This window comes from Monodon monoceros, unplaced genomic scaffold (assembly GCF_005190385.1).
Source record: "Monodon monoceros isolate NGI ecotype Baffin Bay Population unplaced genomic scaffold, NGI_Narwhal_1 Super_Scaffold_7, whole genome shotgun sequence".
Classification (NCBI taxonomy): Eukaryota; Metazoa; Chordata; class Mammalia; order Artiodactyla; family Monodontidae; genus Monodon; species Monodon monoceros.
The window spans coordinates 5001073-5071667 of NW_021703784.1; the positions used below are offsets into that span (position 1 = coordinate 5001073).

Genomic DNA, 70595 nt, shown 5'->3' on the forward strand with positions numbered 1-70595 from the left:
GATGCTGCTGGTGCCACAACCGTGCAGGCCAAAGGCCCTTCCGCCACAGCCAGTGCCCCTGAGGAGGCCTGCTGTCCGGGGCCAGGGCCCCCAAGGTCACTTCTGCCTGAGACGGGTGTGCTAATTCCACGTCAGTGAAGGGAGCCCGAAGCCGCCTGTCCTCCCTGCCCTGGGAGCGGGGACAGAGGAGAGGCTGGTCACCTCTCCCCTCCAACACCAGCTCAGGGACTTGACCAAAACTTAGCCCTTGAGTCCTCCAAGGAGCGGGTTCCCATCCAGGAGCCCCTGAGGTTCATTGCGATAACAGCCCAGGGGTGGCAAATGGGTTTCATCTCATATTTAGCCCCCAGATGTTCGAGAGTAGCTGCCCAGGGCACCTTACTGAGGACTCTCTAGGCAGGTCCAGAACCGGGAGGGAAGAGGGCGGTGATAAATTCCAGCGACCAGTGGAAGCGTCACCCTTGAAACTCGACTTGGGCAGCCCCCTGCCTCTGAGCCGTGTGCCGTCTGAACCCCCACGAGCACAGCTGGGACCCCTAATGCTCTTAGTTACCTCGCTTTTCCAACAGGAGATGGAAAGAGAATAAAGCTTGTTTTGACATGAAAACTGATTTTTAAGCCACGTATGAGTTGGAAACACCAGCCATGCAGCCAGCTGGAGGTAGGAGCACCCAGTTCTTCAAAAGAAGCAGCTGTCTTTTCATTGCATGGAGGCATCACGTTTCTGGAAAGCCACCCAGGTATTCTGACCCATCTTCCTCCTAAATTAAGATGGGTTGTTGCAGGAACTCTTAGAGAGCCAGACAGTTCAGGACAGGAAAGCAAATCCCCTAAGTTGGGTCTAGAGGTGGAGGTGGTCCCTGAGGAGAGCGTGTCACTGTCCTGCAGCTGACGCGGGACAAAACGCCAGGAGGAAGGCCGGACGATGGGCATGAACTCCTGAGAACCTGGTTCCCAGAGGCTGGGAGGCACGGAGGGAGGCGCGGCCCTAACTCAGCTCCTCTGTCCTTCAGATCACGTGGGCCAGTCTGGGCACTCACTGGGCTCACTGGGCAACTCCCTCTGAGTCTGTTTGTTCCTTGATCACATTGGGAAAGAACTTGCTCAGATGGCAGGAAGGATGTTGGGAGCCGGTCCACGCAGGCACTCAGCATGGTCTTCACCAAATCGGCTGAGAGGACAGATTCGTCCGACTCGGGCTGGGGGCTGGGGCGGGGGGAGATGAGGCGCTGCCCGTCCTCTTTAGCCCAGGGCCTGACCCCGCTGCTCTCAGCCTCTGGCCGGAGCGCGCATCACCCCGACGCTTCTGTCCGGCGCCGTCGGCTGGCTCTTTGCTCAGCGCCCGCGGGCAGAGCCGCCTCGGCCGGGGGGCGCGGGGGTGCCGGCTCCGCACCAGGCTCTTCCCGGGGAGGACGGGCCGCGCGCCCCGAGGGGAGGACACGGGCCGGGGCGCGGGAGGCCCGGGGGCCGTGGTCCGGAGGCGCGGAGAGGGCGGCGGGAGGGCGGAGGGCGGAGGGGCTGGGCCGCGTCCCGGCCTCACGCGCGGGGCCCACCTCCTCGCTCCTCTCCGGGCCCCGCCGGCTCTCGGGCGTAGTTTTAGCCGCGGTGTCAGGCACGAAGGCCTCGCCGGGAGTCCTTTCCTCAGGGCCGTGTCCCGGCAGCGGGGAGCAGTACGGCGGCGACCCCGAGAATGGCCGCTTCCGGGGACTGTCCCCAGCGGAGGGCGCTCCCGCCCGGCCCAGAGAGGCGCGCGGCGGCGGGAGCGGGGCGTCCTGCGCGAGCTCGGGTTGGCTGGCTGCGTCCCGCACACAGGCCTGGGCTCCGGCCCTGCCGGGGCAGGTAACCTTGCCCTCGCCCTGACCCCAGCTCCAGAGACTGTGCCGTCCCCGGGCTCCCCTGTCACTCAGATCCCTCAGTCGTCGTGTTGGAAGGTGCCATCTGTTTCCGCTGGGACTCCGCGGGGCCAGGCCCTCTTAGTGTGGACTCTGAAGCCAGACCGTTGGCATCAAAATCATGTCTCCACCCTCCCAGCTGGGACTCTGGGCCCCACCTATCACTTCTCTAAGCCTCACTTTCCCTACCTGTGAAATGGGCACAAAACTTGTCATTGCGTCTCCTCCATCTCCTCTTCCCCCTCCCCCCTCCTCCTTCCTCATCTCCTTCCCCACCTTCCCCTCCTCCTCCACCTGAACTTACCCCCCCCCACCCCCGGCCCCTTCCAGCTCCCAGAGGCTCAGTCCACAGCTCTCCATTTGGACAGCTGGCACGTGGTCTCCAGGTAGATGGTGCAGGGAGTTCAGCTTCGGTCAGGCAGCTTTCAGCCCTAAGCCTGGGCCCTGATGAAGTGAATGTTAATCATTAATATAATTTCTTTCCGGAGAATCATAAGATTTTACAGCTGGAAGCGGCCTTAGAGAATCATTATAGCCCACATGTTACACTTGTGGAAACAGAGGGCTGTTGCCGTCCCTAAAGTCACAGGGCTAGTAGGCTAGTAGCTGACTGTGCTGTGGGCCCCACTACCCCGCGCCCTTCCCCCAAACCCAGTCCAAGCTTTTGAGTTTGTAAAAGCATCGCCTAGATGTGTGAGTATAGCCCAGCCCTGCAATATCACTCTGGGTGGATAGACGTCTCCCCCGGTGATCCAAGGAAAACTGTAGAAGGAATAAACCAACCGTAACAATATTAATAATCGTTATTACCCCAGTGCTACCACCACCACTTCTGTTTGTATCCTGCACTTTTTTTAACCTCTTAAGTACTGGCCCTAATGACAAATGAGGAGAAGCCAATTTCAGCAGACAGGATCTCCCCAGGGAGCTCAGAGATGCTCAGGCTTCAGGCAATGGGGTCCGGAGGCAGGGCCTGGGCTGCTGGGACACCCAGAGCCCCATGGTGATGCTGCAGGTGCCTGGCACAATCTGGAGCCTAATGAAAACCAGAAGTGACCTCGTGGACTTGTCTTTGCCAGTCACTGCCAGAAGACTCTGTCCCCATTAAGTCTTTCAGTCTCTGAGTCCGATACCTGGACTCCCAGCCTCACGTGCCTTGGTGGCAGGGTCCTCAGGTTTGGTGACCTGTCCCCCCACCCCACAGCTCTGAGCCCGGACAGAGCTGGGGATGCACAGGCCTGACAAACAGTTCCAAGGGAACGGCCAGCCCTGCTCTGAAGCCTGGGCGGCTGGGAGGCAGAAAGGTCTTTTCTTGAGGCTTTTGGAAGGAAGAAGTTCACGGCCGGGGTGTTAAACAAGGAAGGGCTGAAAGGAGAGAGTCTGCAGCAAACAGCCACACACGCGGGGAAGCGCGGTGACAAGAACGAGAAAGCGAGATGAAGCCGCCGGTGCAGCATCTCTCTGGCCCTGGCCCTGAGCGGGCCCCTCCCACACTCGGCTTTCTGATCAGAGGATCGAGAGGCAGTCCTGGACTCCAGGACATCTTCCGGAAGCTGATAACGAAGATGGCGCTGGAAGCCTAGCGGCTCTGAGGAGGGGGGAGGGCACATGGGGACAGTCACTCATCTCTAAAACTTGCAGGGCACGTCTCCTGGAAACCAGACTCAGGGATGGGCCGGGAGGCCGGAGGAGCAGCCCGCACCCCCAGCCTGGTCCTGGGCCGCCCCTGCACTTCCGGCGGGGGGCGGGGGCGGGCGAGGGGGAGGCGCACAGGCTCCTCCCCCAGAACTCCCCGCCTGGGGCCCCAAGGTCGTGTTGCTGATGGAGCCACGTGTTTCAGTGATGAGTGGGAGGAAGAGCTCCCTTTCCTTGCTGTCCTTGTCTCCTCTCTCCTGTGCTCTGATGACCTTGAAGAGCCTTCTGTTCCTTCTGTCCAAGTTTGGTTTCCATGGGAACCGGAGTGGCAGCGTCATCTCTCCGCTGAGGTGAGATGCCCCCAGGATGCCATGAATACCCAGGAGAAAACTATCAGAGAAGAATAAACCATCTCAGAAATTACCCTGCAGGGCCCTTCCTTATATTCTGCTTCCGTCTTCTCCTGAGTTAGGTCTTTCGCTTTGCGTCCTCCACTTCAGGGAGGCCGTGGGGAACGGGCGTTCTCCTCCATTGCATCTGGATCTTTGGTCCTTAGCAGCTGTCCTGAACCTGGTTGGTGTGATAATTTCTTACTTAGTGAATTCATGGGTGAGGGCCATGATAAGATGGAGTAATGTGATGTCCTCTCAGTAAATCCAGATGACCACACGTGGCTCCTTGAGTTCTGTCCTCTCCCCAAATTTGCCATCTGACAAAGTGACTTCATGACAGAGTCATGAACTGCTGTAGATATATTTTATTTGAACTTCTCGAAAAAGCTAGTGGTACATTTAAGAGTGGTCGCTTACAGTCAAGCAGATTGACAGCCCCTGGACTTTCTAGAATGGGCCGTGGGCCGCTCAGCAGGTCCTTGGACAATGGGGCAGATTCGGAATGAGCTGCCTCCTAACTGCGGTTCTTATAGAGCTGTTGAGAGCACGGACTCTGGAGCCAGTCTGCCTGGGTTCAAATCCTGGCTCTGCTGCTTAGGAGCTGAGTGAACCTGGGCAGGGCACTTAGCCTGTCTGAGTCTCAGTGTCCTCATCCATAAAATGGGACAATAATGGATTCTATCTCATAAGTTTGCTGTATTAAAAGAATTAATACACGTAAAGTGCTCAGAACAGTACCTGTGCATAGCAAGTCCTAGACATCTTATTATTATCATTATTATCCTATTTTATTCATTCTGAGATGCATTTCTTCCCCATTTTGACATCTCTGAAATCTGAAGGTGTTTTTTTTTCTGTCTTCTGGGAACATAAAATATGGTGTGCCTTACAATGGGTTGTGTTTCAGATCCAATTAAACTCATTATTATTGTTGTTATTATCCCATCTCTAGCACAGTCTCTGGTCAATAACGGGCACCATATACTTTTGCAAAGACTAAATAAGTCCTCTCTTGGTCTTCTCTTCCTGGAGTCCTAGTAATGAAAGGTCTGCCATTGTGATCATCAGTGTGGGCTCGGCTGAATCAGGCAGACAAACAGCACTGATACTAGAGGTGCAGTCCTTTCCTTTTCTTCTCCTTAGCCATCAGGACAGACATTCTAGCTGGTCCTGCAACGTTGGGGAGGTAGGGGATCTCAACCTGCATCATTCTGAAAACCAGAGGGAGTTTTGTGTCTGTTTTAGACAGAGTTCTCTAGAGAAACAGAACCAATACGATGAGTATTTAGGTTTATTTTAAGGAAGTGGCTCATGAGATTATGTGGCTGGCAAGTTCAAAATCTGCAGAGTAGGTTAGTAGGCTGGAGCCCCAGCAAGGAGCCGATGTTCCAGTTCAGGTTTGCTGCAGAATTCCTTCTTGCTTGGGGGTCGTCAGTCTCCTGTTCAGGCCTTCAGCTGATTGGAGAGGCCCACTCACATTATAAGGGGCAATCTGCTTTACTCAGAGTCCACTGGTTTAAATGTTAATTTCATCACAAACACCCTCACAGAAACCTCCAGAATAATGTTTGACCCAGTATCTGGGCACCTTGGCCCAACCAAGTTGACGCATAAATTCACCATCGCAGTGACTTACAGGGGAGATTCCTGGTGCGAAGGGTGTGCATTTGTCAAGACCATCTTTGCCTTGGAGAGCCCACCCCTCCCTTGGGAAATCCTGAAGGGCTCGGCTAGACTTTACAGTAGTATCTTCTGTTGTCCCCACTGTAGTCCTGCACCATAGGCCGGAATAACTTCATTTTTCAAATGAAGACAAAAAAATCTGAGTCTCTATGTCTTATTATTAATAGTAGATAACTCTGGGAAACTAGAAGATGCCTTATTCAAATCCAGGTTTCTCTGACTTTAGCTCTTGCTTGTCAAGGATACTAATAGTTTTTACTGTTGCTATTTCATTATAATATTTAACACTGATACCTATTCTAAGCACTTTACATAGATTCACTTTCTTCATTAACTCAATTTCCTAACCTGCCCCTAGAATTCCGAAGACAGATGTGACAAACCAGTCATGTGAAGGGGAGAGATGCCCGCAGGGGACATTGTCTGGGCAGGGCTCTTGGCTGCCTGGGGCTAGTCACCGCGCTCTCTCCTGCCAAGCTCCTTCCCTGCTGTTTTCACTGAGCAACAGATTAACGCCTGTGCTCGGTGGACACGCCCACGCCATGGTGTTCTCACCTCGTCAATTCTTAGCACCTTCTAATGGCTTCTGAGATTAGCTCCTATCTCAGTTTGCCACGTTTGATGAGGCCGGAGAACACAGACAAGAACCAGGGATGCTGTCAACACCCCAGGCTCTCCGAGGTCCACCATCCTGCTCTCTTGTTTTGCACTTCTTCTTCATTGCCAGTAGCTCAGCCCTACCATCCTCCTGAGAAATGAGGACCTTGTTAGCAGGACATCCGTCTGTCTCTGAGCATCACTTAAAGGCTGGAGTCCTGATGTGCATAGGGGAGCTGTGAGGTTTCCTCCTTACCTTGACTCCTGTATGGGTTCATTTTGGCAGTAAAAATCCCCTTTATCTTTCATGTTAGGTCAGAGGTTGGTGTTGAGGGAGTCAATGAAAGAAAGGAAATGCTACCTTGATGGACAGGCTAGCCGGTAGGTGTTCGGCACATCCAGAGGACATGGGTCATCATTTGGTGTAAGTGATGAGTGCCACAGAGCCCCTGGACATTCAGTGGGACGAGGAGGACGGAGGTCGGGTTGGGGAAGAAGAGAAAGGGGTGCTAACTTCATCTGGGCAATGAAGGATGAACAGGATTTTAAAGGGGCGAAGGGAAGGGAGAAGGAGGTGATGGGAAAAGCCCGGGAAGAGTGAACATCTCTCGGAGAGGGATTGTCCACTGTGCTGCTCTTCCCACCCTCCCCTTTTCTCTGGGATTGTCTGTTGATGATCCCTTCACTGCTGGGCGTTGTCTGCTTCTCTTTGGTTGATGTTTCCCATCAGCATTTAAATGCACTAAGTCTGTAGCATCTTAAAACAGCAGCACACAATCAAAACTCTAAAACTGTCTTCCCCCGATCCATTTCTCTCCAGACGCCCACTGCCCTACTTTTCACGGTCATCCAGTGGCCCAAGCCCCAAGTGAGGGAGTCAGTCTTTACATCTCTCACCCTACTCTGTCCACTTCTCTCATTCCTTACTAGGTCCTGCCAAGTTTAACTCTTAAATATCACCTGAAGCTGTCCACTCCTTTTTATAGTGAAGGTTAATTTTGTGTGTTCACTTGGCTGGCCACAGAGTATCTAGATCAAGCATTGTTTCTAGGTATGAAATTAACATGTGAATTATTGGACTCTGTAAAGTAGACTGCCCTTCCCAATGTGAGTGGACATCCTCCATTCCATGATGGGCCCGAATAGAGCAAAAGGCAGAGGTGGGGGGAATTTACCCCTTCTTCCTGCCTCACTGCTGAGCTGGGACACCTTGTATCATCCCCTCCTGCTCTGGGGCTGGGATCTAAACCACTGGCTCCCTTGGTTTCCCAAACATTGGACTCAGACTGAATTACACCACCGGCAAATGGCAGATTATGGGACTTGTCAGCTTCCACAATCACATGAACCAATTCCTCATCATACATACCTACATACATACCCACATACATACATACCTGCATTCATACCTACACACTCTCTCGTTGGTTCTGTTTCTCTGGAGAGCCCTGACCAATACAGATGTGGGTACTGACAGTGGTTGTAAAGGAACAGAATGTGAAGGATGGGTTTTCTGAATTGGTTGTGGGGTTTCTGGAATTGGTTCTTAATTTGATTAGATTTAAAAATGCTAATCACTCTATTTCCAGTAGTAAAGAGAGCACAGATAGGCCATGGCATGAACTGTTTATGGAGATGTGCAAAATATCTTCACTGGATACTCCTAGTCGATTAAGAAGTAAGGTGACCAAGATACCCCTAGTTGAGGAGGAAGCAGGATGCTGGGTGACCGTGTATATACTTTTGATTTGGAAACCATTTTTGGAAATGCATATAATAACCTTAGGTGGCTGCTCCTAATGTCACTGGACAAAGTGGCAAAAGAAAAGGACGAGCTCAGGGATTGGAATTCCCAGCTCCAGTGCCATAGGACCTGAGAGTATCGGGGTGTGCCCTGATGACACCCTCAGCTCCCGGAGCTGCAGGGCTGAGACGGCTGAAAGTCAAATGCAGATCTCTTCCCGCTGACTTACTACGCAAAGGCTGACTTACTACGCAAGTTGAACTCCCAGCCTCCCAGGGTGTCTGCTGTTAAAGTGCGGGCATTGGTTGGGGAAGGACGGGATCTTGAGCTGGGATGGGGACCCGTGGGAAGATTGTGATGAGGCTGGGGACATTAATCTCCTGAATTCTGATAATGTCATCTTTACCGGTGGGAGAGGACTCGCCACCCCAGAGGCAGTGGCATCCTCACCCCCATCTGAGGGGATTAACCCTGCCTTGCATGGAGAAACCGTGATGGCCTCCCCTGAGGCAACTGTCTTGCAAGACAATACTGATTCTCTTCCTGCAAACCAACCCCCCATATATACACACACACACAACACACACGGCAGAACCTCCCATGGGTTCTGTTTCTCTGGAGAACCCTGACTGATACACACATCTATTGATTTACTTCTACTCCGCTAGTCCAAGCTACCAGCATCTCCCCCCTGGACAAGCACATCCCTTCCTAAGCAACTTCCCCACATCTGTTCCTGCCCTTCCTCCATCTTATTCTCCACACTGCAGTCAAACTGATCTTTTCAAAGTTACAAATATAATTCTTTGCTCCCCTGTGCAAAACCTGCCAGCAGGCTCTTTTTGCTCTGACCAGATCCCTGCACGTGTCCTGGAGGCCTGGCGGGGCCACTCCCAAGAGCCTCACCAGGCACATCCCACGTGACACTGGGGCTCACACCTGCCCGTTCCTCCAACATCCCAGGCTCCCCCTCTTCCTGGCTTTTGCACAAGCTCTTCCCTGGGATGTTTTCTTCTAAACCTTTACCTAACTCATTCCTGCTGGTCCTTTGGAGCGCAAGTCCAGTGTTCTGACCTTGAGGAATTGGTCAGTGACCGCCGTGCCCAGCATCCCTCATTCTCCTGCTATATGTTCTCTCGCAGCCCACGGTCCAGAGCAGACCTCAAAATGCTTATTCAACACTCGTTGTAGAATCACTTTTTGGAGTCCCCCCCTCGCCCCAGAATGAGAACTTTGGTTGGTCTTGCACACACCAGGCCCTCCGTGATCCCTAGGGCACCCGACCTCTCTCCGCTGTTAGCTTCACCCTCCAAACCACGGATCTGCCCGCTGCACTTTCTCACCTAAAACTCTTCAGTGGCTTCAATGACCCACAGCTCCACTTGTCAGCCTTTCCACTTGGATGACGGGGAACTAGGAGGCCCCATAAGGCCGCCAGTGTCAAGCACGACGTTTGCTTGAAGTCTCGTGTTGTTGTTTAAAAATGCATGTGAGGTCTGCATTCCAATCTATAGTATCCATTTGCGAAAAAAATAACAAAACTGTGCTTCCCTACAAAAACCTGCAAGAAAATGGGTGCTGCAAGCACTTGCCTCACACTGACCGTGGGGCCTTCACAAACCACCATGACCACCATGCACTCCCAGAAACACGAGTCCCTAAGTCTGAGAATTGCTGCTTTGATGTCATTCATCACAGATGATGTTGAGGCCCAGCCGCATGCCTGTGGTCCACTTCTGGGTTTTCCACAGATGCAGCGGACAATCTCTACTCCTGCCTACAAGTTCTTGCTTCTCTCTGCTTCTCTGCCTGAGAGTATTTTTTTTTTTTCAGTACAATAAGAGCTTGCTCAGCCAGTGTGCAGGGCAGCCCAGCCCTGAAAGTCTGGGGATTGAAAAACCCCAGGGCCACCCTCAACTGATGAGGGAAGAGCATTGGTGTGTGAGTCCCCTCGCCAGCTTCTCTCCGTGGGCCAGTGGTGAGCAAGTAGCATCTTCCAGGAAGAATGTCCAGGAGATGTGTGGGGAGGGATGGTCCTGAGAAAGGGGAGACTAAGCAGAAGTGGGCAGAGGGCCCCCAGGTCACTATATGGGTCTGCAGTCTATGAAAGGAGGGGGAGAAGGAAGGAGGAGGGGGCAGGAAGACCCCCAGACTGCGGTGCGGCTTGGAGAAATTCTTGGGGGCCCCGGGGAGTGGGGTGTGGGAGTGGTGCTCACAGGGGAGCCTCACGGACCCAGCAACTGATTGCCTGCCTGCAGAGCTCCTGGTTTTGGGTTTGAAAGCTGAGGCAGAGCCTGGAGTCACCTGCAGCTGCAGGCTATCAGCTAACTGCATTCCTCCAGCCGGTCTGTCACGAAGGGAAATGATTATGTCCTTTTGCAGAGGAGATTAAGTAACTGGCTCTAGAACACGGGCAAGCTGTAGATCCAGGGCTTAACTCCAGGTTCTCTGGCTCCAGGGTCCGTATGCTTTTATTATTTTTTAATTAATATTTATTGGAGTGTAGTTGACTTACAATGTAGTGTTAGTTTCAGGTGTACAGCAAAGTGAATCAATTACATATATATTTATCATTCCTTTTTAGATTCTTTTCCCATATAGGTCATTACAGAGTATTGGGTAGAGTTCCCACACTACACAGTAGGTCCTTGTTGGTTACCTATCTTATATATAGTAGTGTGTATAAGTCAATCCCAATCTCCCAATTTTTCCTTCCCCCGCTTCCCCCAGGGTCCGTATGCTTAATCACGAACCTGTGAGGCCTTGGAGAAGCGGTGCCGTCCAGTATGCTGAGCAAACAGCAGGATTGGGAACCACAGGAGGTGGCAGCCCCACAGTGCATGTGCGGCAGACAGCCCGAGGCCATCAGCATCTGGGCATGTCAGAGCCCTCAGAGCCCCGGTGGATCTCCCAGGTCCTCTGCTCACATCGGTTACCATGGACAGTTCAGAAGGGCAGGGTCCCCAGCACTGCTGCAGCCCTAGGGCACTATGTCCCAATCAGCCCCACCCCAAAGGCAGCACGTGCCCCCAGGGCCGCCCCCTGTGCCTTCGCCCGCCACTGCCCTGAGTGACAGGACAGGGGACCCCCACCCCTCCAAGGTCAACAGATGGGGGCAGCTGAGCAAGCGAAAGGAGGTTGGAGGGACCTGGTGGGTCTCTGAGCACAGGCGGCCCTGGATGACTCCAGCCTGCGGAAGCTGAGCCCTCCCTCAGAACTGTTGCCCTGTGTGAAGGAGCAAAGGGGATCTGAACCCTGTTGGCCAGGAGGGGCCAATGCCTGGCTGCCCTGCACCAGAGCGTAGGTGTGGAGCGTGGCTGGGTTGTCCCTCAAATCCCGATTCCAAACCCTGAGCAAGGGCCTCGCACAGAGGCCGGTACGTGCTCTGTACATCAGGGAAGAATCAGGGAGTGAAGGAAAGGCGGAGGTGCCTTTGCTGAGGAGGAGGAAGCAGGTGTGCGGGAGGGGAGGAGGAAGCCGGTGTGGGGGAGGGGAGGAGGAAGCAGGTGGGGCGGGGCAGGAGACCCTCGCAGTCAGGGAGCAGAAGGTCCTGCTTAGAGGACCAGCCCAGGAACAAGGCTGTCGTGTGCATAAGACGTAGGTAGGAGGCCCAGGAGGTTCTTGGAAGCCCAGTAATTGGGTGGAAAACTCTGGTATGGAGAAGTAAAGGACAAGAGAACAGGAGGGACTGAGGGAAAGGTGGGAGGGTCTAGGATGCCTCCTTTAGAGGCTGGTTAAATGGAGGGGGGATCTGAGGGGAGAGGAGGGTGGAAAATGAAGGTTTCTTTCTCTGCAGGTGGCCAGCAATTTCAAGGGAGAGGAGCTAATATTTACAGAGATGCCACTTTGAATGGGGCACTTTCCATGAAATCTCATATAATTCTATGACATTCTGTGAGGTAGTTATCACTGTTCTCCTGCAGGGAAAGAGATGTGGAGGTTTAATGTGGCTGAAAAGGCTTTTCTCTCTCCAAGATGGTGTGCACGCTCCAAGTTCAGACAGAGACACTTCCTGCGTTAGCACGTCTTGCTCCTCAGCTGTGTGTCATTTAAAGATAATGGTGAGATGTTAATGCAACCGTAGGATATTAACGTTTGTGCATGGTTTTCTATTTTTAACTCTCACTGAAATCAGTGAGTAACGCAATGGTTATTATAATCAATTCAAAGATCAGTAAGGAGAAAGTGAGCTAAAGAATCGTGAATTAATGGTGGCTGCGCATCTTGGAGGGGTGTGTGTCCTGTGTGTCTGTGCTGTAAATGGGTGAATGAAAAAATCACCATCTATTGGGCTCTTTCTAAAACGTGGCTGAAGGATTTTGCTACAGAAACTTGAAGCACAACTGTCCTGCCAGTGAAGAGCAATGATGGGTGGTCGCCCTGGAAAAGAAAGGCATGACTCATAACACACGAAGGCCATCTTTAAGTGAATAAAACGAATAAAGTGGAGCTATTTGGGACAGTTCATTGAACTGCAGCGGAGCCTGCTTCTGGATTACCTTCCAGAACAGGCTATTCTAGGCATAGTGAATATAAATTAAGAGAGATGGGGTAGAGTGAGAGGCAGTAACGTAGGAATCAAATCTTATATTATCTATTGATCAACTTCTTCGCCCCTGGTTAATTCCTTACGTCTTCTTCCCTGAGTCTCATACTGCAAAAGAAGCCCATTGTTTGATTCAGTACACCTTTCTGCCCACCAGCTATTTCAAAGGATTCAACAGTCTGTTCTCCAGTTGATGTGAAAATGCAAATCTGTAAGGAGACTGTGGAAATTTCACTCTTTCAAGCGAGCTACCTGTCAGATATCACAATAAAAACCAACGAGGTGACATGAGTTTAAAAGAATGCTTCAAAAATGAAAACAAGCCATTTAAATGGGCAGTGGAAATCAAAAGAAGTTGCAAAGCTACAATGTAAAAAAGAACTAATTAGGAGAGAAATTCAGAGCAATCTAGACCGGTGCAACATGCAAGAAAGAAAGCAAAATAGGCCAGATTCAGAGGGAGGAGAAGAGGTTATCCGCGTGAAACCCAGGGATCCTCTTGTTTGAAGATGGGTCCTCTCTTGTTTGGCCTTCCCGGGAGCTGGCGTGCTTGAAAACAAGCAGGTCTCCGTGGTGGGAACTTTGAAGAATGTGCTCTGCTTACGGGGTGGATAAATGTTGGGTCCTTTTGTGTGCTCACCTCATGGCTCTTCCATGGGTTCCTTGCTCAGCATCTCCATGGAATCCTGTGGGCTCTAGAAGCAGTATTTGTGCATGTCTGTGGGAAGGTTCCCTGAAGCTATCATCCCGTGGAGTGCTGGAGGCAAGGGGCCCTTAAGATCTTCTCTAGTTCCTTTGCAGGCTCCTCCTTTCCAGCGTGTCCATTAAATGAAGGAGTTCCTCAAGCGGTTAGCAGGTGTTTAATCCTGTCCAAAACGTCCATTAGACATTTGGTCCATAAGCCATTTGGTCCAAGCCAAAAGACCCTTGATATTTGGTCATATTTGGTCCTGTCTCAAACATCCATGGAAACATTTGGTCCATGCCAAAAGTCCTTGATATTTGGTCCCATCCAAAACCGCTCGGCATGGACCAAATATGCTCGTGAACTTTTGGATTGAACTGAATTTCAAGTACCTTTTGGCATGGACCAAATGGCTTATGGGTGTTTTCAGCAGGACCTCAAGGATCAGCCCTACACCTTCTTCTCTTTCCGCTTCTACTTTCTTCAAGGACAATTTCATCTGTGAACTCCGCTCCAGTTCCCACTTTTATGCTGATAGAATCTACTGTTCTGTCCTCTGGGCTCCAAACTTATATATTCAAATGGTTAATTTTGAGTGTCCTCAACCGTACCTCAAAGGCAAACATGCAAATGCGGTGGTTTGGTCTGAAACCAAGCTCATACTAATCTCTCCCTTCCCACCACCACCTAGATTAGATTCTACTCCAGGGCAGCCAGGCTCAGGGGATGACCCAGCTGTCCAGGTGGTTCTGCAAACCAAAGGCCTGGGGGTTGTCCCTAATACTCCCCTCTCCCCAGGGTCCCATCGTTCTGTTCATTATTCCTCTTGTATTTTCTCAAACCTACTTATATCTTTTCAGCTCCTCTGCTGCCTTCTTAGTTCAAGTTGCCATCATTTCTCACCCAGCTGGTCTCCTAACACATCCCCTTGCAGTTCCCCACTCTTAATCAAGAGTAACTATTTTTTAAAAATGATAATCTTTTGGTAGTGTCCTATGGCTCTTAAGATAATCAAAATCTCCACCACCACAATAGCCTTGTATGGCCCAGCTCCTGCCACCCACAAGACCCCGGCTCCCACACCTTCCCTCCGCCCCTATGCTGTCCCCCTCACCTCCCTTTTAGATCCTCCAGAATATCTTTCCCCCCTCACCCAATGTGAGTCTTTCTCAAAGCAATACCTCCACCTGGAGGGCTTTCCTTCACCCCGACTCTTCCTGATTAAGCCCTTCTCATGCTTCAGATCTCAGCTCAAGTGCTGCTTCTCCAGACCAGAGAAGATCCCCTGTTATATGCTTTTTGTACTTTCATTGCACCATATGCACGGGACAGACCAAAAGTTTACACTACGTGTGACTTTATTAAATGAATGCCTGGCTCCCCTCTGGAATATAAGCTCCTCAAAGACAAGAGCTGTGTCTCTTTTGCCCAGTGTGGAGACTCCAGTCTTGAGGGCTGTACCAGGTTCGTGGTGTCCTCCCTCTACCAGTACAGGCACTCCGTGGAGTTTGCTCAAGGATGGGTGTGTGAGTGAGAGGGCTGGTTCCCTCTGTGGGTCTTGAGTTTCCAGCTGGGAAACACTGCCTCTCTCTGGCTATCTTCAGGGATATGAATGAGAGAGGGCGGGGCAGGATGGCCAGAGTTTTTCCAGGTCTGTAGAGGAAAGGCTGTGATTCCTTTGTTTTTACTTGGAGCATGAAAAACATCCTGGAAACTGTGTTCACAATTGTTATATCAGAAAAAGTGATGCATGGATCCAATCCGTGCCTATGTTTTAGCCGGGAGGAAGCCAGGAAAAATCCTAATACTCAGACTTGTTCTCTGCATACTGTGAGCTCTGTTCACATCGCAGATGGTAAATGGCTGATGGAATGTAGGGTTAAGTGCTGCTGGTCGACCAGTTCTCCACAGACTAAGCTGAAGACGATGAACACGATCTGAAAGTGTTAGGTGTGGAGGGTATGAAGGTTTGGCCTGGAATGCCTTTTAATAGCACATTCTACATGTGCTAAATCATTAGTACTGATTTGATGGCCAATCACTGACTTTATAGACAGCACCTGCATTTTGGGTCTTTCAATAATTTTTCATGAACGTGTTCATGTATTTTACCTCGTTCTTTCCTCTAGTCGCCAACAACATGGGCGTTTCTGTGCCTATAAAACAGATTGAGATGACTGGTCAATGAGATGAATCAGAGCAACTCTACCCAATTCTGCTGTGGGCTCCCTAAGGGCAGGGACCATGTCTTAGTCAATTCTGTGTCCCCAGCTCCTGGCAGGATGCTCACATCATAGGAGGTACTCATCAAATGTTTGCTGAGGAAGTGATCGCAGGTTAAGTCTGTCCCGAAAGGATGCCTGAAAAGACTTCTGGGGACATCCTAATTCCACCCGTAAAGAACCATCTCCTTGAACACTTTCATCCTGAAAAGGTTTTGGTTTTGCTGTTGTTGTCTTAAATACAACCTTATTGCATATGCAGAGGAGGAAGGAGAAGTAAGTGTAACTTGGGGGCTAACATCCTTGGAGTAGCCTTTAGAGAAAAAAATTTAGGGAGCCATGAGGCGTTAAGTGGCAGAAAGTGGGTGGGGAGGGAGGGCAGGGTGTGGGCATCTCGGGGGCTCATGATTGAAACTGGGGAGGGAGATCCTGTGGGGGAGAGGGGTTGGGAGCAGAGTGAGAGCTGGATTTCTCTGGGCATCACACAAAGCAACGCCAGTTTTCGAGGTGTCATGCACAGGTCATACACACGAGCAGCGCTTTAAGGAATGAAATTTCCTTTTTTAAAGTGGAAACTTGAAAGGCTTTGAAAAGAGACTAGTTTTCCCTTTCGGATGCTGCCTGGAAGTGTTGCCGTGAAGAGAGCCTGCCGTCTGTGAGAGATGAATGGGAAGAGCTCAAGGTCAGGGCCACACAGGAGGAAGCCTTTTTCCACATCCTTAAGTAGCCAGAGCACAGCCCGTGTAGGGGGCTCGTGAAGCTGCAGCCCAGGCACAGGTGGGAAATGCAGCAGGTGGACATGGGTGTGGTTTGTGGCACTTATAAGGTTCCTCACACAATCTGATCAGCGTCTGACATGTATGGGATGGGCAGTCATACTTGGAATGAATTTGCTCAGAATGGCTCCTGAGTTTACAACTTGTTAATATTTATGATGAAGTATTTAGAACTATCTGTGGCTTTTTAGACCTTAAGGTCCAAGGTTGAGAACAGCCAGACTGAGCAGCTCAAAGCGTCCCCATGTGGCCGAGAACCTGTGAGCCCCCGGGAGAAAAAGGGCCCCACTCCTGAGCCCGCAACATCTCAAAGAGAAGCGTGCCTGGCCGCCTATCTGATAAACCCTCTGCATTGCTTTCCGCTGTCATTGGAATAAAAGCCACACTCACAGCCCTGTCTCCGGTCAGGCAGGTCTGAACTCTACTTGCCCCGCCCCCAGGGCTGCAGCCTCCTGGCCTTTCCTCCCAGTATCTTCCGCTGCAGGCCTTTCAGAATCACTCAGTGCCACCACCGCATCTGGCAGCCCATCCCTCCTCACGTGCCCGTCCCAGCCCCACCGTTCTCCACCTCAGGCCCCTGCGTATTTCCTCCACAGCCCTTCTTGCAAACTCTCATCCTTTCACTCGTTTGGGACTTTCTCTGTCTCGCTCCATGATCCCCACCAGATGGGAGATTCCAGGGTGGGCAGAGACATATCGGTCTCCATCGCTGCTGCACCCACAGTGCCTCTGGTGCCTAGAAGGTGCTCCGTGAACATTGGCTGAGGAATGTGTGGGAAGACTGGGGCAATGAAGTCAGAGACCCTTTGGATGTGCGCAGAGTTGGTGTCATGTTTTCTGAGGAGTAGTTTTTAACCTTTAACGGATGAGATGACGTTGGGAAGCCGAGCACACCTCCGCCGAGCCTGGAGGGAAAGGTCAGGATGAACCAGGGTCCAGGTTCTCCTGCTACCGTGGACCCACTGGGATCCTGGGATGCTTGTGAAGAGCAGCTACCCCACGGGATTCTCTCCTTATATATGAAAAGGCCACAAGGACCCCTGAAGGTGGGGGTGTGTCCACTGGGCAGAGTTCTCGTCTGGCGCTCACCCTGGAAAGGAGGAAGGTGAGGGCTGCACCCAGGCCGGTTCCGATGGGAACGACAGACAGGTAAACAGCCAGGTTTCTACCCATCAGGTGCATCTGGATTCAGCAAACACCCCTCCCCTCCTTCCCATCTGTCTCCATGGACCAGATCCAGCTGGACTTTTCCTCTGTGAGCAGACAGATGGTGGGCGAATTCCTCAATAACCGTGGCTGATGGCTTCCTCAGGTTAGGAGAGAAAATGGTCACTGCTGAGAAGGGTCAAATCACACAGGGCTGACTGTAGTCTCTTCCATGAGCATGGTTAAATTTTTTTATTTTCAAATTTTTTTAGTTTTACTATTTAAAAAAAAATTTTATTGGAATATAGTTGATTTACAATGTTGTGTTAGTTTTGGGTGTACAGCAAACTGAATCAGTTATACATATACATGTAGCCACTCTTTTTTAGATTGTCTCCCCATGTAGTTCATTACAGAGTATTGAGTAGAGTTCCCTGTGCTATACAGTAGGTCCTTATTAGTTACGTGTTTTATATATAGTAGTGTGTATATATCGAAAGATGCTCAACATCGTTAATTATTAGAGAAACGCAAATCAAAACTACAATGATGTATCATCTCACAGGAGTCAGAATGGCCATCATCAAAAAATCTACCAGACTTCCCTGGTGGTACAGTGGTTAAGGATCCACCTGCCAATGCAGGGGACATGGGTTCAAGCCCTGGTCCAGGAAGACCCCACATGCCACGGAGCACCTAAACCCCTGTGCCACAACTACTGAGCCTGTGCTCTAGAGCCCGTGAGCCACAACTATTGAAGCCCGCGTGCCTAGAGCCCATGCTCCACAACAAGAGAAGCCACCACAATGAGAAGCCTGCACACTGCAACGAAGAGTAGCCCCCGCTCGCCACAACTAGAGAAAGCCTGCACAGCAACGAAGACCCAATGCAGCCAAAAAAATCTACCAACAAGTGGCCTAGTAGTTAGGATTCCAGACTTTCACTGCTGTGGCCCCAGGTTCCATCCCTGGTTGGGAAACTGAGATCCTGCAAGCCACGCAGCTTGGTGGCCAAAAAAAAAAAAAAGTGAAAAGACAATAAGTGCTGGAGAGGGTGTGGAGAAAAGGGAACCCTCCTACACTGTTGGTGGGAATGTAACTTGGTAAAGCCACTATGGAGAACAGTATGGAGTTTCCTTAAAAAAACTAAATATAGAACTAGCATATGATCCATGAGCATGGTTATTTAAGAGGCGATTTGGAATGTGACCATGACATTCGGTGTGTGCACACAAAGGGCTCCTTAATGCATGTACTTATCAACCACGTTCTTACTACCAGCAGCCTCACGTCCTCAGCCCTGGATTTCTCCACTTACACTGTTGCCACGGGATAGAAGAATGATGTTCAAAGTACCATGTGCCCACATTCTCATTAATTCCTCCCCTGTGATTTAGGGTGTTTGCCTTCACTAAGAGAGTCGAGGTTATTTTAGTAGCAGTTTCTGAGTAAATGTAAATAGTTCCTTAGAGAAAAAGTCTAAAATATTTCTGTTTCTGAAACTCCTTCCTAGACATTTATCTGCCGTACAGAAGTCAGCATGCTTTACAGCTGCACCTAAGGGTCCAAAGGGATGCCCAGGGCACGCGTCTCACCCTGCTTCTCTGACTGGCACAAGCGAAGACTGGACCTTCTGGGCAAGGTCGGTTTTCTGAGGAAAAGGTTCAGATTTTTGCATTTTCCTAGAAACCTGTGTGTAGTTCTCCTTCCTCAAATTGTGATTCAGGCTTGAGTGGCAAATGTGTCTATTGAGGGGACATTTGTTGCCCCCTGACTTGGAGTTTCCCTTCTGATACTGAACAGTCTTTGCAGTACGATCCCCAGCAAAGAGGCATCCCTGCAGGCGAACAGCCAGCCGTTCCCAGAACTTCCTGGCCTTTGTGCGTGTTTTGTATTCCACATCACCACCATGAAGGCCATCTCACCCTCAGTATTACCAGGTGCTTTTGCCCAAGGCTAATTTACCTGCTATGGCCTTGGTCACATGCACTGATCTGCTTGTGCTTACATATGGACTGAATGGTTGCGTCCCCTCCAGATTCACATGTTGCAAACCTGACCCCTAAGGTGATGGTACAAGGAAGTGGGGTCTTTGTAGCTGACTAGGTGATGAGGGTGGAGCCCTCACAAATGGCATCTGTGCCCTTGTAAAAGAGACCCTGGAGAGCTCCCTCACCCCTTCCACTGTGAGAAGATACAGTGAGAAGACAGCCGTGTATGAACCAGGAAGCAGACACCAAATCTGCCGGAACTTTGATCTTGGACTTCCCAGCCTACCAAACTGTGAGAAATAAATGTTTGTTGTGTAAGCCACCCAGTCTGTGGTATTTTTGTCATAGCAGCTGGACCAGCCTAAGCCATGCCTGGGCACATGGGTGGGCCACAGAGCCAGACAAGGAAGATGCTCCCGCACATCAGTGCTGCATTTCCTCCACAACTGAAAATACCGCGTCCCATCCTAAGTCAAAGCCCTGGAGAGCTGTTTTATCCTTTCAGAATGGTTTAAGTGAGGGACATTTCCTTAGCCTATTTCGTAGATCTGAACTGTTCAATTCCCATCGGGTGGACTGAGCAGGAGGGAAGCCAATTGTAAATCCTCTGATGATAATCTCGGCAGAGAGATTGGCCTTCGCTTGAAAATCCTGAAGTCCTGTGCCCATGACACACCGCAGCCTCTCTGCCCCTCCCCCATTCTTCAGTAAAATCAATCCTTTTGCTAATTAATGTGATGAATGCAGACACCAGTGCAGGGGCTGCACTGGGTGCTTTTAGACATTATTATTATTATGATTTTAACATCTTTTTTTTTTTTTTTTTTTTGCGGTACGCGGGCCTCTCACTGTTGCGGCCTCTCCCGTTGCGGAGCACAGGCTCCGGATGCACAGGCTCAGCGGCCATGGCTCACGGGCCCAGCCGCTCCGCGGCACGTGGGATCCTCCCGGACCGGGGCATGAACCCGTGTCCCCTGCATCGGCAGGCGGACTCTCAACCACTGCGCCACCAGGGAAGCCCTTAACATCTTTATTGGAGTATAATTGCTTTACGATGGTGTGTTAGTTTCTGCTTTATAACAAAGTGAATCAGCTATACATATACATCCCCATAACTCCTCCCTCTTGTGTCTCCCTCCCACCCTCCCTATCCCACCCCTCTAGGTGGTCACAAAGCACCGAGCTGATCTCCCTGTGCTATGTGGCTGCTTCCCACTAGCTATCCATTTTACATTTGGTAGTGTATATATGTCAATGCCACTCTCTCACTTCGTCCCAGCTTACCCTTCCTCCTCCCTGTTTCCTCAAGTCCATTCTCTATGTCTGCGTCTTTATTCCTGTCCTACCCCTAGGTTTTTCAGAACCTTTTTTTTTTTTTTAGATTCCATGTATATGTGTTAGCATATGGTATTTGTTTTTCTCTTTCTGACTTACTTCACTCTGTATGACAGTCTCTAGGTCCATCCACCTCACTACAAATAAGTCAATTTCGTTTCTTTTTATGGCTGAGTAATATTCCATTGTATATGTGTGCCACATCTTCTTTATCCATTCATCTGTCGATGGACACTTAGGCTGCTTCCATGTCCTGGCTATGGTAAATACAGCTGCAATGAACATTGTGGTCCATGACTCTTTTTGAATTATGGTTTTCTCAGGGTATATGACCAGTGGTGGGATTGCTGGGTCGTATGGTAGTTCTATTTTTAGTATTTTAAGGAACCTCCATACTGTTCTCCATAGTGGCTGTGTCAATTTACATTCCCACCAACAGTGCAAGAGGGTTCCCTTTTCTCCACACCCTCTCCAGCATTTATTTTTTGTAGATTTTTGTAGATTTTTGATGATGGCCATTCTGACAAGTGTGAGATGACACCTCATTGTAATTCTGATTTGCATTTCTCTAATGATTAATGATGTTGAGTATTCTTTCATGTGTTTGTTGGCAATCTGTATATCTTCTTTGGAGAAATGTCTGTTTAGGTCCTCTGCCCATTTTTGGATTGGGTTGTTTGTTTTTTTGATATTGAACTGCATGAGCTGCTTGTATATTTTGGAGATTAATCCTTTGTCAGTTGCTTTGTTTGAAAATATTTTCTCCCATTCTGAGGGTGGTCTTTTGGTGTTGTTTATGGTTTCCTTTGCTTTGCAAAAGCTTTTAAGATTCATTAGGTCCCATTTGTTTATTTTTGTTTTTATTTCCATTTCTCTAGGAGGTGGGTCAAAAAGGATCTTGCTGTGATTTATGTCATAGAGTGTTCTGCCTGTGTTTTCCTCTAAGAGTTTTATAGTGTCTGGCCTTACATTTAGGTCTTTAATCCATTTTGAGTTTATTTTTGAGACACTCATTATTTAGGTAGTGTAGATTCTGAATATTTATTATTATTATTATTATTTTTTGGTTCATATGGCATGCAGGATCTTAGTTCCCCAACAAGGGATAGATAGAACCTACACCCCCTGCAGTGGAAGCGTGAAGTCTTAAACACTGGACAACCAAGGAAGTCCCAGATTCTGAATATTTAACATGAAAGAGTGTGTGAGAATGATCTGGGGGAGGGAATGAATGCGCAGGAGAAACACATCGCTCACATCCTCTGGGTGATGGTGCCCTCATCCTGCCCTTGGCCTGAGGCTGAGCCCTGACCCCTGGTCCAGCTCTCTACCTCCAGTTTCCTCACCCAGAATCCACCTCCACTCTAGTTTAGATATTGATACTGTGTTTTTAGACTGGTGAAAACAAGAAGGACAAGTTTGCTTAAACTGGCAGTGAATTCGAATGGGAAACCAACGGCCATCTACTTAAAACGAGAAAAAGTTCTGTTAAGATCAAATCCACTTTATTGGATAATGTTTTTTTAGCGGTGTAATGGTGTTTTTTTTAATAAGAAGACTGACGAATCCTACACTGGGCAGAAGGGATTTGACACAGGAGTTTAAGAGGATGTCATTAGCAAAAACCAAGTTGAGCAGAATAAGTGGCTTCTTCCCCAAAGCAATGACTACCCATCTAATCTCTTTTCACAGCTCATTAATTCTCTCAGGATCAGAAAAGAGGTGTTTCCCAATTATCCTGCCACAGGAGAACATTGCTGGGGGCTGGAAGCTGACAGTCCACAGCAGGGCACAGGGGGCCGGAAGAGGTGGGCGGCCTTACCTCTGCAGCCGAGCTCAGGAGCTGCCCTGGGGGCGGGCGTTATGTAGGATGACGGCACATCTGTGTTTGTTTGGGAGACTCTGTTGGACCCAGAGGCCCTGCCTCCTCTGATTACCTGTGGCCTTGAGCAAACGAACTAAACTTGCTGAACCTCAGTTATCTCTTTGGTAGCAAGGGGTTCCCAAGAGCTTCTCTGCAGTGTTTTGAGAAATCAGTGCCATCTTCCGGGCAAGGGCCTAACCCATCGCTGGGCACGTAGTAGGTGCACAGTAAATGGTGTTTGCGCAGAGATGTGTTCAGGGCATATTCTTAGACAACAACAGGCAAACTTTGGTGTTTGTGGGGGTTCGTTTTAGTTTCTGGCAACTTCCGTACAAAAACTTCGAGTTTCTGTGGCTCTCAGCTCGCGGGAGACACAGGGCTGAAGCATGCTGGAAGGCAGGCATGGGACCAGCATGTTGCAGAAGGTGCCGGCTGTTACCGATCACAAGCAGGAGGGCTCCCCCAGACGGACATGTGCTCCTTCCCCTCCGTCAAGGCCAGCTGCTCCGGCCAGGGCCTCAAGCAGCATGAGGAAATGACAGAAAGTGGGTTGACTGCACAGCAAGGGTGGCACCTGGAGGGGAGAGTCACGGGCAAAACCCATTCAACCTGGCCCAAGACCAGGGGCCTTTGGGCAAGGCTGTGGAGACCTAGCAGGTGTCAGACTGATGGCGAGAGGATGACTAGGGGGGACTTACCTTCTTCTGAGCTCCTGGGGGCTTCTCCCTTACAGGGAACGGCTCCAGATAGGAAGGACATGGAAGCTGAGGCAGGAAGTTAGCTCCTAAGGCTTTTAGGGTCTGACCCATGAGAACATTCTTTGGGATTTAGGAGATGCTGAGGCCTGTGGGAAGCCCCCCCTTACAGCCTGGCTCACCTCTCTGTGGCCCATCAGAGGCGATGGGTGATCTCAGAGCCGTGCAGCTAAGGGCTAGGACCCACAGGTGGCTTGTGGGCCGATGCAATGTTTTTAAAGTGATCTCCACTGAGGTTCTGACCTTCGTCAGGCTTTACATTGAGTGAGCCCATGTTTATACAAGAACTTCCAGAAAATGATTTGAAGAATGTTTCAAAACTTTAGTTAGATCAATTGGTCATCAAGAAAGGCTTGCCTTGGGATAAAAAGGGCAGTCGTCTTGCGTTTGAATTTTCTTGAGACAAAGCAGCTAACGTGCACACTGGGCTTACTACCTGCTTCATCCCAGTAGAGTGAGCTCTGGCCCATCAGAGGGCTTTGGAATAGGACTGTGCTCTTCTCTTCCTCTTCTGTGGCCTCCACAGCGTCTGTAGTTGGCTGACGGACGTGCTGTGGCCCAGGTTCCTGGAGGCTACTGCCGAGCTAGGGAACAGGAGAGTGGCTCATGTGGCCACCTGGGGATGCTAAGGAGGCAGGTGTGAAACAGGCCCAGGACCCAGTCCAGCTGCAAGGCTAGCTTCTCCCATGGTTTCCCCATCCTTGCTTAGCTGCCTCACCGAGGGCTCTAAGCCTGCAGGCACTGATCGGTTTTGACAAAAGCAGCATTTAGATCTGCTGGGGGTGGGAGGGGCGAGGAAACAGTCCTGAAGTGCAAGCCTTGGACCTGGCGGGCCTGAGCTGAGGACAGGCCCTCCGGTCTGGCAGTTCCAGCTGTAGCTCCTCCAGCCCCAGGGCATCCGGTCTTCGTAACAGGCTCCCTGCCTTAGATTCCTGATTGTGAGCAGTGCCCCACTGGGGTGCGCCAGCCTGCCTGTTCCCTTCCCCCAGAGGGCAGCATTCCAGCTCATTCCCCGTTCCCTCCAAGCCCTGCTTCACCGCAGAAGGATGCCAGGAGCCAGGACTCAGCACCACGCCTCTGTCGGGTGCCCACTGCTCACTGATTTCCGGTGCCCACCTGTCTAGGTCCAGCCCCCCCGGCCCAAGCACCAGGGTGCCCCTCCCCCCAAGTGTGGATGCCTGCTTCTCTTCTCTGCAGCCCCAGGACCTGGAAAACCCAGCCCCAGGGGAACTGGGCCTGAGATCCAAACCCAGTCCCCTTGGTTCTGCCGTAGCTTCCTGCTCTCAGTCCTAGGGAAGCCATTTGTGTCTGGGGCAGGAAGATGCTTCCATTTTCAAAGGCCAGCTGAGTGCTGTGCAGTGGTGGTGAGGCCTCCCTAGTTCTGTGGCCAGAACATCTGACAGCTCTCTCCAGGTCTAGGTCAGCTAATGAGAAACCTGTCGGCCTCCACCCATGCCAGACGTGCCCCATCGCTGTGACAGCTGCACCGTCTGTCCATCCTCTTTCTGCGCCTCTAGACTGGAAAGGAAACACTTCTGCCATATTGTCATTTTTTTTTTTTTTTTTTTTTTGGTGGTGCCACACGGCTTGTGGGATCTCAGTTCCCTGACCAGGGATTGAACCCGGGCCCTTGGCAGTGAAAGTGTCAAGTCCTAACCAATGGACTGCCAGGGAAGTCCCATGCCGTTGTCCACTCAACTCTCTCTTAACGTTCACCCCCTCCCTGATTCTCCGTGTCTGCAAGGTGAGGGTGACGCCACCCCCCTCCCCTGGCCATCATCTCTGCTCTCCAGGCCCAGCCGCCGTGTTAGACTCCTGCCTGCCGGAGGGAGGCCCAGGGCCCAGGCCTAGGCGCCAGCTGAGGGTGGCCAGCCTGGGTTCAAAGGTGATGCCGCCTCTGCGGGCACCTCTCCCGTTGCTTCACGTCCATACATCGCCTGGTAACAGAGACTGAAGTCGGCGATCTCAGCGAAAATTGCTGCTGCTGCTGATTTTAAAATTCGAGTTGCCCGCCTTTCTCTGTGTTTCTTCCCTCCCCCTCCCTGTTTCACACCGACTGGCTCATCCCGTCCTCTGACCTCAGCATTCTCCCTGGATCGCACCGTGGGATTCCTGAGATTGTGAGTTAAACCACAGTGAAGCTCAGAAGTACTTTGAGATTCTTGGGCCGACAGTCCCAGCAAAGATCCAGCTGCTGGGGTTCTCTCTTTGGCGGGAGGTGCAGGCACGGTGTGGCTGGGAAGGCCAGGAAGTGACCGACGATGACGCTGCACGTGCCCGAGGTGCTCTGCAGCCCAGGGCCCCGACTAAATGTCACCCAAAGGAAAGCAGTGATCTGTAGGCTACGTTAGACATGCAGAACACAGCAGGGGAAAACACACACTTCACAGGTAATGCAGGGATCGTCCAGCAAGGGCCTTGCACTCTGTAGTGCACTAAGTGGTCACTGGTCACAGATTTGCAAGGAACTGCTGCAAGACTTGGATCAACCTTAACCCCGAAGTCTGTGAGCTCCCCCGAGGACCGGAGGTTTGAGCTTCCGGGCAGGCAGAATCTCCCCGCACTGAATCCACAAGCCCCAGGGTGATCAGAATGAGGGGAAGGGGGTGACAGCCCTCTCTAGGTGTCATCCCTGGAGGGGTTCTGCCAGTGGGTGTGTGAAACCCAAAGAGAAAGGTGATCCGGGCCAGTTGGCAGAGAGAGGGGTGTGAGGACAGAGGCCACCTGTGTGTTTCACTGTGGGGCAACCCCTCCTGGCCTGGCCCTTAGCCAGTGTGACAGAGGCCAGGGGAGAAGAAGCAGCACTGCCACGGGGACCCAGGCAAGAGCTGGGAGGTGCCAGGACTGGGTTACTGCTCCTCCCCACAGAGCCTAACGGCTCCTGGCTGACCCCCAGCACGCTCAGCTGGTTCACCCCTCCATCCCCAGCCTTGCAGCATCTGTGCTCATGAGGAGCCAGTGAGGGGAGGTCGCAGGGAGAGTACCGTCCTCACACCGAGCCCCTGGTCTCCCGGGACCCACTCGGACCCTCAGGCTCTTCCTCTCCATCCTGCTCAGCCTCTGCATCCAGCTCTGCTCCAGCACAGCCTGCTGGCAGTGGGGGACTGGGGAGGAACTGCAGGAGCCGGCCTTCCCGCTTCATTTCTGCCAGCTCCTTGGCACAGCAGCTGGGCGTGTTTGTTTCATAGGTGTCGTGGAAGGTGTTGTAGTCCACCTCATAGAAGCCCTTTTCCAGGGTGAGGACTGGAGTGAATCGGTGGCCCCAGAGCACCTCTGTATCCATGTAGGAGCTCCGTGCTTGGCAAGTCATGCCTGGGTGAACAGAAGGCACATGTGTTAGGAGTGGCCACAGCTATCCATCCATCATCCACCCATCTATCCATCCATCTATTCACCTATCCATCCAATCACCCACCAATCAGTCATCCATCCATCCATCCACCCTATCATCCATCCATCCCTCCATCCACCCATCCATCCATCCATCCACCCTATCATCCATCCATCCCTCCCTCCATCCCTCCATCCATCCATCCATCCATCCACCCTATCATCCATCCATCCCTCCATCCATCCCTCCATCCATCCATCCATCCATCCATCCATCTATTCACCTATCCATCCAATCACCCACCAATCAGTCATCTCTGTTTTTGTTTTGGGTGGCTCCTTGATTGGAGCATGCTCCAATGTCTCCATTCCCTGTCCGCTCAGCCCTGGCATGCCTGTGTTATTTTTAGGTGCTGCTTTCTCTCCAGAGAGGGCAGCTTTGTTTATGGATGAGGACGCCTTTGAGCTCAGGGTCATGGGGAAGCAGCTCTCTGATGTTTAATCTTTTGGCCAAGGAAGGTCCTAGCTTGTGCTCTTCAGGGACTGAAGGAGACACCTGCTCCAGCCCCCCCAATTTGGACGTTCTCTGGCAGGAGTCTCATACACGCCAGACCCAGGGCAGAGGCTGCTCCCCACTCGGTGCTCCGGTGCTGGGCAACTCCAGCGTACCCCACATGCTGCGGCTCGCAGCCTGTTCTCTGCTCTCAGGGTGCTGCCTGCACCAGGCCTCTCCCCTCGGTCCTTGGACAAGCACCCCAGCTCAGCAGAGGTGCACAGACCCAAGCTCGGCACTGACCAGCCTAGACACGGGCCAGGTGTCTCTGGGGCCTCAGGGAAAACAGCAGGAGAGGACCTCCATGGAAGCTTTGTGCCAACCCTCTTGGGGTCCTTCTTCTGTCCCATCGCTTGGGAGGGGGCTGCCCCATGGCTGGAAACCTACTTGTGTATCTGGCATCCATGTTCCAATGCACTTGGAAAGGACAGAAACCACTCTGGGTGGCAGGCACTGCGCTTCCCACATGCTACTCCATTTCATCACTTAACCCCCAGTGAGCCTGTGAAGTTTATTAGCCTCATCTTGCTAACAGGTTGAGCAATCTGCCCAGACTCACAGGCAGTCTGCACAGAGCCGCGCTGGTCAAACGTCAGCCTGAATCACAGCCCACCCTTGGCTCCATAGGCGTGGCAACCAAGCTCTTAGAGATGCTGAGATCAGAGCCAGTGTGGGTGGGTGGTCTCCTTCTCTTGTCTCCCTGCAGACCCAGGTCATGCGGGCAGAGGAGGTCAGCCAGATGGGGCAGGCCAACCTCAGGACCTGACTTTGAGGCATCGTGAGGGAGAGGTCAGCAGGTGGCAGTGAGGGCGGGGCTGGGGCATGAGGGGCCGTGCTTAGGCACTGCTTTCCTGTTTGTCCCCGCGTCTCTGACCTGACCCCTCCTTTGTGGCCTCCAAGTGGAGCTCTTTTCCCAGAATATCAGCCCACGTTCTGATCCGAGCCCGGCACCAAGGTCAGGGTGACCCGCAAGCCCCTGGCCCTGTGGGAGGAGGCTCCCTGCATCCCAGCTGTCCTGGCCTCTAGGGCTCCCTCGGCTGCCACCATATGCCGCGTGGCTAGCCTCGGCCCCCCGGCAGATGGCCGAGCAGCCCCCTCTGTCCAGGCCTCTGGAGCCTGTTCGCACCCCAGCCAGTTCCACTGGCTCCGATCGGGAGGGTTTGTGGCTGCCCGGTCCGAGTCTCCCACCCAGCTTCTCAGGAGGCCAGGAAGGCTTGTTTGGCCACCTTTGTGCCGGGCCCCCAACGTTTTGGGGGAGAGTGTGGTGTGGCAGACAAGCTGTAGTCACAGACCTGAGCATGAACCCTTCCTGTCTGCAGAAAGCTGCTACCACGTCTTTAACAGGAGCTTAAAGCCAGCCCTCCAGTGTTGTTTTCAGATTAGAAAAATATGTATATTCCGAGCCCGGGTGAGATTTCTGCAAGTCATCCTTAGGGTCAGACCTGTGGCTCAGACTCCTTCGTGAGTGAAGAGAAGGGGGGCAGGAGAAGGGGAGGAAGCAGAGGTGGGTGCAAGGTTAACGGGGGCTCCTTGGCCCAGGGAATACAGCGGGGACACGGGGTCCCCCAGGCCTTGGGCTCCCCGAGCCCCGCACGGAGCTCGGCCTTGGGAAGCGCTCGGCTGCCCGTGAGTCAGTCGCTGGGCAGGGAGGGGCTGGCCGGACACGTGTGGGTGCGATGCATTGTTTTCTGCACACCTCGTGTTCATGGAACCCTTTCCACAGGGAAGATGAGGGGCAGCCTGCTCCACAGCTGCCCACAGGGGCCCATAGGTATCTCTCCCAAAAGAGGATTCTGTGACTTTGGGAACCTTGGGTTTGGGAAATGCCGCACCCTGTCCTCTCCTCAGGAGGTGATTCACACGTAAAAAGACAATGCCAAGTCCTACAGTAAGAAGCCGGTTCACCTTTGTTTAACCGGGAGTTTCCCAAAGTTATTCGCTCACAGAAGTCTCTTTGGGTGACACCACCTCCACGATAGCAGTTAGGTGTAGCCTGTTGGAAACCAATGCTGGCTTTGGGTCACCTGGCTTTGACCTGCATCCTGGCTCCATGACTTAGGAGCCCTTGCTCCTGGGCAAATAATTTGCCTGTGTCTCTGTTTCCATATCTACAACTGAAGGAAAACTATCTCACTCGCTGAGCTACTGCGAGTTTAGAGTCTAGAATGGGCCCAGACGTTGGGAGGGTTCTGTACACCTTAGCTGCTCTCATCCCTCCGTCTTGAGGAATGGTACCCCCCAGATCACCATGCAGGGGTCGGGCGGTTCAGCTGCCGTCTGGAGACTCCACCTTCTGGAGTCCTGGCAGTGGCCTGAGGGGAGGGGCCAAGGAGGAGAAAGCGGCTCACCTGTTGCCTCCACCATCCCTTCCAGGATGACCACGATTTCAAACTCCTCCTGATTCAGCTGGGCCCGCGACATCTCCCAGAAAGGGCTCTTCTCGTTGATCTCGTGAGAGATGATGAGCGGGGACACCAGGAAGAGGCGGTCGTCCCCCGTGTCGAAGCCCACGTTGATGTCGGTCTGGTTCAGCGGGATGAACTCCCCCTCCTTGGTCTGCCGGGACTTGATGAGCTTGGCGCGGATGGAGGCCTCCACGATGTGCGAGTTGCGAAGGTCGCCCACCCTGAACATGAGGCAGAGCTTCTCGTCCCGCAGGGAGATGACGGCGTTGCTGGAGAACATGAGGGTCTCGGCTCTCTTCTTGGGCTGGCTGATCTTGACGAACATGCACCCCACCATGAAGGCGTTGACGATGGAGCCGAGGATGGCCTGGACCAGAAGGAGGATGATGCCCTCCGGACACTTCTCCGTGATCACCCGGAAGCCGTACCCGATGGTGGTCTCGGTCTCGATGGAGAACAGGAAGGCAGACACGAAGCCACTGAGGTTTTCGACACAGGGGATCCACTCCCGGTCCCCAATGTGGTCCAGGTCACCCCGGATGTAAGCAATGAGCCACCAGATGAACCCGAAGAACAGCCAGGTGACGGTGTAGACCATGGTGAAGACGAGCAGGTTGAAGCGCCACTTGAGGTCCACCAGGGTGGTGAAGAGGTCGCTCAGGTAGCGGTAGGTCTCCTGGACGTTGCCGTGGTGGACGTTGCACTTGCCACTCTTCTCCATGTAGCGCTGCCGGGGCTTCTTGCCCTCCGCCAGCAGGCGTGTGCGGTCGGTGGCAATGGGGATATAATCGCGGGCCTGCTTGGGAACCTTCTTAGGGTCCCTTTGAGTGACCCCGATCTCCATATCCTGGTTCATGGCATTCCTAGAATCGCCAGCCATAGCTGGGGTATGCTGGATTAAAGAAGACGTCATCAGAAGGCCAATAGGCACAAGAAAAGATGCTCAACATCAGTTAATTATTAGAGAAATGCAAATCAAACTATGAGGTACCACCCCACAGCAGTCAGTAAAAAGTCTACAAATAACAAATGCTGGAGAGGGTGTGGAGGAAAGGGAACCCTCCTACACTGCTGGTGGGAATGTAAACTGGTGCAGCCTCAGTGGAGAACAGTGTGGAGTTTCCTCAAAAAACTAAAGATAGAGCTGCCGTATGATCCAGCAATCCCATTCCTGGGCATATATCTGCAGAAAACTCTAATTCGAAAAGATACATGCACCCCAATGCTCATAGCAGCACTATTTACAATAGCCAGGACGTGGAAGCAACCTAAATGTCATCAACAGAGGAATGGATAAAGAAGATGTGGTACATGTATACAATGGAATATTACTCAGCCATCAAAAAGAATGAAATAATGTCATTTGCAGCAACATGGATGCAACTAGAGATTATCACACTAAGGGGAGTAAGTCAGAAAGAGAAAGACAAATACCATATGGTATCACTTGTATGTGGAATCTAAAATACGATACAAATGAACATATCTACCAAACAAGAACAGACTCAAAATATAGAGAACAGATTTGTGGTTGCCAACGGGGAGCAGGGGCTGGGGGGAGGGAAGGAATGGGAATTTGGGGTTAATAGATGCAAACTATCATGTACAGAATGGATAAAGAACAAGGTGCTACTGTACAGCACAGGGAGCTATCTTCAACATCCTGTGATAAACCATAATGGAAAAGAATATGAAAAAGAACATATATATGTATAACTGAGTTACTTTGATGTACAGAAGAAATTAACACAACATTGTAAATCAACTATATGTCGATAAAAAAAAAAATCAGTGAGGTGGACCATTCTGATTCAGAGACCCTGAACTTCAAGTTCACTCTGCCTTTGTGCCCTCAAAGGCCTCTCCTCTAGTGTACAATGGACCAATAGATGTGGACCAGCAGCAGCCTGGGAGATGCTCAGGGCAGGGACCATGTTTTCTTATATTATTCACTTATATCCCTGGTGCCTAGTACAGGTTCTAGCATATAATGGAAGCTCAATAGTTGTTTGTTGAATGAATAAAAGAACACATTCCAGGTGCAAACTCCACATTTAGTGTCTAAAGGGTTTAAAGAAATCTGGGAGCAATTTAAAAAAGAGTAATTGCAACACTTTATTAAATGGCTACTGTATTCCATGCCTGATACGTGGACAGTCACTTGTTATCGCCACAACAACCGGTGGGAGTGAGAGCTTGAAATCTCCGTTATAGAAAGACTGCACTGTTTGCTCAGGCATCAGGCTTATTTCCAACAGTCTCTCTCCCTCCTTTAGAATGTAAGCCCCCCACCCCCCGGCTCAATTTGGGGTCTGTTTTGTTCCCTGATACACCCCAAGTACCCACAGCAGAGCCTGGCACATACTATGTACTCAAAAGTTACTATTGAATAAATGGATGAATAAATAAGAAATGAGTCCCAAAGAGGATAAGAGGATAAGACATCCAGGTGGAAGAGCTGATATCTGGGTTCTAGCTGGTCAGGCCCAAAGTCTATGCTGTTTCCTTTATCCCTCCCTGTCTTCTGTCTTTTTATCTGAGATCTTAGCAGCAGACAGAAAGGAAAAGGCAACACGTGTCTGATTCACCTTGCGCTCACTCCTACCGTCTGAGCCGAAGGTCTGTGGCCGTTTGAACCCTTACGAATATGAAAAATTGCTGTGTAGACCCACCATTAAAAATTCTGATACAGTAGTTCCCTGCCCTCTAAGAAATTGAGATGGGCGGGATGTTAATGCCCCAAGGTTTTCAAAAGGGCTATAAGATATTTTTGGAGTCCATGCTGCGCTTTAAACACCCAGAGTCCTGTAGTACTCAGTCTACCGTTTTTCTGATATTGTGACCACAGTCGTTTAAAATGCTCCCAAGACCCTGATGAAGCTGGGCAGGACCGTGAGATTGCAACAGCAATAGCTTCAGTGTCTGCCCAGGCACCTCGCTAAGACACTAATATCATATGGGCTCATTTAATCCTCACAACAGAGCTCTTACACCAGTACTGTTATCATCACTCCATTTTCAGACGAGGAAAATGAAGCTCAGGTGGTAAGTGGCTGACTTAGGTTTGGGATCTAGGTCTGTCGGCTCCAGCCCAGGGGGTTCACAGCCCCCAACACCCAGTGGCCTGCAGACCTTGAGGTTCCAAGGAGCAGACTGAGACTGATGAGCTGCTCCTTCGAGAAGGTTCTAGGAGCTTCTGATCCTGGGGATACTATCATTCAGCCCTTCTTCACCTTTACAAGCAAGTTCTTGACTTCACAGTTACGTCCCTGCCCAGGAAACTGTGTCCCTGATAGCACAACCTAGAGGAATGTTCTATAAACCACGAGCCAACTGCCTGATTGACTGAGTGAGGGAGATCTCACCCATCACAGAGAGGCAGACCTTTCCTCTGCAGCCTGAGTGGCTGCAGCAATTCCAGGGTAACCTTTAAAATATCATATTGAAGGGTCGTAGGAAGTGCTTTGCGTCTCAGACGTCCACTGGCCATTTCCCATTCTGCAGAGGCCACCTGCTCCTTGTCTCCCTCGCATGGTAGTTGCAAAGATAACTGGAGCTAGGAGGGCATGCTTGCTGCTGCTTTGCAGAATCCCAGGCACGATTTTGTTCTGCCCCTTAGCCAGGAGACCGTGTACTGAACACTCGACCAGAGAGTGCCCAGAAATGGGGAGAAAGGCTGCCGATCCTGAGGCTCTGGGTGCTCCTGGGGACCCCAGCTGCTGGAACGCAGATGGGGGTCCGTGAGGAGTGCTGCCCGTGACTGGGCAGGGCAGGCTCAGCACCGGCAAGAATGAGTCACCGGCTAGGGCGCCTGGAAAACACATCAGGTGCCCTCAGCTCTTTCAGGAAAGAAGCTTTCTGATTTTCTGCTCTGCTTCCTTCTTTACTTTTCAGCATACTTTCATACGTTCTTGCAGGAGAAGGCCTTGTTCTGTGACGGAAACAGAGAAAGGCTTTCTGGGACACCTCAGCCCGGATCTGAAAACGTTTTGTGTCCAGCAGACAGGAAAAGAGGTTGGCTTCTGATTTGATATTGGCACCCGTTCTCCACGTGAGCTCGAATGCTCTGCGGGAGTTATTACTCATTCAACCCAGGGTGAGATCTGGATTCTAGCTCAGCTTCCAACACACCTGCTCTGTGATCCAAAGTAAAAGTCTTAACTTTCTTTGCTTCAGTCTGATCTGCTATAAACCTCGGATAACATTCTCCACCCCTCCAGTCCTGGAGACCATTACGGGGACCCAGGGAAAGAATATATGAAAATAAACGTAAGTATAAGTATAAATGTGAATAGTTACAAACTCTCCTTGAATTGAAATTTAACGCAATTTCCCAATAACACCATTTTAAAGAAGACAGAGGCCGGGAGCATCTAAGTCGAGTATTTAAAGCTCCAGTGTGCAATCTGCAGGGCAGGTATCAGGCAGGGTCCCTTGGCTACCTGGATTCCTTCTAAGAGTAAGCAAATTGCCCACCCTAGAAACCTTGGTTTCCAGTGCTGTGGCCCAACAAGTCAAAGGGTTTTCACAGACAATGAAGATTCTTTAATCAGGTTTCCAAGATCCATTCTATTAATTTATGCATCCATCGAGCAAACACTAATTGACGAACTATTAATAGTTCAACTCGTGTGCTAAGAGCTGGTGATAAAGCAGTAAGATGAATGCAGACCCAGGCCTTGTATAGTTTGTATTCTAGCATTGCCTCTTTGAACCCAGGGGTCTGTGGAGACAGAGGCAGGGAGAAAGTGTTGGCCTGGCCGTGGCCAGCTGCGCGTGGGCACCGCTCTCTGCAGAGCCAGGAAGAGGGCCTGACTTGAGCAAATCCCATTCAGTCTCAGCAAGCCCACATCTTCATCTTCATCTTTCATTCTCTCCCGCATCCCTGAATGGAAAGCTGTGCCGAGACACGATGAAAGCTCTTGGGAAAGACAGAGCTTTAAGTCCAGCAAAGTGCTTGAATCTCTTTGATATAAAAACACAAGTGGAGAAAGAATCAAAAGAGGCACAGTCAGAGGCAGTTGTATTTTAGATAATGCATGAGTGAATCTGACACCCATTTAAATGCACCTCTGCATTAAGAATTCCCAAAACTCCTCTCACGCCCCAGTGAAGAAAACTCTGTGTCATGGGGGTATTTTAGAAAGTCATGGACGCAGAAGTTTGATAGAAACTGAACTTGGGGGCCAGCAGGGCTTCCTGAAGACAGCACTGGCCTGGGAATCTTGTCTCAGACTCAGTTTCCCTACTGTGAAATGGGCATAGCAGGCGCCCTTAGCAATTTCCTCCTTTCTCTCTTAGATACACTGGATCAAAGTCTGAGTTCCCTGAGATTTGGGATTTGGTGTGAGATTGGAGGAAGAGCTATGGAGGGAATATACCCAGTTCTCAGACTGAGATACTTGTCTACTGTTCTATATGAGTCTATACGGCTGTACTGCTTGTTACATATGAAAAGACTCCAAACTGGTCGATGAATAAGTTGCTCCAATGCCCTCAAAGACCCTCAGGGTGAGCAGGAAGCATAAAAGGTCTTACCAGTAGAGTATGTACTTGGAACAGAGAGAGCACATGAGAGTAGGAAGAATTCTTTTGTTTTTTGATTCTTTAGATCTTACCTACATCTTTTTTTAAAAAAAATTATTTATTTATTTGGCTGCATTGGGTCTTAGTTACGGCATGCACGCTTTTCGTTACAGCACGCACGCTCTTCGTTGTGGCGCTCGGGCTTCTCTCTAGTTGCCGTGTGTGGGCTCTAGAGTGCGTGGGCTTAGTTGCCCAGTGGCAGGTGGGATCTTAGTTCCCCGACCAGGGATCGAACCTGTGTCCCCAGCATTGGAGGGCCAATTCTTAACCACTGGACCACCAGGGAAGTCCCGAGAGTAGGAAGAATTCTGAGAGGCCCCCATGATTCCTTCCCCCATACACTCCCTGTACATCCCCGGACGTGGGGATGGGGTTCTCACTCTCGTGACTGGGTTTTGTGCTAGCCCAGTTGACTCTAAGCAAGGCAGATGGTTTGGGGGTGAGCCAGACCTAGTCAGAGAAGCCCTTAAAAAGACTGGGCTTTTCCTGAAGCAGGACACTGGAGGCATGAGAGGAATTTGACGAGACAGGTGTTTCCTTTGCTGGCTTTCAAGACAGAGGAGCACTGTGGCGAGGAATGTGGGTGGCCCTCAGGAGCCAAGAGCAGCCCCTCATTGCCAGCCAGCAGGGGAACGAGGACCTCAGTCCTACAGCCGCAGAGAACGAGACTCTGCCACTAGCACAGGAGCTGGAGGAGGGCGTGAGCACCAGGTGCCTGCAACAGCTGACACCTGGGTTCTGGCCTCGTGAGACTCTGAGTGGAGAACGTGATCACGTGGTGTCTGCACTTCTGACCTTCAGAACCGTGAGCCGACCAATGGCGTTTTAAACCAGTACGTCTGTGGTCAGATGTGACGGCAGAAATAAACAACTAAAACACGACAGAAGAGGAAACCAGGTAATGACAAGTTAGGCACCAGATTGCCCAGCTTCCTACTTTACCTTGAGCTGAGGGACTTCCGGGGAAGTGACTTCTCTGTAAGCCTCAGTTACTTTATCTGTAAAATGGGGACAATAATAGGGCCGCAAAGAGGGTTGCTGCGATGATGAAATGAAAGGTGTGTGCACAGTGCATGGCTGATGGGAGCTCTTCTAAGTGGTAGCTCTGTTATCCTCTGTCTAGGGATGGGGGTGGGAGTTGTGGGGGCCAGGAGAGCTTCAAGCATTAAGGACGAGGAAGGAGGACCACCAGGGCCCTGTGCCTGCCGCACCAGCATCGTGCTGCCATGTGGCTTCATTTCATTCACTCCTGTGAGGAGGGCATCGTCTTCATTTTACAAAGGCAGGAGCTAGGAGAAAGCTTAAATAACACGCCCAGAGTCACACAACACCTGCTGGGAGCTAAGACCCAACGCAGTGTCTAGATTCCACAGCGGCTGCACCAGATTGGTGCAGAGGTCTTAGATGGCTCTGGTCTCTGTGGGGTCCTGGTGGGGAACCCCTCACTCTCTTTCCCCAGAAGCCGTGCCTGAAGAACTTTTTAAGAACCTTCACTTTAGGTTCTTTTCACACCGAGGCAGAGACGGTTCCGGTGCTCAGATCAGGGCGTTTCTCTTGCTTGGGACCTGTCTTCTCCACACAGGAGCATGGGAAGAGGCGGAGGGGAGGCACCGGGGCTTGGGGGACAGGGGACCCCTGAGCGCAGTGGCCTGAGCATGGAATCAGGGTCACCAGCCTGGCTTTCCGTGACCAGGACCCCTCTTCTCCCAGCCACCTGTCTCGGGCCAAATACCCCCACTGGGCTTGGAAAGGGCAGCTCCGGCCTCCTTCCTGCCTTGTGGTCCCCGGACAGTTCAGAGGCCCGGGAAGAAGCAGCAGGCGCCTGGCCTCAGCCCACGGGCCGCCCACCTGGAGCCTGGTGTAGAAACAGCAGAGAGAGAGGCCAGGGCCCATGGACACGGGAGACCCAGGGGCTGGCCCAGCATGGGTGGGACTGGCCCGGAAACTGATGGCGGAGCAAATCCCTCTTCAAGCGGGAGAAATCGGCCAGCAGCTCCAGCCCCTAGAGCCTGGGCGCAAACCGCACGATGGGCTGGCTCCTCCCAGCCCTGGCTTCCCAGCTTTCACGATTGCTAACCTTGAAAACGAAAACAGAACTCTTCGTAGCGCATTCTGAGGGTTAATGGCCAAGAGTCAGAAGTAATACATCCTGAAAAACCCAGCAGACATTTTGTTTGAAAACCTTGTCATTTTGCAGCTATCTGCAGCTATCAACTTAGGCGCGAGTCTATTCTCTATTTCCTGGATGTTTTGTGGTTTTACTTCTTGAACCCAAGTTCGAAAAGTATCTGGGTGGCACCACACGTGTGAAAGCCCACTGGAAACCGTGGCACACGAGATTCATTCATTCAGTCAGTCAGTCAGTGAGCCGGTGACCCTCACCGAACATCCCCTGCAAACGTGCATGATCGCCCTGGGGCTGTAGGAGGTGGAGTGGCAGTTCACCCCTTTCCTGCGCTTTCCATTCACATTCCCAGGGCTCTTGTTCAAATGCAGATTCTGATGCAGTAGCTCTGGGGTTCCCAGAATCTGCCTTTTCTCAAGGAGCTCCCAGTGACCTTGATGCTTCCGGTCAGCTGGGGGCTGGATGCCATGCTGAGGCCCGGGTCCCACAGCCCAGAAGCCCGACCCTGGCCACTCTCTTGGCCATGGAGACTGAGGGCCCCTGCTCTATTTTCTGCCCTCAAGGAGCCCACGGAATGGTGGGGACACACAGGCAGACGGTGCAATAGAGAGTGACAGAGGGACCACGGCACAGTTCTTGATTCAGCTTGGCCTGAGTGGGCGAGGAAGAGTAAGGAAAGACTTGCTGAAGAGGATGACCAGCGGGTGGGGTGAAGTGAGCCTTCTTTTTTTTTTTTTCTTTTTTCCGGTACGTGGGCCTCTCACTGTTGCAGCCTCTCCCGTTGCGGAGCACAGGCTCCGGACGCGCAGGCTCAGGGGCCATGGCTCAGGGGCCCAGCCGCTCCGCGGCATGTGGGATCTTCCCGGACCGGGGCACGAACCCGTGTCCCCTGCATCGGCAGGCAGACTCTCAACCACTGCGCCACCAGGGAAGCCCCTCGAGGTGAGCCTTCTTGACATGAGACCCGGGAGCGGACCCTCATAAAAGCTCATGTACTTAACACCCACTACATGCCACCGCTGTGCTGGGTGCTTTTAATGCATTGTCTCATTTAGTGCTCAGATATCTTAGCAGCCTCATTTACAGATCACAAAAGCAGAGTGATTTAGTAACTTGCTTAAGCCCACTCAGTTATTAAGAGGCAGGACTAGACATGTTTGACTCTAAATGCAGCTCTAAAACACCTGGTCCAGGGGGCAGCTGACGACACATTCCGATCCGTGCTTGGAAACCAATTCATGATTTACTGCTGTGCTAGCCGTTCTGCCTGGGCTGCAGAGTAGAGCTGGGGCCCCCCTCTCCTCCATCCACCCTCCTGCTTTTCTCCTGAGCTGAAAGCTCGCCGTGCTTACATCTGCTCCTGGACTTTTTCTCACCGCAGCAGTATTTGCTCACACAGGTCCCCAGTTGCTCCAAGGAGACAGGGTGTCCACATATCCCAGCCAACACCTGGTGTCTTGATGTAAATCACCAAGCGCCCCTTTCACTCCCAGAAGCATCTCTGTGTGGATGCTCTGGGCTCCCCGAGGCCAGAGACCACTAGCCGGTGGCCACTGATCTCGCTGTGAATGACTCTGGCTGGACTTTCCTGCATGTCAGGTGTGTCTGCCTCTGCCAGGAGTGGATCCAATACCTGTCCCTCCTGAATGGGATGTGCATGCTGTAGTGACCAGAACCCAGGAGGCTGGTACCCAACTCTGCCGCCTCCAAAGGCAGATGAGTGAGGTCAGCGAACAGAGCTGCTGCTTCTCTGAACACAGACACACCTCATGTGCGTACTGACCAGACAATGTGCTTTCTCTTATTTTTATTCAAATGTGAGACTTCTCAGACCTTCTTTTCCGCATTTTTGATAAAGAAAACGATTTTAAAAGATATAATTCCTATTCTAGGAAAAGCAATTATACAAACCCATGGTAAATGCAATCAAAACTTGCTCTGGGGGGGCTTCCCTGGTGGCGCAGTGGTTGAGAGTCCGCCTGCCGATGCAGGGGCCACGGGTTCGTGCCCCGGTCTGGGAAGATCCCACATGCCGCGGAGCGGCTGGGCCCGTGAGCCGTGGCCGCTGAGCCTGCGCGTCCGGAGCCTGTGCTCCGCAACGGGAGAGGCCACAGCAGTGAGAGGCCCATGTACCGCAAAAAAACAAAACAAAAAAAACAAAAAGAAAACTTGCTCTGTGTCTTGGGGACACTGTAGGGAGTGGTGGGGACTGAGGTGAGCAAAGTACACGTGTGGTGCTACAGGGGGCAGCGTTACTCAGCTCCAGCTAATTACTGTCATGCAAGAATGTGGAGCTGGTGCTGCAACATCTTCCACTTTCTTTTTCTAGAAAAGCTAGAAATGAAGACTTTTAAACAGGAAATTTCTTTTTTTCAATGTTGACAACTAATTCAACGATTTCTGAAACACCGAGCGAGCCAAAAAAAATCCGTCTGTGAGTCAGATTCGGTCTGTCAACTGCCAATTTATACTCCTGGGCTCCCGAGGCAGAGAGAGGCTCCTTCCCCACGTGGACATGTTGGCTTGGACTTTGAGTTATGCTGAGTGTGGTGTTAAGGGTTGTGGTCATGCCAATAAATTCTCCTCAGAGCCTCCTGTTTGCACTAATGAGTCTGCCATGTACACAGCCTGTCAGTCCTCAGTACGGAGGAAGCCAGGAGGCCGATGTAGGACTCACACGATAGCAAAGAGACAGGGAATGGGCTGCTGCTTCGTTCCCACCGTGGTCCTAACCAGCCCCGTGCCCCCTCCCATAGCCTTGTCCCCCCTCCCCAGACCCCTCCGTCGTGCAGAGGGCTGCCGTGGCCCCCCTCTTCTCACCGTGCATCCTCTGCCTACCTGCCTTCTCCTCCTAATCACACCCCTTGCAATTATGCTGCAGGAAGCAGGGTCTCCGGGAAGCGTTACGTTCTCCACTGATGGCAGAAGTGGTTCCCAGTGGGAAGAGATTCTGACTATAAATGCTTTGAGAAGGTGGAGGGAGCGCCCCCTCCAGGGTGGGGTGGTGGGCTGTGAGGCCAGGAGGTGGATCAAGTCAGGAGTTGTCCCTGGCTGGGACGTAATGGAGGCTGGTCATCCATCATTAGGGGATCCTGAGCCAGGAGGGCTGTAGAACTCAGCGGGAGGAGCGGGGTGGCCCCCAGGTGCTGGCTTGTGCCCAGGAGGCTTCTTGCTGTCGCAGGCTCACAAGGGCTCAGGACACGTGTGCTCCTTTTAGCCCTGCTCCTGGACCAATGCCCAAGAAAGAGGATTCTGCCGAGGTCTGCTACAGCACACTGAACGTTGGCACCCCTCTCTCTGAGATGCAAAACTGTCCCGTGACAAGGAAAACAGATATCATATGATATCGCTTATATGTGGAATCTAAAAAAATGGTACAAATGAACTTATTTACAAAACAGAAATAGAGTCACAGATGTAGAAAACACACTTATGGATACTAAAGGGGAAAGGTGGGGAGAGATAAATTAGGAGATTAGGATTAACATATACACACTGCTATATATAAGATAGATAACCAGTAAGGACCTACTGTAGTAGCACAGGGAACTCTACTCAATACTCTGTAATAACCTATGTGGGAAAAGAATCTAAAAAAGAATGGATACATGTATACGTATAACTGAATCACTTTGCTGTACACCTGAAACTAACACAACTTTGTAAATCAATTATACTCCAATAAAAATTAAATTAAACAGTCCCGTGACTGCATGAGGGGGGCATGTACCAAGAGAAGGGTGGGGGGCTTTCAGCAGAACGTGGAGGCAGGACCACGTGGATGGAGGAACAGGCCTCGCCGGGCGGGACCCTTGGTCACCGCGATGTCCCTGCGCGCCACCATCCTGACTGCTGAGCTGCTGAGAGGCTGCTGCAGCGGGGCCGCTCTGTAAGGTGGGGGAGGCTCAGGGGATGAGGGTCCTGTGCTACCTGCGACTGCTCAGAATGACCTTCCCTGGGGAGCTGCCACACACTCCCCGGCCCCACCTGCTCAGGCTTCCCGGGTCTCCTTCCTGGGGCTGCCTCTGTCCCTCCCAGGGGAGCCCTTGAATCTCGTCCCTCAGCATGGGTGGGATTGTTGAGCAAAGTCAAGGTAGGGGTGTGGCTGCAGGGCCAGGTCACTCCTAGGTAAGTCACCTGTCCCTAGGTTTGCCTCAGACATGCCCTGACCAGAGCCAGCTCTTTAGGGAGCATCTATCCCATGTGTGCTGCTTCCCCCATGCCCTCTGCACTCATTTTGTTTTTGTTTTAAATATGTGTTCAATTTACTTCCTGCAGTGGGTTATGCTGACTTATTTTATTTAAATAGCCCTAGAAGTGCAATGTGTGTGTGTGTGTGTGTGTGTGTGTGTGTGTGTGTGGTGTTTTTCCTCTGAACCAGATGTATATTAACCTTATGTGTGTTCACTCACCTAATCTTCTCCACAACACTATGGAGAAAGCGCAATGCGTCCATTATACAGATAAGGAGACTGAGACTCAGGGAAGGTCACGTGACTGGGAAGCCGCAGGACCCGCTTGAACTGACACTGGGCTGACCACAGGGTCCACGCTCTCCTACTCTGCCACTCGACGCCCATCCAAGTCCGGAGCACTAGACAGAATGCAATCTTGATCCTGAATTATAATCCCAACTCTCCTGGCCACGTACCTTGCCCTGAACTGCACATCATTCCATAGATCCCTACCCTGGGTCTCTTTCCTGTATAAGAAATGGAAATATCCACAGGAATCGTAGTGTCAGTGAAATACCTGCTACTTTATCAGGAAAATTTTACTCCACCAGATACCAGTACAAGGCACTGGGCCCCCTAATCTGAATTGTTACTGGATAAGGGCAGGTATAAGGTATGAAATGACAGCAGTGTTATTACTATATGGAATTATTATGGAATAATAATGGTAATTGCTATCTCTGTGGGGCCCATTCATAACTCTTGGACTGGTTCATGAGAATCCTATGATTTTAGTCCCACTCTGTAGTTGGCTAGTTGTCCAAGGACACCCACATGCTGGTTAAATCGCTCCCACGACGATGACACTTGACATGGAAACACAGACTATGAGGTTTGGGGTAATAAAAAGAAAGATTTAACAATAGGTCTAGCAGGTGGCCTTGACCCCTGGCCGCACAGAGAAGGGGCTGGTCAGTGCCAAAAGGGTGAACCTGAGCCCTCAGACCTCGGGCAGCCCAGGCCAGGCCACTCATTCAGACTGCATCCTCTGACGGGTCTCCACCACCATTCCAAGGAAGGAATAAAAGCTTCTGCATTATGTTTTTGGCATCTGGAGAGGAACGCGAACCTCGTCTGAAGTGCTGTGGGCTACTCCTGAGCTTACTTTGTCGTTAAAGACACAAGAACACGGGGAGTTTGCGATACAGACACAAAGAAAAGAGAGGATTAAATGGTGTTTCACTGGAGGGTTTTTAAAGGAAGACAGAGTTCTCGTCTGAAATGAGAACAGACAGATCTGTCATTTGCTTGTGGAGTTCAATCCTTTGGAGGAAACACAGACAGAAAGATCCTTTTGACGGCATTTAAAAGATCTAGTTGAGTATATCTGAGTGAGTCCAAATATATTCACTAATTTTTAAAAAAATAAATTTATTTATTTATTTTTGACTGCCTTAGGTCTTCATTGCGGCGTGCAGGGTTTTTCTAGTTGTGGTGAGCGGGCGCTATTCTTCGTTGCGGTGGGTGGGCTTCTCATTGCGGTGGCTTCTCTTGTTGCGGAGCACGGGCTCTAGGTGTGCGGGCTTCAGTAGTTGTGGCACGCAGCCTCAGGAGTTGTGGCGCACGGGCTTAGTTGCTCCGCGGCATGTGGGATCTTCCTGGAACAGGGCTCGAACCAGTGTCCCCTGCATTGGAAGGCGGATTCTTATCCACTGCGCCACCAGGGAAGTCCCTATTCGCTACTTTTTAAAAGGGTGAAAATCAGGCTTAATTTGAGGTATGGACTATGGATTTGAAAGGCTTAATCACATGTACCTGTCAAGCAATTTGACGTTTTGTAAGCACCTAATTGTTGGGCAATGCATCTATGGAACTGCAGTTGTGACTGGAGTTCCCAACTCGTTTGGCTCCCATTTGCTTAAGATGGAACATTTGCTGCCCTCCTTGGCAGGCTGCTGCAGGCCCTCATGGGTCCTTACATCTATTCGTCTTAATACTCAGCCATGGTTCACTGGCCGCAATCCAGATTCACCCTCCCAGCCCCCTGCAGGAGAAGTATGAAAAATCACAAATAAAAGGGCATGAAAATCAAATTAATTCATTTTACATTTTCCCCACATCCATGTCTGTCCATCCAGTACTTTTCCCTTTTAAGCCGGCCAGCTCTCTGAAAGTGAGCAGAATCGTTATAATACATTCTCTTCACTGTAACCCTGCACTGTGAGTATGTATCCTGCATTAAATAATAAAGTAGATCAATAATTAAATCAAAACGAAAAACCACTTGTTTCCTCTCAACAGCCCCAGGGACAGATTTCCTGGGCTGGTGCCGATTTATCAATGACGATCAGAGACTATGAGATACAGTAGCGCAGAGAGACGGTAGCAAGAAAGCAAGATAATGTGAATACAAACAGACTTACATACAGGTGAAAAGATGGCATGGTGACAAGAAGGTAAGAGAACCAGTGGGAAAGGACCAGAGACTCAGGGCGTGACAGTAATAGTATCATCCCAGATTGTATTTTAAGTGATTTATATGTCTTGACTCATTTAATCATTTCAGAAAAGATGTGACATAGGTACTGTTTCCCCTGTTTATAGATGAAGAAAGAGAGTGAGTAAACTGCCCCAAAGCTAGTGTCGTGGATCTGGACTTGAACGCAGGCTGACCGGCACTAGCGTCACACGCTACATCTACGGAGAAGAAGGAAAAGGGAGCCTCCACGTGATGCAGTAAAGAGGAAGAAGACGAACATCACGGGATGCTGAGTGACCAGGAGAAGCAGTGAGAATAAGAGAAACAGGAAGCAAAGAGAACTGAGTAAAGGGCTGAGCATGAAAGACGCTTAAGGTAACACAGGATGAAAAGAAACGACACAGTGATGAGAAGTGAGTGAGGGCATCAGAACGTGAGTTGGGAGAAAGAACAGAGAAGAGAATCAGTCAAGGGGAAATAAGCCTATCTTACTTGCCCTTTGCTATGCCATTATACCCATTTTACAGAAAGTAAAATGAAGGTCTGAGGAACTAAGTGATTCGCCCAAGGTCACACAGTTCCTGGCAGATCAAAAGGAACCATGTTAAGTACAAAATGACAATGAAAGAAACCAAGGAACATCTAGAAAATGGAGACACATACTCTGTTCATGAATGGGAAGGCTCAACACAGAAAAGATGCCGGCTCTCCCCAGGCTGATGTATAGATTTAATGCCATTCTTATCAGCCTCCCACAAGATTTTTTTGTAGATACAGAGAAGATTATTCTGAAATTTATATGGAAAGGCAAAGGAACTAGAATAGGGAAAACAAGTTTGCAAAAGAATAAGATGGAAGAAGCCATTTTACTCAGTTTCACGACTTACTATACAGGCACAGTGATCAAGACCATGTGGTTTTTCAAGCCCCTTGGAAAGCCTTCTGTGGTCCAGTGGGACCTCCTTGGCCCCTGCATCTCTCTGGCGATGCTCCCTGCCCTCCGATGCTGTGGCATGGCTGCTTCCCCCCAGTCAGTCCTGTGAGAGGCTCCAGGCAGGACAGACAGGGTGTGTACATGACCCAACCTGTATCACAAGTTCCTACACAAGGTCTGGCCTGTGGTAGGAGCTCCATACGCATTTTTGAAGGAACATGCGAGCGACTTTTTAAGTTCATCCAATAAAGGGCACTTTCCAAAGTGACTGAGGCAACCTGACTCGGGACTGTGTTCCCTAATGTCCAGTGGGGTCGTCTGCGATAGCCCAGGAGCGCTGGCTATCATAGCCTTGCTAGAGAGGTGCCTTGGACCTGGGCCCCCATGGACCTGTTACCCCAGCTGGACAGCAGCTTCCTGGGGCAGGGGTGGCACCGGGTCCCTGCTGCTCTTGTGACCCCCCAGCCAGGCTCTGGGGATCAAGTTCTCAACAGCCCAGTCTTGGGGAAGGGGGGAAGCAGACTCCAAGTGCAAGACGTGGGGCACAGGTTCAGCCCTGGATGACACGCTTCCACTCTTGCCTTTTCCCCTCTTTTCCTTTATGAGCAGCAAGAAATAACACAGGATGATGGCACTAGGGTCTACCTGACTTTAAACGCTGGGAGCCTGAAATGTAAGAGAGGGCATAGTGGCAGGTGGCACACACAGCCCCAAACAACCAAGTCTCAGGAGATGAGAGTGAGAACCTAAAAGCTTGTCCTTGTCACCAGTGATCTCTGACCACCCCCCCGTCCACTTCCCTTTTCAGTGTCCCCACCAGCTTCTCTGGCCACCATATGGATTGACCCTTGGTGACCACGAAGTGCCGTTGCCACCTGTCAAACTGGTCAGGTATCCCTGACCTCTGCCCCTCAGCCTGCTCTGGTCTGGAATGATGATGGAACTTAACATGGATGCACAAGCCAGGATCTCCAGGGTCATGTGTTAAAGGTTTGGCTCTGACATTTAGCTCAACAGGGCCGTTGGCCAGTGTAGCTGCCGTCCTGGGCTCTGGGGACTAGAATAGCTCACTTATCAGAATGTCAAGGTAGGAGGCGTCAGATAAGCGGGGCTGCACTGGCAGAGGCCACCATTCAGTCCCTCAGCAGCCAGGGCTCCGGAAGGGGAAGCTGTCCCCTCTGGTTTAAAATTATTCCAGAGAAAGCCACTCCACAGGTCTCTTAGAGAAATACATTCAGGTGTTGTTGTTTTTTTTTTTTCAAATGTCTCCCTACAGCCCTTTGTGTTGGTTCTTCCATCCTTCTTACCTTGTCTTTAGGAAAAACAGAGCAATTCCTCCACGGCTGACCACAGTCTTACAGACAACTGACGATGGGCCCCGGCTCCCAGTGGCCCGTCTGCAGCTCAGACACAGTGGAAATTTAATCTAAAAATGGCTCCTTCCAACCACCTAATGGATTCCTGGGCCACACCCTTCTCTCCACCAGGATTGCTCAGAAAATGCAAACTTCTGCTAACGTTCTCCTAAGTGGAAAGCATAACCCTCCCTGCCCGAATGATCACGTTCCAAGGTTTTCAAAAATTAATTATTCCTGGAGCATGCTAGGAGATCAAATCCACGGTTGCTGAATCGATTTAAACACAAAAAACAGACATAGACGCGGTTTTCAAGTACGTGAATGCACAGGACACTGCTGGTGGCTTTGACCACAGGACGCAACGAGAGAGAGCTTGGCCGTATTTGGAGCAAACGGGAGGGAGGGTGACAGCCCTGCTGTCACCTCACGCTGATGTCGGCATCCTCACGGGCCACTAGGGCACCTCTAGTGCCTCCTGGATGGGAAACCCAGGAGGGTGCCGGCAGAGAGCCCCAGGGGGATCTTGCTACGCAGCCTGTGGGGTGGGAAGGATGCTGGTGACAGGGCCACACTGATTCTGCTGGCCCACAGATAGAGGGAAGAGCTCTGCCTGTCTCAGGATGTGCCCAAAGACTCCGGGGAAGCCAAGTCGGGGAGTTCCCCTGGGATCTGACCCTGGGCAGCGCGGACCCTTCTCTCCCCTCCCCTTTCACCCTTGCCTCTGCCTCCTGCCGCGCTGCTCTCTGCACGGAGTTCACCCATCTCTGCTTACTGTCGGCGGGCTACTTAAATAAGGAAGGCTGCGGGAGAGTCTGTGTCTGAGTGATGCCCTTCCTGTTGGAGAGCTAGACACGGAGTCTAGAATGTGGTTTGGGGAAACTGGGAGCCCCGTGCCTTCGTGGAAGGCACAGACCTTTTCTCTATGGGATGTTTCCTCTTTCAGCGATGGCCCTGGTGCTGTTCTAATAATTGATGCTGTTGTAACAACTTATTATCAATCTTGTGGTGAATGAACGGAGCCTGAGAAGTAGTAAACACTTGATAAATGCCCCAAAATATGTCTTCCAAGGTAAAAGAATGCTTGCTTTTTTCTAGCCTTAGGTTCCAAATCTCTACTCTGTGACACTTGGTTTCAGCTTGTGTGGGTGTAGGATGGTGTAGGGGGGCTGGAGGAGGTGAGGTCAGGGGAGGCTGGGAGCAATAGTGGGAAAAGCACTGGATGGGAAAAGAAAAACAGAACCTCCGCCTCATACATAAAATGCCTTAGGTCCCACATGAAGTGTTCATAAGCGACGATTCCCTGATATCAGTGCCCCGAAGCACCCCTACCCTGCACCCCAGCACTTCCTCTAAGGGCCATGCCTTCCTCTACCTGGAGTGAGGGCATCTCAGGCAGGATCAATAGTTGAAAATCACAGGCTGACCAGGCTTCTCATGTCGGAGCCCAGCCAAGGGCCCTTCTCTCTAACGCCCATACCAATGGCTCTACTTGATCCTCCCACCAGATTTTAGGAAGCCCAAGGGCCTCTGTCAGCCAGCTGATGGGATTTACACCTGGGTTTTAAGGAAAGGTATAGATACGGGAAGGCCAGAACACCTTTCAGGCTTGCTGTTTGACAGTGGAAACAATCCGGATTTGAAGCCAGAGGACAAGCATTTAGAAGTTAATGTCTGCTTACTAGTGCTCAGAGCTCTCCAAGCTTCAGCCTCATCTATAACGTGGGTGGGATGAGCTCCGCGTCACAGGACTGGAGTCCAGATTACCGCACAGGAGCGTGTCCAGCTCAGTATTTGGTTCATAAATATTAGCTTCTTTTCACTGCCTCCCTCCCACATGGAGAAGTACTTTGGGAAGCAGAAAGCCCTACAATGCATAGCTTAGTGATGAAAAAGAGGTACGGTTGGGAGTCAGGCCCAGGTGAGAATCTCACTTGAAAGCTGTGGACCTCCAGCAAGTTACATAGCCTCGCTCAGCTGCACTTTCTCACCTGTAGAACGAGGATGGTGATATCTGCTCCATTAAAAGCCTCAGAAGAGAGCAAAGTGCTGGGCATGGTTTGACCCCAAACAACCACTCATGTGCCTGGGGGTCTGCTGGTGTTTGAAAGGACTCTCAGAGCAGGTGCTGGGCTAGCCTTGTCCGACCCGATGCTTGGCACAAACCCTGGAGCTTCGGTGCCAGAGCTGGTCCAAGGAGCCGGCAGCACACAGGCTGCCCCGTGGTCCAGGCAGGAGGAGAGACCTGGTTGAGGGGAGGCACCACAGCTCTCCAGGGAGATATGTGGGTTTGGGGAGCACAGGAATAATGGTGCCATTCCCTAGTCCCTAAGCCTGTCCTTGGAGCTTTGCCCACCCCCCCCCCCTTTCTGAACAGTTTGAAAGATGTTTACAAAGAGATACGGAGGCACGCAGGAGGTGACCAGCGGCGGCAGGAGGGCAGAATCAGCAAGGCCATGTTGCCAATTTGGCCAGACTTAAAAGGAAGCAAGACTAAGCTGAGGATTGATTTAAGGCTAAAAGGGCTGGTCGCCCTCCCTGGCTCTCCATACCCACACTTGAAGGCAGAGTGGCTGCCCAGGGGAAGGATTCCCCCTCCCCGCTGCCCCGGCCTCGCCCACCCTGATGCGGGTTTTGGTGCCACAGGATCCCAGCTCTAGAGCAGAAGAGCCACATTCACAGCCCTCTAAAGCCTAAGCTCGCAGCCCAGGGCAGCGCGCAGGCTTCGGGGAGCTCAGGCTTCCTGGCTGAACTTTGGACCCATCCTAAGCCCTTCCCTGTCCCCAGGGCTCCCAAACTGGCAGGTGCCGGGGGAAAGCCAGCTGCTCGGGCAGTGGGCACCCTGAGAGCGCCCGTCCTGCCTTCCAGAACCGGTGAGCCGGGAGAAACGGAGGAGGAAAGAAGACAACTTACTTGTTGAGATCGGAGCTTCCACGTCACACTGATGCTAACTTCTGGGGTGCCCCTCCGAGGCGGTGCGGGAGCATTCAGGGCCCGGGAGGGGATACTCCAGCCCCAGCCATCACGGCAGCCTCGGACTCTGCGGGGAGCCTCTCCCTGCGTGGGGTCCAGTGGGCAGAGGCTTCTAAGCCATTCTGTCCCTTCCCTCGCCAGCCCCTCCAGTCCCAGCCACTAGTCACTCCCTTTCTCCAGCGACAGTGGCAGGAGGCGCGCGCTCTCTCCCTCCCTCCGTCCCTCCCTCCCTCCGTCCGTCCGTCCCCTCCTCCCTACCTCCCCTCCGCCCTCTTCTCTCCCCTGGTTCTCCTCCCCTTCTGCCCCCAGAACAATGAATCTCTGTGTACTGATGTGTAATAACCGATGTAAAGGAACACGGGCGAAGCGGTGGGGAGGTGGGCCGGGGCCGGGTGGGGGTTCAGTGCGACGTGATGGGGGCGCCGTCAGTTCTGAATGAATCCGAGGGGGAAGGCGGAGAGACACCCCGGGGGAGGGGCCGGCGGCTCTGCGCTCCCCTCCCCTCGGGCCTCGCCCCCTCCGTCCCTCCCCCAGGTTCCCGCCACCTCCCTGCCACACCTGCTGCTGGTGCCGGGGCTGCTTCTGGTCGTGCAGGTGCCAAGGACAGAGATCCGTGCGCGCGCGCATGTGCGCGTGTGTGAGCGTGTGCACGCGTGTTTAGTGGGTGCGGTGCCGCAGACCGAAAGAAGGAAGAAACTAGGCGAGCAGAAATCTTGGATCAGAGCCTTGCTCATTCACTCCGCCGTGCGTTGATGGGGCGGTTGGCGAAATTTAGTTGCGCTTCTTAGATGGAACCCAGCAGGTGAGAGGCTTTCCTTGGGAAGTTGGAGGGGCCACAGTCTTGGCACTGCATCCGCAGCCCCACGGACCTTGCTCCCATGGGTGGAGTGAGGGTCTGGTGTGCCCTGACTCACGGGCTGGAGATGGAGCAGGTCCAGAGACAGGAAACAAGCCTGCGGCTCCCAGGCTCTGTGCTCACCCTTGGCCGTCCTTTCCGGAGGCATGTGGCCTGTGGCCGGGCAGGAATAGCAGGAAGGGTCCTCTCTGCCCCGAGGAGAAGCCCGGAGCAATCCAGATGCAGAGCCATCGCCTAGCAGCCACCTCCCTTCCCTCCCTTTTTGAGTTCCTCCCTGCCTGGGGGAAGATGAGTGCCTACATTCATTCTGTAACTCCTGTGAGTTGTAGGAAAGCCAGCTGCTAACGTCACATCCCCTCCAAAGGGAGGGCTGCTGTCTGGGCAGGGCCTGCAAGCTTCTCCGAGGACTGGTCCATCAGGGGGGCCCTTCCTGGCCTGTCTCTGCCTGTTGCACAGCCTTTGGGGATCCACACCCCTGCCCTAATCCCCGAGCCTGTCTCCCCTCAGGGGCAGGCACAACAGATGAGGTGTGTGAAACCAGTGCCCGCCAGGGCAGGGACCCTGGCTGTCATGTTCTCTGCTGTGCCCTCAGCACCTAGCACAGGTGCTCAGTGAATATTTATCAAGTGAACATTGTCAAAAACAAGAAAACTGGTTTATTAATTACGAGGAGATGACAAATGCTTGTCCCTGGGGCTAAGATGCACCAAACCTGTCCTCTCCTCTATGCACAGTAATGCGGCAGCGACCGAGCAGCTTAGTCTCACAGTGGCAACCTGGGGGCTCCTCTTGCCGTGGACCAGCGTGCACACAGCCCACCGTCTAGGCACCGTCCCCAGGGATAGAGCTCAGAGCAGCCGGGGTTGGTCTCCTGGATGCCCCTCCCCTGTCTCTGCAGAGGGTCTTTATCCAGTGAGGCTGCAATGGTTCTGACTAACGAGGAAATCTCTTCGGCCCCTTCGGGGATGTAGCCTGTCTTCCGCTCATCCATCACAGGTTGATCTTAGGGGTTATCACTCTGGGAAGAAAATTCCCAAGTCCTACATTTCCTAGTTCTCAGAGCGGCCTTGGCAGTGTAGGTCTGTGGACCACATGACACATGCTGTAAGCAACTACTGAGCCCAGGAGGTGCTCTGTCTTGGGGTGGCAGCTGCCTTTGGGTTCAGTATAAAGACCATGGCATTTCTTCTGCCGTGATGGAGGGAGCCTGGCTGATTGTGAAGCAAAATGTAGGGTAAGAAAATGTTATTTTGTAAATATTCTCACAGTGATGGACCTTGGACCAGGAGGCGGAGAACCTAGTTCTCCGCCTAGACCTGAAAAATGAGAAATAGGATTCTATTCTTGGCTGGTTTTTGCAGATTTAGGTGAGCCTTGACTGTTTCATGTCCAAATCCTTCAAAGATCACAGGGGACATTGGAGCATGGGAGACACAACTGAAGAACTACTCAGGGGGCCTGGAAGGTATAAGTACATCTTTCATTGAAAATTGATGAGGCTGGGGCTCCAAAGCAGCGGGGAATTCAGGTGTGTCATCACTGGTAATTAGCGCGCAGAACCCCTGCCTCTGTGCACCCTCCCCTGCTTCTTACCTTCCTTCATCGAGCAAGAGATGAATTCACAATTAAAGTTTTCTCTTCAGAATATGACACACAGGAAATTATTTTTTCTCCTATTTATAGAAATTCCATTTGCATTTATGAGGCTGGTAATGAGCCAGATAAAATATTAATTAAAAGAGTTTGTTGAGTTGGACTCTGAAGTCCTAACTAAAACTCTTCTAAGACAAATATTCTAAGTATTTCTTTTCATGTCAGGAGAATTCTTTATACGTTGGTTGTGCCTGTTTATCACCTCGTCTATAAACAGCAGATATGTCTCAGTCAGCGGCACTTCTCTTCCTCATGGTTTCTTTACGCTGAGACCGCTCCCCACATATATATACAGTTTGTATATATAGAATGTCTATATTGAATAATGATTATTGACCACATATAAGTTGAGGTCTGCTATGTTTTTGACACTCTGATGGGCACCAAAAAGTATAATGGTGGGCTTTGATCTCAAACGCCTGACAGTCTAATTGGGAGGGTCAGCCTATGTGCAAGAAAAGTTAGCAGAAAAATTAACAACTTGGGATTTTAATTCCCAGGTGCTAATTGATGGGATGGTGGTGTAGAGTTGATAATAATGCTAACACAGCTTGGAGAGGGAGCTGAGGGGCTGACATCTGACTGCAGAGAGAAGTGGGGCATGAGGAAGAGAATAACACTGGAACATGAGGAGTGGGCTTGTTTGAAAAAGCCTCGGGGAGGCAAGCACTCAGGGAGCCACAGTGGGGGGGGGGGTGCTGCTGGGGCGGAGGGGGGGCCCAGGGGAAGAAGGGAGGCTGAGATATGGCTGCTGCAGATAACAAACTGAATTTTAAATCTTATTCCGTTTTCATTGAAATAAGCAGGACGGCTGGTGGCTCCCACGTGGCACAGTCTAGGATTAGAGGCAGGAGGCGCGTTCGTGGGCCACGCACTGGGGCTGCCCTGCGGTGACGAGGGCAGGGGGGGACAGACCCTGAGGACGCACAGTGTGGTGCACAGCCCAGCAGCGTCAGCACCGTCTCGGGCCCCTTGTAAGAAATGCAGAGTCTCAGGCTCCGCCCTAGTCCTGCTCAAAGAGAAGCTTCATTTTAACAAGATCCCCGAGTGATTCCCACGCACGCTGGGGTTTGAGAAAGAGAGAGAGAAGGCACAGCTGAGAAAACCCGGCAGACGCCAGTGCCTGATAGCACCCGGTGAACAGGGAGAGGAGGAGTAGAGCTGGGCTTGTTGCTGAGCTGGGCTAAGCTTCCCAGAATCCCCAGGGACCCTGAGGCTGGGCTCCCCCTGTGCGCATGGAGCCCCTTCTAGTCCCCGCACTACGGCTCTGATCGGCGCGTGCTGGGACGTCTGTTTCCTGTCTCTTTCCTCTACCTGGAATCTCTAAGTTCCCTGAGGCTGACGGCCTTGCTTTTTCAAATCCGTGAAATTCGCAGAGTCTGGCACCGTCTCTTTTATTCAGCAAATGCTTACTGAAAGCATGCATGTCTGATGATGGGAATACGAAAGGCAAGAGGAACAGGGCACTTGGAAAGCAGAGATGCTGAGTGTGATTTTAGGCAGAGTATGTGCTAACCAAAGGTTGGGCGCGTCGCCCGCATGGAATTGTCTGAGAAGAGGAGGGAGTGGGCGTCTGGGGTTGAGGGAATCGGGGACAGAGGTGTAGACTTTGGGATGCCATCTACGGAGAGGAGGAGACTGGGACTCTGAGGCCAGTTTAGATGTTTGGAGGAGGGCGGAGAGGGATAGGAGAAGTGGCCAGATGCTCACACCTGGGGGGAGGGAGGAGGAGGTGGGTCCAGAAGGGGACAGAGGGCTGTGATAAGAATGACCCGTGTGGTGGCACCACCCTGAAAGAATGAGGGTGGCAAGACCTCAGAGTGGGCAGTGTACCGGATTCCATCTCCAATAAAATATTAACTAAATGGTACTTATCTCATGAAGGCTTGTGCTCAACACAGCAGGGGGGCAAGAAACGTGTACCCACAGGTCCTGCTGACCGCAGAGCCAGAAAAATCAGGGACAGTAGAGCTGAGGGTAAAAGCCACTGCTCCGGCTTTCCAGATGTCACTAGTAACTTCGCAGGTCATGCTAAATGTGCCTCGTGCTCATGCCTGATCGCCATGCCGGTGCCTCTGCTTCCCCGAGTAGATAAGCATCTACCTGCTGGGAGAGGATACCAGATCACCTTTCAGGGACTTTCATGGAATTCTGGCTGTAGCACAACTGTAGCTCCAGCTTTTCTAACAACAGCTGAGTTCCTGAGTTTCCTCTTATTCCTGAGTCTGGGCCCAGGTGCCCGAGGGAGACACTTACCACGATCGGCTGCACGGTTGATTTTATTAAGTCACCGCCTGTGGGCCTGGAGGCAGGGGAAACCCAACAGCCTGAGGACTCTGGATTTTGTCACCAGATTCCAGTTTTCAGTTACTGCAACACTAGGAGCAAATAATCTTTCCTTCCTGCTCCATGAGAGGGACAATATTTGAAGATAAAAGAAAACAAACAACTTTACTTCCTTCCTATCTTTATTGATCAAATCTCACTTTCTTCTGTTTTATGGAAAACACCACAGCGTTACCGACCAGCCAGCACTGGCCTTGCTTTGGCAGTTTCCACAAGTGGCCAATAGCACCATCTAGTGGCTGAAAAGGATTTCTCAGTAGGTAGAATACCTTATTGACTCATTCACTTATCTTAACCTTTAGTTTTGGTTTTATGAAAGTAACATATGCTTTTAGTCAAAGCGTCACATTGTTCTAACTAGTTTGATGTGAAACAGTCAGAATTCCTCCTCCTCCTTCGTTCAATCCCCAGAGGCTACCATCTTTCCTGTTTGGTTATCTTTTCCCCTTGGTTTTACCCATTGTGTCTAAGTACTATGTTTATCGTCGTACTTTTAGATGCTTTGCTCTTAGAGGCTATCACTGAAGATGGAACTTAGCTTTTTCCTCCCCTATCCCTATCACATGTGCACACTCTTCCCGTGTTCCATTCTCCCAATGGAGTGGTATCGCCATTCTCCTTGGATAATATTCAGGTTTAATGTTATCAAGTCTATAAAATTCTACTCATAGCTGATCCATGCAGTAAGCCAGATTACTTTTTCTTTCCTGCACAACTTTTAGTTTTCCGTGGAGTCACTAATTTTCTTGGTTCTATTTGTTCTCATCACCAGTCTCAAGGAAAATTCTCCACCTACGGTTTCAATCTCCTCTCAAGATGTCCAGATACGTAATGTGTCTTATTTACTTCATCTCTTAGAGGAATCTCCCCAGGAGCCATCCACTCCCTTTGGTCTGGATAGGTTGCCCTCTGCCGATGCACAGCTGGCCTCCGGCATCTCTTTTCCCTCCACACCCCCTTCCTGTATCACATCCTCTGTTTCCTGTGTCTCCTGAACTTTTGTTCCTTGGTTCGCTCCCTCACTTTGGAGGAACACATTCTATAGTTGTTTTGTGGGAAAGAGAGCATTCAAGGTAAATTTTCTGAGACTTTGCTTATCTGAGAATATCTCTATTTGATTGACAGCTTGGCTAGGTATAGAATTCTAAATTGGAAATCATTTTCCCTCAGAATGTTAAAGGGGTGTCTTCATTTTCTTCCATCTTTCCATCACGTTGTTGAGATGTCCAGAGCCAGTTCCATACCTGATCCTTTTACGTGTCCTCTTTTCACTTTCTGAAAACAAGTGAGACCCTCTGTGTGTCCGTAGTGTTCTGAAATTTCACAGTGATGGGACCTGGTTGGTGTGGGACTATTTATACCTGTTGCTGGGCACTAGGCAGCTCTTTTCATCATTGCCTTCCATTCTGGGAAATTCTCTTGCCGTGTTACTTTGATGGTTTCCTTTTTCCTATTTTCTTCATTCTCTCACTCTGGAATTCCTGTCACTTAGATGTTGGAACTCAGAAAACTCTCATTTCCTTATCTTCTTCTCCCAATTTCATCTCTTTGTGTTTTGCTCTATGTTCCAGTAGATTTCCTCAACTTTTTCTTTCCACCGTTCCACTGAGATTTTTGGTTTTGCTACCATATTTTAATTTCCAGGAATCTCCTTTTATTATTCTCTTAAGGTTCATTATTTTGGTAGCATCCTTTCCATTTAAGGTTTCTTCCCCCTGTGCAGTCTCTGTTTCCTCCAAGACAATTTTTCATGTCTGTTTGTTTTAGCTCCACAGATACCTGGTAACCTGCTAAGAGGAAGCCCTGGGCCCGAGGATGGGGCTTTACAGATGTCAGGCACTCTGGAAGATGCTCTGTCTGGACCATTTCACTGCAGGCACCCCCTGATAGTAATTTTCCTTTGGGGATATTCAGATTCCTCGGGAAAAACTCTCTCAGTCTCCTGCTTGGAGGGTCAAGTCCTGACTGCCAGCCTCTGTAATCAAGTTGGGGCGAGATCTGGGGACCTTGACATCTGCGATGGGTATGTTTACTTAGCCTTTTTTTTCTCAGGGTATGAAAGTCCATCCTTAATGGTGCTGTGCGTCCCTCCATCCAGATGCCCTCTGTTTTACCCTAGAGAATAAACCTCCAGTCTTGTGCCAGGGAGGCCGGGAGAGGTTTCCTGCCTGGGCTGAGTCAGGGAGAGGATCCTTCCTAGACAGACTCAACCAATCTTCCTCCTTCTAACCGCTTCCTTCATTCCCCACCTCCAGAGGCAGACTGTGCTACAAACTGCTACACCTCTGGGGATTCTGACGTGTCAGTTGTGCTGGTCCTGGTTTTTTCCTATCCAAGCATAGAATGTATCTGTTTTCTGGTTTTCAAAAATGTTGTTTTTATTGTCTCCCGTCTGGTTCTTTTTACCTTTAAGGGTTAATGCCTGTTTAAAAACTGTTATTTTATTGAGGTTTCAGATGAGAGCAAAAGTAGAAGCGTTTCTTTAATTCACTCTCTTTATACTCAAGTCATTCATTCATTTTGAACCATCTGTTCTACTGACATTGGTTGACCCCTTGCTCTGCAGCAGACCCTGTGCCAAGTTCTGGATGTGCAGTGATGAATAAGGCCATATTCCATGCCCACAGGGATGCCTACCCTTGTGGCAGCAGATAAATAAATAGTTATGCAAGCGTATATATAAAGGGCACACAGCTAACTGTGATGTTTGGGTGTCTCCATGGAGGTCAAGTCGTCTGTTTTCCAAGAGATCCCAGAAAGTGACATCGCTTAGAGCATTTGCCAAGACTCCCTTGCAAGTTCAATCAATCACCTGATTTTTGAGTACAACCATCTCCCAGCAACACCCGTTCAGGTCTAGCTTCCTAATGTCTGGACGAGAATGCAAACTCTAATTTGCAGTGAGCACTCTAACTGCTGGGAGCTAGAATCCACATGAGGTCAACACATCTCTCCCTACAGGGGGCGCCAGAGGGGAGGTCAGCGCGTGATTGGAACATTGCTAGGTGAACCTGGACTCCGGCAAAGGGCATGAATTGTAGATCGACTGGGTGATTACTGGTCTTGGCTATTGAACAAGAAGGCAGGTCATGTTCAATGGACTGGAATGTTGAAGTCTGTTGAATGAGGCTTGCCCTTCCCTAGAAGGTGCCTGATTCACAGTGCACCTGGGGATGTTTTTAAATTCAGATACATTAACTCACTCTCTGCGTGAAGATCCCAAGGGGTTGGGATTTTTCTAGAGCAGTTCACACTCTCTCCTACCTGTATTCCCCTCTCCCTGCCCACGGCCGCTCAAACCCTCCCCAGATGCTCTGGTAATACGAGAATGTATTGGGTCAGGGGACATGGTTACTTATTAAATGGCAGGTTCTGAATGAGATGCTCTAAATCTGTCTGATGATGGATGGACACACCTGCTGGGGGATTGAAGAATCATATAACGTCGCTGTTGAGCTCTAGAGGTCACAGAAAAAGACCACCTTGCCTCCTTTTGTAGTGACATCAGAAAATACCCAACATCAGAAAATACCCACTGGGCAGTTGTTCCCAGAGAATTCACTTCCCCTTATCTCCAGAGAACCTGGCTGTTATTCGCCCCAGTGTCCTTTTGTAAAGGAAGGAATCAAGCCCCAAAGCTGTTGGTGAGAGTGGCAGGTGGACCCTTTCTCCTCCGCTGAGGATTTCCAGGCGACAACTGGAGGAGACCTGGGGAGGGAGTCAGGGAGGATGGGTGAGGTCAGGACGGGAGGGGGCTTGCACAGATGGGGGTGGGGATGGGAATAGCCCATATCACCTCTGCTCCAGGGCACCTGGGGTAACAAGGACAAGATTGTTAACCGGACACGGAGGCAGGAGGCCAGGAGCATCACCCACCTCCTTCTGCAGCTACTTTCCCTCGTTTAAGTGATCACATAAGGTCATGTTCACAAAAGTGCTTTGCAAAGGACCAGACAGAAAAAGAGAGGCTCCTGTGATGGTTGTTTTATAGGCAGTGCTGAGACCCTTTTAAAGAGCAGAGTTCACTCTTGGGGTTCTTTCACAGGAAGGTAAGAATGGCCCTGCATTATAGTCCCCAAGTCTAGGTGAGGCCCTATCTGTGCTCTCTGATCTCCAAAGAGTGTCCCAGCCACCCAGCACCTCCAATTCCACAGCCCACGCAGCCCCCCGGGGCCACTGGAGACAGCTGACTCTATTCCCACGTCACAGTCTGGGGAGCACGGCGTGGCCTCTGCTGTGCATTCATTGGTGCAGGACTTAGAACTAAACCCAGGATTCCTAGTCTCTGGCTCTATTTGATCTTAGTATTCCACATAATGGTAAAACAGCAAGTGATGTTCATATAGCGTTTAGCAATAACAAGACACTTTCACACAGTACTGTGTAAGGCAAGTGTAATTTGTCCTTTTTCAGATGAAAAAGCTGAGATTCAGAAAGGTTATGTAACTAACCCAATGTGACGCTGCCACGAAGGCGCAAAGGCAGACATCAAACCCAGAGTTTTCCGACTGCAGGTTCAGTGTTTTTCCTACTAACTCGAGCTCCCTGAGGCTGTTGCCCTGAACTTGAGGCCCTTATTCTAAAGCATGTTTCCTCCCCATGAATGAAATCTTAATGACCTTGCACCCAAAGTCACTGAGGGGCCCGAGAGACAGCAGGGACCCAGGCTGGAAGGCCAGTGAGACCTGCTCTTTGGAATCCAAGTTCTCAATATTCTGCGAGGGCCTGGGCGTCGAGGTTTGTTCTGTAGGCGCCGCGGGTTCTGACGATTTGTCCCAGGGCATTCCTCGTGGGTGGATCTCTGAGCAATGAGGTGCAGGGCTGGTCGCTGTGGTAGGAGATGATTGTCACATCGGCTAACTTGGCTGCAAAGGCATCAACTTCAAGGTCACTGGACTGGCCCGGGGCACCTGTGCTTCGTCACTGTAGGAGTTGGCAATTTCCAGAGCCTGGGTTTGCATGCCCGAGTCGAGAAGCTGAGCCCCATAAATACGCGAGCCTGGACCAAAGTGCCTGCCAAGTACCGGCTCGAGGGCCCTCTGGTCCCTGCCCAGCCCTCCTCACCTCCCGGGGCATTCAGCGAACAGAGGGGTGACTGGTGGGACCGTGTGAACTTATTTGTCTTGACTTTTGATTTTATGGGGACACGTGTGAGTAACTGAGAATCTGGAACAAAGTGTCCAAGTCACTGAACTGAAACTCTACAAAACCATGGGCCAGTGTTGCCGCCACCCGCCCCTCTACCTTCCAAAGGATCCCAGCAGCACCCCCTGGTCCTACGTCCACCCATGTCCCCACCTCACACATGCTCCCCAAACAGACGAGTATGCAGGGCAGGCATCAACCATCCCTTCCTGCTCTGGTCTGCTGTCCTGGCTGGACCTGCCTGCTCTGTGGGCTTCCGGTGCGTCTGGGCATGCCTGAGGGAGTTATGGGTGGTCCTCTGAGAATCTGTTGGCTGCCACAGGGATTGTAGCTCTAAGATAAAAGCATCGGCCAGACTACATGACCAGCGAGCCACCCTTGGTCTTCAGAGTGGAGGCACGATTATGACCACCGTGTGGCAGGGGCCGCTCAGCCCTGTCCTTCGCTCAGGCCCCATGGATGTGTGGCTGGGTCCTGGCAAGGCTGTCTTGGTAGCTTTCCAGCAAACAGAAGTCCCCACCCCTGCCCCAAATGAAAATTGCCTCCTCTGCTTATTTGGTCATAGCATGGCGCAGCATAGGGACCCCTGTGTGTCTGAGTGGTCCCGAGGGAAGGAGGACATAGGGTGCTCTGTGGGTATGATGTCACCACTGGGTGCCAGGGCAGCAAACAAAGAAAAACTACAGGATGGCTGTACCAGCTGGGAACTACAAGAAGTAAATGTCTTTTGTGGGATGCCGGTGCTTTGCAGGGGAACAGGCATCCTGTGTTCGCAGGCTGTACACGGCAAAGGGGAGGGAACTCCATTGCGGTCGTTCATTCGTTCTTCGGACAAGGTTTCAAGCTTTGGAGCTTGGGAGCTCAGAGAACTCGGGGGATGAGGAACCTGTTTCCTGGGAACATCAAATCAGCGAGAGAGAAAGCCATGCTGAGGCATAAAAGCGGCAAGAAAAGTACCCCAGAGACCGCACGAGTTAGGGGACAAAGACTTGGCCGCTGATGGGTCTGGGATTCTTCGTGGAGATGCCCAGGGGGACAGCCTGGAGGCTTCACCCTGTCTTCCCTGCGGCCCCCTGGGGACAGGAGCCAGGGAAGTGGTGAGGCTTCAGAATGCAGGGCAGGGTTTCTGTGAAGCCACCCCCGGACCTCTTGGGCTGTCTTCCTGCCCTGTTTGTACTCACCACTTCAGTCCACGAGACAACCTCTCTGTCCCAAGTGTTAAGATGACCTATATATTTCATCCTTTCCCAAAGATTTATTTATTTTTTATGATTTTTAAAAATTGAAGTATAGTTAATTTACTTAATTTACTAAGTATGTTAATTTACTAACAAACTAATGTGTTAGTTTCAGGTGTACAGCAAAGTGATTGAGTTTTATATATATTTAACATGTATATATGTGTGTGTATACATATATATACATACATATATACGTTCTCTTTCAGATTCTTTTCCCTTATAGGTTATTACAACATACTGAGTATAGTTCCCTGTGCTATACAGTAGGTCCTTGTTGTTTACCTGTTTTATATACAGTAGTGTGTATATGGTAATTGCATACTCCTAATTTATCCCCCCCTCCCCTCCCCTTCGGTAGCCATGTTAGTTTTCTATGTCTGTGACTCTATTTCTGTTTTGTAAATAAGTTCATTTTCTTTAGATTCCACATATAAGTGATATCATCTCCAAAGATTTACTTTTATATGCTTATTCTTTTAAACTTAGAGTAAGTTACTCAGGCTTGTTTTCTTCCAGGAATTCTCCCTTTAAACAAGCACACACTGCAAAAAGAAGAGAAATGTGAAAGAAATTTAAAACAAGAAAGAGGGCGCTCTCTATAACCTGCGTTTGCAATTTCACCATCAAGCCCAGGGCCGTCTCCCCCAGGCGCTGGGAGAGGGAGCCTGGGGTCCTCCTTGAGGGTTACCGTGTTCTCTGCCCGGTTCCTGGATCCTCAAAGACAGGAAGGACACTGAGGGAGAATTCTGTTGATGAGATTTGCTCGGTATTTACACCTCCACAGCGCCATGGAGTTAGTCTTGGATTTGAGTTCTGCTTCCCCGGAGCTCATTGTCTGTGCAAGCCAACCCCAAATGAGCCATTCCTGTGCAGGCTGGGGGAACGAATGGATTATTTCCATTTGAAGACAAAACAAATTCAGCTGTAGCTCATCAGTAATCACCCTGTGAGTGCAGAGGGGCATTGAGAAGAGCATCACTTCGCAGACCAAAATGGCTTCCTCTCCTCCTCTCTCCAGCCCCACCACTGTTTTGTTTTGTTTTTTTTTTGGTACGTGGGCCTCTCACTGTTGTGGCCTCTCCCGTTGCGGAGCACAGGCTCCGGACGCGCAGGCTCAGTGGCCATGGCTCACGGGCCCAGCCGCTCCGCGGCATGTGGGATCTTCCCGGAGCGGGGCACGAACCTGTGTCCCCTGCATCGGCAGGCGGACTCTCAACCACTGCGCCACCAGGGAAGCCCTACCCCAGCACTCTTAAGTATTGAATGTACTTTGTGTAATCTTGGTGGAATTATTATTGTTATTAAAGAGAATATAATTTTTACAATCCCAACTGGCTTTTTCCAAGTAAGTAGCTGCAGACTGAAAGGAGCAAGTCCCCGGCACATACTGTGTGGTAGCCCGCCCCTAATTCCTGCTCTGATTTTTCGTACTGTGACCATGTTCTATTTGTTATACCCAGGGTAATAAAGAAGAGCATCACATCTAGAATGACAGAGGTGATGGTCCTGTCCCACGTGGGCTGGTTGGAGGGCACCTCTGCAGAGCTGGGCTCCAAGGGGCAGGTTCTTAAGAAGACTACAGGCAGGCTGCAGAGTCTGGGTGGAAGTGGTTGAGGAAGGAAGCTTGGAAAATGTGGGCAACAAGGAGGTGACCTCTAGGTTCCCTTTCAGTGTGGGAGGTTTGCGAATCTATGAACCTCTCTTTCCATTCCAAGAAGGCAGCTGCCCCAGGAGATGGGGGTACAACTTTCAGATTGCTGGTCTGGTGTCTAGTGATCAAAAATACGGGGCCAGCCGAGTTCACGTAGGAACTGAGCCTGGTCTCAACCCCAGTCTATCCTGGGTCCCTTTAGGAAGGGCATTTGAGGCCCTGTGGGAACTGACCTTGCTAAGGCCTCTGTGTCCTCTTCTCTAAAATGAGGATTAGAAAGATACATCTCTGCCTCCTTCACAGAGACACAGACAAGACAAAACAGCAAAGTGTCTTGAACTGCAGATCAGAAGCGATTACAGTAAGTCCCCTACATATGAACGAGTCCTGTTCTGAGAGCGCATTTGTTAAGTCCCACAAAGTTAGCCTAGGTACCCAACTAACACAGTCGGCTATAGAGTACCGTACTGTAATAGGTTTATAATACTTTTCACACAAATAATACATTAAAAACAAACACAAAAAATAAAACATTTTTAATCTTACAGGACAGTACCTTGAAAAGTACAGTAGTACCAGCTACATCACCGCTGCTTTTACGCTTGCTTCCGGACATCCTGGGCTTGAAATAGAGATACTGGACTCTACACAGTATTGTACAGTAAAGTACACAAAAGCACAACCACTTGGAGAGGATGCACGCACGTGAAAATGTATGCCAGACACGTGAACTAACTTACGTGATTGGACATGTGAACACACGTTCGCATCTTTGAAAGTTTCTAACCTGAAGGTTCGTATGTAGGGGGCTTACTGTGTTACCTTTACCCAAGCACTCCCTGCCACACCTCTCTCTTGGGCTCGTCCCGAGTAACACCTGTCACAGAGCAACCCCTCCACCATGAGACCAGGGACCCAGACTCCAGCCTGCTGATGGAAGACATGGGGACCCACAGGGTTCAAAGCACACGGCCCTGGGGAGGCGTCCATTCTCAGGGGAAGGACAATCCAGTCCTGGGCGTTATAGGGAGCTCATCTGAAGGGAACCCCCTGCAGCCGTGCTCTATGTATCTCGAGGGTTGGGAGGTGGAAAAATACATTTCTGCTGAGTATTGAAGTAGCACTTGCTTCAGAACTAACATCTATTTATTCTTGGGAGCTTTTCTGAGGGGCGAGAAGGCCTCGGAGCACGGCTGAAGGCTGGTGCCTTTTCTAGAAAGCCCGGCAGAGACAGAAATGAGGGCAAGTCTGCAGCCTCTGGGCACCTTTTCTTCCTCGTTTAATGGTATGAGTGGCAGGGCTCTACAAGGAACACGAGTGAGACTCTGTGTGTGAGATTTGGGCTTCCAGGATGTGTCCCCACCATGTCTTAGAGGAGGAAACATTTTATATTTGTCAGAAATGTGCTAGAGATGTCAAAATAGGCAGCAATTACGTAAATACAAAAGTCTGGATAAAACATGGCAAAATTCCTCAAGATAGGAAATACAAAACAAAGAAGAACTTCCAGCATCGTCTTAACCTTGAGACCCATGGCTCTTGCATTCTGAGTGTCCGTCCCCTCCCCCTAGATCCAGGTGACTCCCATGGAAACGTGGATAAAGGTCAAATCCAAGCACAGCCCCTCCCTCTGCCATCTTGTCCCCACCTGCCCCTCTTCTGCTTTATCCGCCAAGACGTCTGTTCTTAAACCGACGTGTCTCCCCTCGAGTCCTCTACGTGCTCCAAACTCACTGTTGTTCTCCAGCCTCCAAGCTACTTCTCCTTCACCCACTTCCCACCTTCCACCAGCTAGTTTCCAAGTAGCTAGCCGCAGACTCAAGGGAGTGAGTGTAATTCTACCCTCCTGATAGCATCCAGCTATACATCACCATCCATATGAGGCCCCCCGATTCCTCCAGCCAGAAGTAACCTCTTCTTCCATTTATTCACGACACTTCCCATAAATTTATGCCTTATTGTGTCTGTGATGTCTTCTCCCCTACAAAGCATTAAACTCTTGAAGGGCAGGGACCATGTTTTATTCACGTTGTAACTTCCCCAAGTGCCTGGCGCTGTGGCTTTTAAAGGAAGGCCCTCGACAAGATTTTAGTGAATTAAACGGAATCATCAAAATCCTCCCTTTGTTCAATCCTATTTTTTTTTTAAATGTCCCTTGACCTGGAATTTCTCACAGAGCCATGGATGCATTACCATCTTCAAAGGCAGTAAATGTTTCAGAGGGAAGCATTTCATCTCTTGCACACAGATTTCTCAAAACCTTTCCATTGTGAAGCCCGTGTAACGGTGTTCTTTCCTTTTTGTCACCTCAGTGGGATTACCTAGTTCTCCTCTGAGGCAAACGTGTTCAGACTGTACCACATCTCTTTCACCAGACACTTGTTCTCCAAAAAAATCGAGGCACAAAGATGAAAGAACATATTCCCGCAAAGAGTCCCTCTATCTTTCCCCATTTAGGAACTAGAGGCCTGTCTGAGGGGCCATGTGTTCGCTTGTCATGGAATCACCTTTGCTGCCCTTCCTAAATCAGAGGACACGGGTCACATCTGTAGGAAGGCGGTGACCTGGGACACAGGAGATCTCTCCCCTTATGTGCAGAGGGGAGACAGCCTGTAGATTAGTGGCTAGAAAAGTAGATTCCTACTCTGTGTTAGAATAACATGGCCATGTGCTTGTTTTGCAAAAAGGACGTGTGCAGGAAGGGACTCATGGTCTCCCACTCAGTGCAAAGATTTTCCCACAATCCCCCTTCTGTCTCCAGTACAGGGCTTCACCCCCATCCTCAGCTACATTTGAAGAACCCCAGTCCACACTCTCCCTGGCTTTCTCAAATCCTAGGAGTGGGGATTTTGTTCCTGATAAGGAATTTCAACCGGTTTTCCTGTCTTCCGCCCCGACATGAGCATTGCCTCCAGGGGTGCCTGGGCTCCCTCGCCCTGGGCTTTGAGAGCTCAGCTTTGCCCCTAGACGCCGGCTGACTTCTCCCACGGTGAGTACTTGTGTTCAGCCCTTGCCGCTCTACCCTGTTCATATACTCTCCAGCTTCTTGAATTTTGTACAACTCTCTTGACCACTTTTGTTCCCTTTCCTGTGCTCTTTGTCTTTGTGGATTTTCACCTTTTAAAATTCCTTTACCCCCATTTTTGTTGAGCTCAGGAGGGAGCAAAAATAAACATTTGTTTCATCTACCGCATTTTCATCTTACAATTCTTTAAAATTTCCTTTCCTGATTCCCAAAATGATGAGTTCAGCACTTTGCCAAGAATATATGCTCTACCCAAAGCGTGCAGTTAGAACTGCTTTTTAACTAACCAGAGCAGAGGCAGGGCGATGACTTGAAGCTCTGTTTCCCCCTACGGGAAACTGTGTCCGCCTCGTGGTCGATCATCTCAATAAGGCAGTGGCTGTCAGGGCCCAAGCTTCTCATGTAGGCGTGAATTTAACCTCTGGCTGGTCACATACTCAATGTGTCCCCAGAGACGAGTCTTTCCCCCTTTATCTGTATGTTGATTAAAACGACACTTTCCCAAACGTTGTTAGGATGACGTGAAGTGACACAGCGCAGACTGGGAGCCCACCCTGGGTCAGGTTCCCCCTTGCTCTGCTCAGACCAGGAATAATTTGCCTTGGCAGCATTGCTGTGATTTGCTGCTCTCACCTGCTATTCAGCGCATACCCACTCCTGGGACCCAGAACTGGTTCCGTTTTGCAAGGCCTGCCTACTTTCCCTGCTGTGTGCTCTGCACCTGGTCCCAGCCCTGCGGAAATTGTTGTGAGCTGCCCTTTGTTGTGTGAGCGGAGTGCCCCATATCCCCTAACCAGACAGGCACCTCTAAAGACCTACTGTTTATCCAAATTGCTCCCGTTGGAATATTGGTCATGAATGGGATAATATCTTTGAAATGTTCCAATTTTCTTTAAAGAAAAGAAAAAGAAAACCAGTCCATCGACTCTGGTCCCCCAGCTCAGGTGCAGAGGTTGGGGCTCCTGGCTGTGTTTGAGGAATAAATGTCTGTGAGCACCAGCGGGGTTAGCGCAGCGAAACAAGGCAAAGCCCGGGGGAAAGGCACTCTGTGCGCTGCCACGGGCTGTCAGGCCCAGGAGGATTGTCTCTGTGACCGCAGAGGTGGGAGAAGCGACAGATGGTGGGACAGGGGTAGAATTTCTCCATGAAGACCGTGGGTAGGAGGAGAGACTGAGGAAACGAATCATGTTGGTCTCATGCAAGATGCAGCATCCCATCAGATCAAGCGCCTTCACTGGCACCTTATAACCAAGGCTCCTGGAGCTGGGAGAAGCAGCTGCCCTGCCCTCCCTGTTGCTTAGCAACAGCCTCTTTCTTATTCCCAGATGGTCCCCAGGGGTCGTTCTGAATTGGGGGGCAAGGAGAGGGAGGAAGGAGGTAAGATAACTACCTGGTCTCCATAACAATGAGACGCCTGGCTCCATCCTGCAAGGGACCTGACCTGCAAATGAATGAGATACTTAAGAAAATGTTTATTTTCCTCATTTGGGGTCTGTTCTGTGCTGACTCCGAGAATTAATGCTTACCTTTGCGAGGTGCAGGTTTGTGTTTCCATTTGTCTGGAGGAGGATTGGAGAATGAGAGGCACATCTGCGGCTCACACTGGCCCGGAGACCCACCGTGGCTCTTTGGGTCCCTGCTCTGAAATTGAAGATGAGAGCCCTTTTCCTGGATTGCCCTGTGTGAACCCGGTGCCTGCCCTGCAGTGGCCCTGACAACTCCCTTCCTGTCTGAACAGCCCAGGGGAGAGGGAGGGGAGGCGGAAGCACCCTAGGCCGCTCTGGAGTCTAAGGAAGGTTCCAGTGGCCATAGGGGAGTTCTCCAGCCACGGTTGCTCTGGAGGAGGCCCCTCTCCATCACCAGCTCCCTGGGTGTGCCCTGTGCTCAGCCTTTGTGGGACGCAGCTGCTAGGGCCCCCGGTCGCCCACTCTCTCTGCACTGGGCGTCTGCAGGCTGCATTCCTATGCTCCCCACACCCAGACTTGGGGCGATGTGCTGCTCAGGGGTGGGTGGGGGGAACCTGGGGTGGGAGGTTATTCCCCGGGTGGGGTAGGGATGCCAGGGAAGGTAGGTGGAGGACCACACAGTGGGGGATTGAGAAAGGAGGTAACTTTGGAGAGAGGGGAGAGCCTAGGGAGAGGGGGTAGGGACTGCTTGCCCACAGGGGACCTTCTGTGAAGGGAAAACGTCATATTTAGCACAAGCTTTGGAACTCTCTTCTTGTTCTTTTTCCCGTGGCACTGCTGTTCCCTAGAATAAGTCTCCTACAGTCAAACTTCATACGGGAAATGCCTCTATAAGTTCTTTTACTTACATCTACTCTATTCTTTTTGCTTTATCATAAAATTGATGATACTTACACAGGTTTGAAAACACAATTTCCTTTCCTCATGTAATTATCAAGTTTCTATTTCATCGTCTCTACGAAAACCAAAATGTATACCTTCTCCTGGTTTTCCTGTGTCAGAATCACTGGAATGTGGCCTCCAAACTACAGCCCAGCTCTGCAGCTTCTCCTGTTCTTTGAGTCACTTAGACTGGAGTGAAATCTGATACTTAATGTCATCTCGTGAGGTGCTGAGTGGAGACCGGCAAGAAGGTGAAGGTGAAGGGTGCCTGCATTCGCCCTCCAGCCCCGCGCGGCCCCCCCCAACCGCTACTCCACGAGTACAAAGTGACAGCTTACTAGGGGAACTGTTTTCTGATGCTCCAGTGGTGACTAGCGGTGAAATGAGTGAGGGTCCACAGAGGCCACTGGGACCGGGAGGAACCCAGACACCAGGACAGCTCAAGAGGGCGTAAGACACCAAGTATGAACCAGAGGGAGATGACCCTAAGGGCTGGGGTGGGAAGGAGGAAAGAAAGCAGATACTGGGCTGTGTTGATTTCCCAAGCCTTTGCTCAATGCCAAGTACGTGCCAAGTCCGTTCCATCCATCACCTCCCTACCCACTGCAGACCTTGAGTGACAGAAGCTAGGACCTTACCCCCAGTGAGGTGTTTGTGCCGCAGGGCTCCCTTCCCTTTACAGGGCTCTTCTGTAAAGTCTCGGCTACAGAGCTCTGCACTGAACTGGGACCAGGGTGGCAGAAATTGGCCAAGGGAACGTCAGGCCAGCCTGACCTGTGGTCACTGAGGAGCGTCACTGAGCAGGAGAAATTTTGGAAAGGGCTCCTCGGGGACCCCGGTGCCCCCATTCGGGAGCACCCAGCCTTCACGCATGCGTTTGGCTGGGACCCTCAGCCGGTACACACTGGTTCCAACACGGCTCCATAAACATATCCCTCGTAATTAGCCCTGGCGGCTCAACACCTCTGCTGTATCCGGCCCACTTACCTGCCACGCCTCCTCTTATTGGAACCGGTTCTAAGTAAACTGTGTTCTTTGAGAGCCGTTGCATACAGAGGAGTCGGCAGCCGGTCTGAGCTGACCCACAGACTCATAAAAACGAACAGAGCCCCGGGCCCCGTCACCTGGGCCATCCAAATTCTTGAAGCAAAGGTGCAAGGACTCGCTCACATCAAGGACCCGGCTGCTTTCCAGGGGACCAAGAAACTGAGCTTTTTTCTCTGTGTTCACGCTGGCAATCCATGAGGTAAGGGGAGAAATGCCACATTGCTCCTTTGGGGAGTTAATCAAAAAGGAGTGAATTCTGGTGGAAATTTAGCCTTCTTTTCCCCACCTCAAATCTAGACAGACTGTCCACCGTTCTCAGGGGATAAAAGTGTGGTTTTAACTCCCTTGCTTGATGGTCTGTATCTTTTGGTTGCACGTGGATGACGAGCCATGAGCTTCCTCCTGGCCACCCTTGGCCATTCCATAGCCCTGAGCATCATGCCTGGTTCCACCACCTTCTCCTCGTCGTGGTGGAGACAGACGTGCGTGGGCTTCTGTCCCTGATGGCTTCAGCTCCTGCAAGAGCAGAAGTCTCTCTGCCTTTGCCGTCATTCAGGTAGAGGGTAAGGGTGCTAGTGAGGTCCACTGTGGAAAACGCTGAAGGCTTGACTGGGTGGAATGTGTTAGTAAGACTCTTTGCTCACCTGCAGCAAAATGCCTTTCCTTCACTTGACGAAATGCTGCATGATTCCGAGTGAATGCATCTGGACTCCTCACTGTTTGTTCAGCTCCCTAAATACAGCTTTGACAGATGCTCTGCACAGTGAATGACAGCTGTTCCCTGTGTTCCACTTCGTACGAGCCCTAGAATGAACAGGCCTGGAGCCCCCTTCTCCAAACCTCCATGTCGTATAGATGCTACGCATAGTTGCTCAAAAGGTGTCTGTCTTTTGCGATTGGCAAGCTTTGGGAAAATTGTGTTTGCTTTTTTCTGTAGTTGGGCGAACAAAATAAAGCCAAGCATGGTGATGGGAAGGACACCATTGTCAACAAGGACTTACCCAGCCCACTGGCAGGTGCCCTTCAGTCATACACTTAGCTTGCATTGTCTTAATCTGCCCTGTTTTGTGAAAATGTATCCCTACGAAGTTAGCTTCAGTTTCTCAAAACACAGTGGAGTGGAGTGTCTGGGAAGGTGTGAACCATCAGAAAAGACTTTTTTGAATACATAAGGCACGAAGATGGCTTTTCTCCTGGGTAAGAAGGACATCACTTCAGCTCAGGTGCAGGGCTGAAGCGGCAAATCAGCACAGGGAGTAGATGATTTGTGAATGGTTCTTGGAGCTTTGATGTTGCTGGTGGCTTTGGTTTTCCATGACTTTTTTCCAAATACATAAGATGCTGTAATTGCCAAGAAACGCTCTGCAGAGTTGAGACTCAGGCATGTCTTTTTTCCTTTTCCCAGCAATTCGTGTTTTCTGTGCTGGGTTACAAATCTACCCTGGACCTTTTCACAGCTCAGTGATTTTCCAAGGATTCAGCTTTGATCACATGCTTTGCCTCTTACCTGGCATGTGGCTTCCGTGGAATCAATGCTTCTTAATTCCTCCACTTAGAGTTCTCACTGGGATCGCTTACATGTCCTGAGGTTGATTCAAATTTCACTCCTCCTGGATCTACAATTTAAGACGCTAATCACGACTACTGCGTTCTTCTCTTCACTATTGCCCTTTCCATTAATATTATTATTAGGCATACAGGTTTTTTTCCCCATTTGCCTTTCAACAAGCTTATAATGAGCACCCACTGTCTTCTGGGAACTCTTTGAAGTCCTGGGAAATTACTGAACAGCCCCCGTTCGCATGGAAGTTACAGTTTGGGAGGGTGGGTTGTGCACACAGAGGTAGACTGTTACACTCCAGTAGGATAAATGCCACAGTGTAGTCATGATATAATCATTGCCTGCACAGGAAGGACTGCCCAGTTTGCCTGTGGAAGGCCTCCTCGTGGAATTGTGAACCTCAGCTTGCTGGGTGGGCAGGATGGAGCCGCTGGAGACAGGAGGAAGGGCATTCCAGAGCGAGGGAACAGCATGTACAAAACCACAGAGGCATGAGAGAACATGGCGTATTCAGTGAATACTGAGCTGGCATGGCTGGGGTGGGG

The 70595-nt window shown here is 50.9% G+C and overlaps 2 protein-coding genes across 4 annotated transcripts in view; one reads left to right on the forward strand and one right to left on the reverse strand.

Annotated features, from left to right (window-relative positions):
* Positions 1-25764: 25764 nt before the first annotated feature.
* On the reverse strand, positions 25765-49339 carry KCNJ5 (potassium voltage-gated channel subfamily J member 5). 2 transcript variants are annotated; one of them, XM_029208633.1, is made up of 3 exons: positions 49118-49339; positions 29494-30432; positions 25765-26574 (listed from the first exon to the last, which is right to left on the reverse strand). In XM_029208633.1, exons 2-3 carry the CDS (start codon positions 30428-30430, stop codon positions 26252-26254), a joined length of 1260 nt encoding a protein of 419 aa, XP_029064466.1. In that variant the 5' UTR covers positions 30431-30432; positions 49118-49339; the 3' UTR covers positions 25765-26251. The 2 variants fall into 2 exon arrangements, with proteins under 2 accessions (XP_029064466.1, XP_029064465.1); XM_029208632.1 differs by having other exon boundaries at positions 26005-26574; positions 29494-30442; positions 49118-49295.
* Positions 49340-68073: 18734 nt separating this feature from the next.
* Positions 68074-70595, forward strand: part of KCNJ1 (potassium voltage-gated channel subfamily J member 1) — a 30062-nt gene continuing 27540 nt past the window's right edge. The window contains exon 1 of one of the 2 annotated variants that reach the window (XM_029206953.1): positions 68074-68688. The gene's annotated coding sequence lies outside the window, so the exon portion shown is untranslated. The remainder of the gene's footprint in view (positions 68689-70595) is intronic. The other variant, XM_029206952.1, reaches the window with a different exon arrangement.

What these genes read in the sequence shown, in the direction of transcription:
- KCNJ5 (XM_029208633.1), bottom strand. Translation starts at nt 30,430, where the DNA reads ATGGCTGGCGATTCTAGGAATGCCATGAACCAGGATATGGAGATCGGG. An exon ending in AGGGATGGTGGAGGCAACAG is followed by an intron (nt 26,575 to 29,493) that starts GTGAGCCGCTTT and finishes CTGTTCACCCAG; the next exon opens with GCATGACTTGCCAAGCACGG.